General features: G+C 48.1%; 2 protein-coding genes and 1 long non-coding RNA gene across 7 annotated transcripts in view; 1 reads left to right on the top strand and 2 right to left on the bottom strand.

Annotated features, from left to right (window-relative positions):
* Positions 1-4,263: 4,263 nt before the first annotated feature.
* ERFE (erythroferrone) lies at positions 4,264-11,913 on the top strand. The gene is made up of 8 exons (XM_087424636.1): positions 4,264-4,461; positions 6,762-6,884; positions 8,110-8,212; positions 9,468-9,718; positions 9,795-9,903; positions 9,985-10,075; positions 10,936-11,014; positions 11,682-11,913. Exons 1-8 carry the CDS (start codon positions 4,264-4,266, stop codon positions 11,778-11,780), a joined length of 1,053 nt encoding a protein of 350 aa, XP_087280762.1. The 3' UTR covers positions 11,781-11,913.
* A 3,165-nt stretch (positions 11,914-15,078) lies between these two features.
* ILKAP (ILK associated serine/threonine phosphatase) lies at positions 15,079-48,568 on the bottom strand. Of its 4 annotated transcripts, none has more exons than XM_087424632.1 (12): positions 48,420-48,568; positions 40,975-41,040; positions 40,446-40,502; positions 37,052-37,171; positions 35,595-35,721; positions 33,915-34,021; positions 33,466-33,559; positions 33,100-33,187; positions 31,528-31,649; positions 18,081-18,200; positions 15,613-15,694; positions 15,079-15,351 (listed from the first exon to the last, which is right to left on the bottom strand). In XM_087424632.1, the coding sequence occupies exons 1-12, from the start codon at positions 48,472-48,474 to the stop codon at positions 15,211-15,213; spliced, it is 1,179 nt and encodes a 392-aa protein (XP_087280758.1). In that variant the 5' UTR covers positions 48,475-48,568; the 3' UTR covers positions 15,079-15,210. The 4 variants fall into 4 exon arrangements, with proteins under 4 accessions (XP_087280758.1, XP_087280760.1, XP_087280759.1 ...); XM_087424634.1 differs by having other exon boundaries at positions 40,952-41,040; positions 48,420-48,504; XM_087424633.1 differs by lacking the exon at positions 40,975-41,040 and having other exon boundaries at positions 48,420-48,540.
* Positions 48,569-57,016: 8,448 nt separating this feature from the next.
* The window catches only part of LOC147912285 (uncharacterized), a 7,483-nt gene continuing 3,551 nt past the window's right edge, over positions 57,017-60,948 (bottom strand). For both annotated transcript variants that reach the window (XR_015550065.1, XR_015550066.1), the window contains exon 4: positions 57,017-60,628. This is a non-coding gene — a long non-coding RNA (uncharacterized LOC147912285). The remainder of the gene's footprint in view (positions 60,629-60,948) is intronic.

Here is a 60,948-nt window from a genome sequence, read left to right as displayed (position 1 = left end):
TGATGTCATGTGCTGGGAAGGCTCCAGTAAACAGCAAAGGTCGCCTTCCATGTGCATCAGGAGGCCACACAGCAAGTTGACTTCAGGCTCCCATTGCTTTCAGGAGCAAAGGGAACTTTTATTCCCATGACTTCATCGCAAAGCTCCTTCCTTTGGAGGAAGAGAGAAGAGTGGGAACAGCTTGACTGCATCAGGCTTCTGGGAAGCCAGGGCCGAGGCCGTGACATGAGGGCCCAAGAATGAGGATTAGATTTCAGCCGGGCGTGAAGGCGCGTGGGGGCGGCCACTTCGTGCCCCGCCCGGGCCCCCTTCTGTGGACACTCACTCAGTACCCCACCCAGGGATCTCTTAGCTCGCCCCCAGATGCTGTCCCTGCTTCTGAGCCCGCGGGCAACTGCCACGGGGGAAGGGGCGTCGGTGCCATCGGAACCCCGTTTCTGGGGGTCCCGGACCTCGGGGTTTCTTTGCTAATCTCTGCCCCTCTCTGAGCGGAGGCCATTTTTGAACTGTGACCCCAGAAACACGCAGGGAGCCCACCTGAAGGCCCCAGCCCTGGTGCTCTCCTGCCCCGGGGCCAGCTGAGTCGTCACCTCGGGATAGTGTTACAGGAAGCTGCACCAGCACCAGAACCGATTTGATTTGGGCCCTCTGCTAGGGGCTATGACATCACTAGGATTGTTCACTGTTTGGGAAAATAACTGTTTTTCACATGGCAACAGCTCCTGTCCTCACCACTGGCCTTGCTCGGACTGGGGCCCCCCACTGTGAGGTGGAGGTGATGTCACATGAAGATCTTGAAGATCACATTCCCCAAATCGGGTACATCCAGCCCCACACATCCCCGGTGCTACCAAAGGTGACAGGGCCTGAGCCTCGCCTTCCCGGGGTGCAGGTTGGGCCACAAGGCATCCGGCCCTGAAAGCAGCGTGCCTCTCACCCCTGTGGACAGAATCCAGGCCAGTGACCCAGAAGCGGGGCCCCCCAGCGGCCTGGCCTCCGTGCTGGAAGTGAGCGTCACTGGCCACCTTCCTCCCGGCCTTGGCCTTGGCTGTCCCGAGTCACTTATGAGTGGGATCCCAGCAGAGGGCTCAGGGACAACAGCTGCTGTTATGCCCACTAAACAGACGAGCAAAATGAGTCTCAGGGGGATGCGTGGCTAATGGCCCCGGATGTGCCGCCTCCACAGATACGTGTGACCTTTGCTGCAGGCGGCCATGCCAGGGCCAGGTTTGCTGAGCAGACCCCCTGCTGGGCTTGTCCTGGGCTCCAACCTTGCTCTGCCATGGCCCCCAGGGCCTGAAGCCTCTGTCTGCATGTAAATTTGAGGGCACCTCCCTGCGACGTGGTGCCCACGGCCTGGGCCAGGGACCCTCGCCACTAGGGCAGCCTGGAACGCAAGCAGGCCTCACCCACTGTGCACTCGGCTCACCCTGTGCCTTATTCCCAGCTCTCAGGCAAGGAAACTGAGACAGGCTGGCCACCATGAGGTCCCCAAGCCAAGCTCCTTCCCTCCCACCCTGTCAGGCTGCCCCCGTGGCATTCCACTCCCCGAGCAGGGAAAGCTCTGTGGACGAGCCCCCCAGGTTCAAGAGTGGCCAGCTACAGGTGTTTCCCTGGGCTTCCCTGACAGCCAGACCCCCAGAGGAAATCCCACCCCTACGGGACACTCACTGGTCTGAGGGAAAACACAGGGCCACATCTTCTTCAATAACCTTCAAGCTCATCCTGTAGCTCACATTTCGCATCATCAAGATTAGGAAGGACTATAATGGGCAAAATGTGTGGCTGTGTAGACGTGACTCTGCCTAGTGGGCAAGAGGGCCTGGCCCCAGCCCCGAGCCCAGGCTGTGTGTCCCTGGGCAAGCCACCCACCTCTCTGGACTAATCAGTGGGGCCTGTGAGAAGCGAATGAGGGGCTGGGTGTGGACGTGCTTTTTCAGAAACACAAAGGGACTGTACACAGAGCTGCATCTCCTGGGAACAGGAGGCCCTCTCTACTAGCAGATCTCAGGTTTCAGCAAAGAGAACACCCCACACTTGGTGTCCTACGGTCCCAGATAAAGTCTCCCCGAATAAACTAAACTGAACAAAATTACAATACTTAACCCTGAAGCACATGCCCAACACACATAAACGCGTCATGAAAATGTTCCAACACGAGGCTTCCTCACAGACCTTCCCTGTGGGACCAGAAATAAGAAGCCACCCAAGACGGCCTTAACCCTCTGAGGGCTTTCCAATAACACCCTCCACGGATTTGGAAGCGAATGCTCTTATTTGTAACAAAACTGCTGATGTTTGCAGATGAAATAAGTTCATATATTTTGTTAAGTATATATTATAGAAGCCAGTATTTCTCAAATGTCTTCTTGGAGATCTGCAATTTCTATAGGAATTTCAATTTTTTCATGCCATTGATAATTTTAAAAAGAAATTGTTAAAAAGATAATGGCAGGGCCGGCCCCGTGGCTTAGCGGTTAAGTGCGCGCGCTCCGCTGCTGGCGGCCTGAGTTCGGATCCCGGGTGCGCACCAACACACCACTTCTCCGGCCATGCTGAGGCCACGTCCCACATACAGCAACTAGAAGGATGTGCAGCTATGACATACAACTATCTACTGGGGCTTTGGGGGGAAAAATAAATAAATAAAAATCTAAAAAAAAAAAAAATTAGTAATGGTTACCATTATAAAAAAAAAAAGATAAGGACAGAACTTGTCTTTTGCAGTCATAATTTGCCTTTGAAAGACATCCTTATAGAGTAAGTCCGTGGGACACACTGATCCCTGGGGGGAACACATTCTCAGATGGGCGGGGTGTTTTTTCTTTAAACACCACCCCCCATCCCCCCAAAAAAAGACTCGACCACCATCCCCACATCCTACAGGCAAAGAGGCAGAATCACAGGGAACAATTAATACCAGGCTTTTGCTAAAGTATGGAGTCTTTCCTGTCCCCTGGAAACAGTGCCTGAGTGGTGGAGACTGTCCCTGAGCCAGGTGAGGATTACCACGGCCCCTCCCCCAGGCCGGGACTCCTACTTGCTTTCAGTTCGCACTGCCACACTCTGAAACAGGGCAGGGTGAGGCCTCCTCTCTTCTCAGAAGAGGTCAAAATCATCCCCTGGTGTGGGTGTAGGCCCTTGGGAAGGTGCATTCCTCAGTGGTGCCTTCCCCCACTCTTGAATAAAACGCACTGTGTCCCCACCAGGCACAGGCACCTCAGGGGCAGGGCACAGAGAGCCTGGAGTGCCGTGGTCCTGCCGTTACCTTCCAGGGGGTGAGACAGACAGGCAATGGGCACGTAATAGCATAAAGCAGCCCAGGGAAGGAGTGAGGAGGCTGGCTCTTTTCAGGGAGGAGCCTGGAGTTCAGGCCTGCAGGGTCTGGTCCACCTGTCCCAGCGGGGTGTCCTGAGCTGACCCCAGTGGGCAGCAGGCAGCCTTGTCCCTGATCGGGTGGGCTAGGCCGAGATGGAGCGCAGTCCTCCCAGCCCTCGCCTCCGTGCGCCCGCATCAGAGCAGGGCAGCTGCCCTGGGTTGTAGATTCCCTTGTGCACACTCCTGGCCCCACGCCCCTGCAGGTGAACCCAGGTGGGGAAGAATGGCGCATCCCTGAGCTCAGAGCGCCCCAGCCATGGGGAGAAGGGTGCCCTAGAAGGGACGCGTCCCCGCCTGGGAAGGGGGAGCCGAGGAGGGACCCTGAGGGTCTTCCCGCTCCGACGTGCTCAACTTATGTTGCCGAGGCCTAAGCCCCGCAGGGCGTGGCCAGGAGAATGGGAAGGGAGCGTCTCAAGGTTCCCGCAGAGAAGGCGTGGGACAGAGAGGGGAAAAAGGATGCCCCGGGGCCCGGGAGAAGGGGTGTCCCGGTCCCCGCGAAGCAGAAGCACTGGACAGTGCTCAGGGAGGGACCGGGAGCCGGGAGATGGAGCGGAAATGCGCTCAACAGGAGCGGGCGCTCCTGCCACCGCGAGCGAGTGCTTCCTGAGCCCCCTGCCTCCCCCGTAGCCCCCTCCTCGCACCCCCTTCCCTACCCTGTGCCCCGCCCCGCCCCGCATCCCCCCGCTCCAGCGCCCCCTGCCTTGCGCGGCACACACTCACCCCTGCTGCAGCGCCCCTTGCCCTCCCCCGCCCCGCCTCTGCAGCGCGCGCCGGAGCCGGGAGGGGGCGCCCGGCGCGGCGGGGGATTCGAGCGCGTTATAAGCGCGGAGCCGGAGAGCGGTTCCGAGACGCCGCGCTCGGAGCCCAGAAGGACGCGCTGCCCGCATGGCCCCCGCCCGCCGCCCCGCCGGAGCCCGCCTGCTGCTCGTCTACGCGGGCCTACTGGCCGCCACCGCCGCCGGCCTCGGCTCCACGGAGCCTGGCGCGCCCGCGGGGAGCCGCGCCCGCGAGGAGCCGCCGCCCGGGAACGAGCTGCCCGCGGGCCCCGGGAAGAGCCGCGTGGGGCCGGCTGGCCGCCCGCCGGTAAGACGCCGCGACGCGCGACCGCCTAACCTGCGCCCCGGCCCCAGCGCCCCGGAGACCCCTGGGCCTCAGCGCCCACCCGGACCCCGCACCTCCCCGAGGTCCAGGGCGCACCGGGGGCGGGGGAAGCGCGGCGCCGCCGGCAGGGACCTGGGCTGACTTGGTGTCCTCCTTTCTAAAGTGGGGTTAAAAACGCTTTGCACTCGGGGCTCCGGTGAGACCCGGGAGTTCTGGACGCGGCCCTCTGCACAGCCGGGCGCTGCAAAGGCCGGCCTTGATCTTGGCTTTTGGTAGTTTTCTCTGCATCGAAGCAAAATTCTACCAGGCCAGGGGAAAATGCCTTTTCTTTGGGGACAGAGGGAAGTTGGGAAATACGTAAAATGTAAATAACTTGATTCTCATGAAATTGGGAAGAAGGTAATTGTAAAAGTGTGAGCAAATTACTGACCCCTCCCCACCAATCTATTTGGGACAATTTCCTCTGAAAAACAAAAACTGCCTCGCTGTGGGTCTGGGGGAAGAAGGGGGAATGCAGGGGCCCCCAATGCCCTGTGACTTCTAGGGCGGAGGGGGGATCTTTAGCCCTGCCCTGCTCCTTCCTTCCCATCTCACTTGGAACCAGGATGGCCAAGGACGCCCCCACTAAGACAGGCGGAGGTGGCAGCCAGCCCCGCAGGCTCCCTGGGAGGAGCCTCCCCGAAGTCCTCAGTCCCCACCACCCTCAGCCACTTCCCATGGACTGAAGGCAAACCCCACCCAGACAGGAGGCCACACCCTGGGGGAGGCGGGGCTGCCTGATGTCCGGCGCAGTTGCCAGGAAGCAGTGGGGAGCCCAGGTGCTTCCAGTGGGGGTTCTGGCCTTGGACCCTCTTTGGGAGGACCAAGGTGGCACTAGGGGTTCCCAGCTCCTTCCTGAGAGCCCTTTGAGGCTGGAGACCTTCATGGGCCAGGGCACCTGCCTGACACCCACCCACACCACCACAGGCCTGTTTCCCCGGGCTCCAGACCAACGTGGAGCTGTTGGTCCACCCGTTTCTGCTCTCCCAAACCAAACTGGGGTCTGAGTCCATCCACAGGCCACTGGTCCAGCTGAGAGGGCGGCCAGCTCGGCACGCCCACCCGGCCTGTGTGGAATCCTGCCATGGGTTCCCACCGAGGGCGGCGTGAGGTTGTGAGGTGGGATCACAGGTCCTGGTGTCTGTGGAGAGCAGCCACAGCAGGGCAGCACCTCGCAAGGCCCACCACCCAGTGAGACATGGGGAAGCCCCGGGCACTCTGAAGCCTGTTTCCGTCCAACTCAGATTCCTCCAACCCGCAAGCCCCCGTCTCCCCACCACAGCACACTGACTCCAGAAGGAAGGCCCCAGGTCTCCGTAGAGTGGCCCGGAGACCACTGGGTGTGTCTCTGAGGACAGGGCCTGGCTAGTTCCAGAACCCCGGGGTCCTTCCATCAGCCACTGGAGTTGGCGCCCATGACCTCAGCTAAGCACTCTTGGGCCAGCTTCCTTCCCAGCTGGCGGCCTTGCCTGGAGCCCAGACTGCCCGAGGCCCTCTCCCCAAAGGGCCCAAGGCCTCTCCCTGGAAGGTACCTCCTGGAACTTCCTTCATTGTCAGGACTGGTCAGAATGCAGCATGCAGGGGAATGGATACTTCTGGAACGGTCACTGTCCTTGCTTCGGTCAAGCATCTCAGAAGTCCTGAGGAAGATGAGTGGCTCATGCCCCATGCAGGGGCCTTGACATCTCAGTGCTGGACCACCCAGTCCCCCTAACTGCCCTGGACCACAAGCCGCGGCAGCCCTGAGGGCTGAAATTGGCCTCCCTGGAACCTCGGACCATGGGGGTTAGACAAGGGAGTCTGCTGGTAGCTGGGGTCCCAATATTCACAGTCACCTCTTCCTGACCACCTGTGGGTGCCGGTGGTCCCATCCGTCCCGTGACTCTCCCAGGAAGCTGTGTTCACTGCGGCTCCTATGGAGGAGGCTGGAAGAGGCCTGGTGGCCAGCAGTGCCAGGATTCCCACCCCTACAGAGCTCTGCACCCCGACTTCCTCCACCCACATCCAGGGTCCTCTTCTCCCACAAAGTCCAGGCTGTGGTGTGGCCTGTTCCCCAGTGGTCATCCTCCGTGTGCCAAGAGGAGGGGGTCAGGGGCCGGGGGCTGTGCTGTCTTTGGGGGCACCACTGTTGACAAGGAGGGGGCTGGAGGGTGCAGAAGGCCTGTCCTGCACGGTCACATCCTGTGTGTGTGGCGGGTGCCTGCTGGGGGGGCACACTCACCTGACGGCCATCTGTGTTCCAGGAGCCCAGCACCGAGCGAGCACACGGCATCGACCCTCATGACGCCTGGATGCTCTTCGTCAGGCAGGGTGACAAGGGCGTCAACAGCAAGAGGGGGAGCAGAGGCAAGGCCAAGAAGCTGAAGGTGAGCAGGAGAGCCCCGCCAGAGTGTGTGTGTGTGTGCGCGCGCGTCCCGGGGCAGGGGGTGTGAGAGGGAGGAGCGGGTCTTCCCTGAACCCCCAGCCCACCGCCATCACCCCCGTACCCCTCACCACCTCCCACTGCACACCCTGGGCATTTCCAACAGGCACAGACCCTCACCCTTGGTCTGGGGTCATAGAGCACAGAAAGTGCCAAGGCGGGGCCCAGGTCACCCTGAGTTTGGAGCCTGATCCAGCCATTTACCCTGTACCCCTAGAATGCCAGGCAGCTCCACTGGCTACTCCCTTTCTCTTCCCTCTGCACCCTGGTGAGGGAGGCCTGGGCTGGCCTGGGAAGGCGGTCAGGGACCACCCTGGAGGGGCCTGCAGGGGGGCTGGAGTGACACACAGTCTGGTTCCCAGTGGGTGGGAGCACAGGGGCCCTGGCAGCTGCTGGTTCCCACTCTCCTTCAGCCTTGGGCCTGGTGCCTGGTTCTGATGCCTGACTCTTACCTTGAGCCCCAAAGAGGGCCATGTCCCCTGGGGAGGGCAGCTCTGGGTCAGGGCTGTGCTGCCCACACTGGATTTGGGCTTCTCTGTCCGCCCAGAGGGCCGGCCTCACCCTGCCCTGGATCTGACCCAACAATGGAGAGCAGGGCTCTGAGTCTGAGGCAGGGGGGCGCCTGGGCTGTCACCATGACCTGACCTATCACCCTTGCCCCTCTGCACCACCTGGCCCTGCCCCAAACTGAACTGGGGGGTCCCCCGTGCTCCTCTCTGCAGGGGATTTCCTTGTTCCCGTGTTGGGTCCCAGCCCTGCCCAGTGTGGGCTCCTTGAAGTCCCAGGTCCCGCTGCTGGGCCAGGCCCAGTGGGGCCTTGCTGACCCTGGCCGACTGGTGCAGTAACAGACCCTGAGATGAGAAAGCAGCCTGGAGTGTCCTTCCCTCCTTCTTTCCCTCCCTCCAGGAGACCCCCTCTGCCTCCCCAAGCCCCGCCCCCAGGGCCCCCACTCCCCCAGCCAATCCAGTCCTCACACTCATGGCCCAGCAGCTGTCAAAGCGCGGACCCTGCCTTCTCGGAGAGTCTGAGGCCCTGAGGCTCACCTCCACCTTGGAGGTCAAAGCGAGGCCCCTCCTGCCTGCCTCTTAGTGGCCAGAGCTGGCATGGGGGGTGCCCACAGGTGCCAGCCTGCCTGTTCAGATGTCCTCACTGCTGAGGTTCACTTTCAGCTTGGCCTGCCAGGGCCCCCGGGGCCCCCCGGCCCCCAGGGCCCCCCAGGCCCTATCATCCCACCAGAGGTACTGCTGAAGGAGTTCCAGCTGCTGCTGAAAGGTAGGGGTGCGCAGCCATGGGGGCTCACCCCCCACCCCCGGTGTGAGTGGGGCCGGGGGAGGGTATCCTGGAGGAGCGAGATAGGCTGGACCTCAGCACCTGGGCCAGCAACTGGGGAGGCCCCTGCTCTGTGCCAGGCTCAAGGGCCGCCACCTGGCCTGGCTCGGCCAAGGGTCAGGGGCTGGGGGTGGGAGTGTGGGAAGGAGGAGGCTCCGCAGAGGAAGTGGGCCTGGGCACTCCGTGTTTGGTAGGTGGTCGGGGACCAGCACCCATGCCCTACCTGGAAGTCAGGTGACCCCAGCGAAGGCAGGAGACCTGAACCCCTCCCCCAAAAGTGGGGACTGTCAGGGAGAGGTCAGGGCTCCTTACGCTTGCAAAGTGCTCCTCTGATCCCCACAGTAACATGGGAGATTTGAGGCTAACCCCGGGTAACACAGGCCCCCAGACCGCCGACGCCCACTTCTTCCCCTCCATTACCCTTGCCCCCGCCTCTTCCCCTGACAGATCTCAGGGGAAGGCCACAGGGCCCCTTGAGAGGGCACCCTTCCCCAGTGGGGCAGCACAGAGTGGAGCCCAGCCTGGCACCCACAGGTCACCGCCCGGCCCTGGCTGGGGCAGCTGAACTGGAAGCCACACAGGGAGACAGCCGAGCTGAGCTGAGCTGTTGTGCCCAGGGGGACAGCCCTGCGCTGTGGCCAGCTGCTGATGGGTGGCTCACATTGTTTATTAGAGTTAATTCTATTATGAAGAGCTATTGAGAGAGCCTTTCCCCCTTCCATACAACGTAGTGTTCACTGAAATATACCAGCTTCAGTTGCTGAAGAACCTCCGTATTATTTCCAGTATAGCTGCAATAATTTATTTACACCCAGCTTCCTTCCAAAAATGATCAGGGCTGGCTTATACATTGCATTCACTGATACAATAAAAAATGTAAACAGAGAAAACCCTTCCGCAGCGCGAAGGCAGAAGTGTGCGTAGGATAGGGAGCACTGGGTGTGAGTCTGCCCCGAGCTTCCCGGTAGCTAAAGCGTGAAGGGAAACAGGAGCGGCCTCAGGATGGGGAAGCAAAGTTTCTGCAGGCCCCGCAGGCCGATATGGGGTCTCCCGTGGATTCCGGAGTGCGTGCGCCTGGCGCGTTGTTCGGGTGCCGTTGGTAATGGTCTCACACGTTCTGGAAGTGGGGAATGGGTCTGGGACACGGAAGCGCGGGTGGAGTGGTCCCGGCGTGCGGCTACCACTGGCTCTGTACCAGGCGCGGTGCGGCAGCGCGAGCGTGCGGAGCCCGAGCCCTGCACGCGCGGCCCCGCCACGGTCCCGGCCGCCACCCGGGGGGACGAGGAGGAGCAGGAGGCGGCGGGGGGCGCGGGCGTGCTGGCGCTGCTGGCCGCGCCCCTGGCCCCGGGCCCGCGGGCTCCGCGCGTCGAGGCCGCCTTCCACTGCCGCCTGCGCCGGGACGCGTCGGTGGAGCGGCGCGCGCTGCACGAGCTCGGCGTCTACTACCTGGTGAGGCCCGGGCCGGCCGGGGCGGGGCGGAGGGGGATCGTGGCCGGGCCCCAGTGACCGTGCGTGCGCCCCGTAGCCCGACGCCGAGGGTGCCTTCCGCCGCGGCCCGGGCCTGAACCTGACCAGCGGCCAGTACACGGCGCCCGTCGCCGGCTTCTACGCGCTCGCCGCCACGCTGCACGTGGGTGAGGCCCGGCGCCCAGGAGGGGAGGCGGGTACCGCCCGCGCTGCCCTCACCGCCCCGTGACCACCCCCCATCCCCGCAGCGCTCGGGGAACAGCCGAGACGGGGGCCGCTGCGCCCCCGGGACCGCCTGCGCCTGCTCATCTGCATCCAGTCCCGGTGCCAGCGCAACGCGTGAGTGCACCAGGGGGAGAGGGGGGCGGGGGGGCATAGAGGGGACTCCGCCCGAGCCCTCCTCCACCGCGGGGGCAGGCAGCTCGGGGCGCTCACTAAACTGGCACCAGACCCGCCTCCTCCCTCCGGCTTCCCCCACGGGGCCTCGCCGCGCCCCCCTGTGCACACTCCCCCACCCCCTTCCCAGGACCTAGGAGCCGGGCCCTCCCCAGCCTACCCCTTTCCCATCCCCGCAGGGCACTGACTCCCATCGCGCGTCACCTCCTGAGAGAGGCCTTTCCTGATCACTCTGTGCGAGGCTCCTCCCTGTGAACTTGCTTCATGCACATGACCCTAGCGATCTTCCCCTTTCCCCCTCGATGGCAGAGGCGGCTTCCTCGGGAGCCCCAGCACCCAGAACAGAGCCCAGGCACAGAGCAGGTGCTCCCCAATAGTCCCAGAAGGCAGGAACGAGTGAAGTTCAAAACTTCTCATTCTGGTTTGAAAACCCTCCACTTTTGGCCAGAACCCGCTTTTTATCGTCACAGCTGCCGACCACGTCCAGCCTGCCCCCCCCCACCTCTGCCACCCCCTGCCCCTGCTGCACCATCAGTGTCCTGTTTCCAGCAGAGGCAGGACCTGCTGCCCCTGGCCGTGCCAGCTTGCCTCGCCCGGCCTCGCAGCACAGCTTTGGCCCTGTGGAGACTGCCCTTACTCCTCTTGGACACCCACTTCAGATACCACCTCCACCAGAAGACCCAGCCCGGACTGCTGTCCCCCGCACTTTGCTGGGCCCCGTGTCGGGTGCTGGGGTGCTGGTGGGTAAAGTTGGTGGGGTCTGGGGCCGGGCTCGGGCTGACCTCTTTCTGTTCTGGTGACAGCTCCCTGGAGGCTGTGGTGGGCCTGGAGAGCAGCAGCGAGCTCTTCACCGTCTCGGTAAATGGCGTGCTGTATCTGCAGGTGCGTGGGGCAGGCTCAGGCGTGGGGGCACCACCTGGGCGTGGCCATGGGGTGACTGGGCAGGGAGGGGTGCTGGTGAGTGCTCAGGAGCTCTGGGAGCAGCGCCCTCAGGCTCCAGGCCTGAGATAGGTTCAGGGTCACTAGAGCGCTTGTGCTAGTCCATGCAGAGCCAGGCCCTGTCCAGGTCACCTTCCCCCAAAGATGCAGAAGGTTGTGTGGGTCCCTAGATTCTTCATTTCTGGGAGTTCCCAGAGGATGGGACCCTGCTGGTGCATGGACCACATTCGGAGCAGCCAGGCCAGAGTACTTGTCCCACGACGGCTCTGCTAAATGGGTTGGTGGCCAGGCCTGTGGGGGCAGGGCCACCCTCACACCCCACTTTAGAGCCCTTACAGGCTCCGCTTGCAGCAGAGGAGCCTGTTTGACTCTTGAACCCCTCTGGCCCTGAGCGTAGGCTCGCTCCCACGCACGTGAACTGTAGGAGCCCATGGGCGCAGGGGGGGCCCATGGAGCTGGAGAGAAAGCACTAGAATAGGGGTCAGAGGCGCTGGGTTTGAGGGCAAGGCGTGCCAAACCCTCGCTCCACGTCCTTGGGCGGGCCAAATGGGGGCGACCCTGCAGGCTGGCGGTACCCAGGCTGACTCCTGCCGGGCGCCGCTCCCTGCAGATGGGGCAGTACACCTCCGTCTTCCTGGACAACGCCAGTGGCTCCTCCCTCACCGTGCGCAGCGGCTCCCACTTCAGCGCTGTCCTCCTTGGTGTGTGAGCGGCCACCCCAGGCCCTTCCTCTTGCCGGGCAAACGGAGCTGGGGTCCGAAGGATCTCTGGGCAGTGTCGGAGTGGCAAAGGCCACACACAGGAGGAAGTCCGCTGGAAATGCCCACACTAGCCACCGCAGTTCAGCCCAAAGACGGCCACAACAGGCAGCCCCAGAAGGTGACATGCAAACCAGCAGTCCCAAAACCCAGATGATTCCAGGATGCCACCTTTTAAAAGGGGAAAAGCCCTCTTGGGCTGTTACTCTGGAAATGTTTCTAGTTGGGTTTGGTGCACCCAGGAGCACTTGCTTCATCCCTGACTGCAGACCAGGCCCCCCTGCTGGCCGGTTGGGCAGCTTGCCCAGACAGCCTCAGCTGCTTTGCTATGGCCGATCCCCGCCTTTTCCAACTTTCTTAGCATTCTCGTGGGCTGCCAGGAACACTAGCACAGAGGGGAAAGGCCGGTCAGCCTGCCCGGGTGCCCTGTGTGGAGGGGCAGCCTGTGCAGGCTGCGGGGCTTCCCAGGAAAGCAAGCTGTGTGGCCAGGCTGGCTTGAGCCAGAGCCTTCCCACAGCTCCCCGTGTCCACCTGGGCCCCCTGGTCCACGCCTGCCCCTCCCCCAGCCGTGCCCGTGGCCTGCCCGTGGACCTCAGGGCGCTGCTTGGCCTGCAGTGTCCACAGGACCCAAGGCTCTCGCTGTGGCTCCTTGGCAAAGCAGCCTTGGAAACCAGAGGGATGCTGGAAAGGGGCTTATGGGGGGACAGTGAGAATCTGGGCCCAGCTTCCAGGAGCTGTCTTCACTTCTAATGTGTGCACGTTAACCTGCAAGTTCACTTTGCAAATGGCTTTTCCAAATAGGAGCTGCACTCTTTGCCTCCTCTGCAAATCCGTCATAGACAAGGTCCCTTTTCCTATCCCCTTTGAGGTCTGAGGCACTGCTAGGGTCCACCCACCAGATGGAAGATCTAGAACATCTTTACAGATGAGAGGCGGCCAGGCCCTGCCTACCCATCTGAACAGATAAAGCAGAGGCGTCCCGGGAGCTGACAGAGCCCACTGCCCACCTAGGGCCTCACTGGGTCCTGCCAGCTCCGAGGTTCTTCCCCAGTTGGGTGGAAGTGTGGTCCCCAAGCTCAGACAGGTGGAGAAGGACATGGTGCCAAGAAAGCGCTGGTCTTGGGAAGGCTAGGTCCCAAGTCTGCTGTGCTGCCATAGCAGTGATGGGACTGGGGTGGGGGTGGGGGGTGTTCCTGTGAGGAGACACGGGTGTCGGCCTGCAGCACGTGTCTTCCAAGGTGTCTTCCAAGGTCCCCACTGCCTGCTGAGGAAGTTACCACAACCCCCGTCCCTACACACAAGGGGCTACAGGGACCTGGTACCACAGGTTGTCCTGGGGGGCCAAACTGCTCTAGCAAGGGTGTGTTCAGGCTTGGGAGAGAAGGGGACAATGGCCAGTGACCTTAACCTAGCTGGCCTCAGGATGAGCAGGTGACTGTGGCCAGGCCTGACTGATACCCAGGAGCCCAAAGCTTCCATCCCCACACTCGAGTCAAAACATCTCCCTCCCCAAGCGCAGTGCACGTAAGCTGGCCACTTCGTGCCCTCTGGCAGGCCTGGCACGGTTCTCAGTAGGATGTGCACCCGCCCTACCAGGAAGCGCTGGCCGGCCTGTGTCCTGTCTCCCCTCGCTCTTTGATAAGGGGTGACACAGCCACACCCTTTTCTGGATTTCACTTTGTACGCAGTGGGCACAGATATTTTAGAGAAGTTCTCTTTTAACCTTGAAAAAGCCACAGATCTCTTTCATTTTCTCAAGTGTGTCATACAGCAATTTATTGAAGTATTTATTGTATGATATTGCCAGGTGGAATATATTTATATATGTAACTGACTTTATGAGGTGATTCAAGTACTTAAGAATTGTGTTACATGATTATACAAAGTTGTAATAAAAACAAAGGGCATACCTTAAACTATAGCATCTCTATCATTTAGGCCAGGCTCACTAGGATGGCGAGCAGTGAACTCAGAGTGAGGTGGAGGGATGGCCTCTAGCCTGTGGGGGCCCTCGGACCCCATGAAGGAGGCAGGAGAGGGCCCTGCCAGGGAAGCCGCGGTGCCAAGCCTCTCCAGCTCTGGGACAGTGGCACTCTGAGAATTAGGGACACATGAGTCACAGGCTGACACCTGGTTTGCTATAGGAAGAGGTTTATTGAATAAATTGTTCTGTTTCCCAATTCTGAGATGCTAAGGGTCTTTTCTTCAGTGATGCCACACTGTCTGATGTCACAGTCCTCAGCAGAAATGGAACCTGGCTCTTAACAGTCTGGGGAAGGGTGTACTCTGAACATCCCGAGGTACTTGTAGCAGGGACACCGGTTCCACTAACTGAGCTGACGAGTGATAAGACCATGTGCTGGGCGGGGGCCAGTAAACATTACAAAACAGCTTCGTCAAAGGCAAATTTTTAGAATCTTACATCATCCTGAGGCTAGCAGTGACACAAAAAGACCTAAGAGCTGCTTTACTAAAAAGCAGTTACAGCAATACTGATGACCTGTTTTAATATAAAGGGCTTGGAAAGTATTTTAAAATTTGTTCTTCTGAGTAGGCTGATCATGCATTTTTTGACATCTTTAACAGAAGGGTCCCACTTTGAAGTGCTACTGTGAAGACCAACCTCAGCCCAACACAGAGCCAACTGAACGCACATGCCCAAAATGGGGAGCTGGATTTCAGAGGCCGTCCTGAACTGCTTATCTCTGATTCCAGTGAGCTTGCCTGCTCAAACCGGGAAGTGCACATTTTACACCCAGGGGATCCAGATTTGAGACCCAGTACACCCAGCACTCCATAGTCCTCCAGCCAGACTGCATGTATTATCAGTGGAATCAGAGATAAGCTGAATTCCGTGTTGTTTTCGGAGGGCCTCTCAGGGACACACTATTCTCCTGGCTCAACCTGGGATCGTACTATGTAACGTTTTGTAAACTTATTTTCATATGGAAAACTGAAAGAAGCCAGAGCGCTCCAACAGCCCGGGTCCCAGTCCTAGCCTGTCATCACCTCGAGCTCGCCACTTCCCCCACCAGGGTGACTGTGAGTGAAACAGCATAGCTAAGGTGCCCGTAAACTACACAGCACTGCCCAAGGAGCGACTTGAGGGGTGGGTCATTATTACGAGACAATCCAAGATGCCTATAATGGTTTTAACAAGGAAAGACCGAGAGCATATTCAAAAGTAAACACAATTAACCTCTTAAGGGTCAAGAGCTGCTCAAAATGTAATAAGATAACTCAAAGGACTAGAAAAAACAAAGAAACCTTTATTTACAACCATGGGAGTCCCAAAGGAGTACACGAAACACACATAATGTGCACACACACAATGAACCTCTGAAGTCACTACCATGCCGTGCTCCTGGTCTCGTGGTGCCCTCAGTGCCCTATCCGCACCACCATCACGGTGACGTTGTCCGCTGAGCCCCGCTGCACTGCCTTGTTGGCCAGCCTGTTGCAGGCTGCTTCATAGCGGGTGTCGACAGTGGGCTTCCCTTCCCGGCTCTGGATCTTCTCATCCTATTGGACAGGAAAGGGGGACTGGTGAACAGGGGGACCCTGCACCCTGTCACTCTTCTGAAACACCACCACCTCGAGGAAGGACTGCTCCCCAGTGTCCATCAGGGCAGGCAGGATAAAGTGAGCGGTGAGTCCCCTGGGCAGAGTTCATGCTGAGAAAGTGCACAGCTGCCCCCCAACAACGGGCAACATGGAGCAGGCGCGGGGTCTCAGGACTCTACTTCTCTAAAACCTACTGGCGCTCCTTGTGAGGTTCCTTACCTCAAGGCAGGACAGGATGAAGTTCACAGCTTCCTCTGGGGTAAAGACCTTGAAGAGGCCGTCACAGGCCAGCAAAATGAACCTACAACAAGAGGAAGAAATATAAACGAGTTTTAGCGGGAAATTTTATAAAATCACCTGGCAATGGAGGTAAAATAAATACTTGCCCAACTGCTTAAAGGCTAAGAACTTTTTAAAACCAATTTAACTCCTATAAGATAAACATTAGGGGCTGGCCTAGTGGCAGAGCGGTTAAGTTGACATGTTCCGCTTCGGCAGCCTGGGGTTCGCCGGTTCAGATCCTGGATGTGGACCTACGCACTGCTCATCAAGCCATGCTGAGGCGGCGTCCCACAAAGAGCAACTAGAAGGATGTACAATCATGACGTACAACTGTCTACTGGGGATTTGGGGAGAAAAAAGGAAAAAAAAAAAGGGAAGATGGGCAACAAATGTTAGCTGAGGGCCAATCTTCCTAAAAAAAAAAAAAAACACCTCTGATCCTCTTCATCTTTGCCCAAAAAAAAAAAAAAAGATAAAGGTTAAAAGTACTTAGAAATATTTGTAGGTGGGATGGTACACATCAAGATTGGGACTACCCTTCTGTTCACCAACAATCATGGATTAACCCAAACACCGGGTGCTGCACTTTCTTAGACAAACATGAGGAAAATCACCGAATAAAAACATCAGTTGTTACGGTCACTATACACCCAAGTTCTATCACCACCTGCCTTGAGCCATTTCCCAAGGACATAGAGCTGACAGCCAACACTTCGATGGAATGTCCTTGAGCACACTCTACCCACGTGAAGATGTGTGAGTCCAAGACCCCAGGGAGGACTACAGTCCACTCTCACTGTCTGAGAACGAGATTATCTCCCTTCCAAAATCCCCCTCCTTCCGACTGCCCAAGGAAAGTCTTTCTGAACATTGATGGATTTGATGTGACAGTTTTGGTTCTCCTAGCCAGGAGGAAGGTTCCCCACAGGTTGAAGGTGGAACCACCTTTCTTTTCTCAGTGTAATACTCAGGTCTTGGTTCTCCTCTTCTGACTGGGCATTCATTCAACAAGTATTTACTGGGCACATGTCTGTGCTTGGGACCCAGCAAGGCACAAGTCCAAGCAGGCTCCTGCCCTTCCAGTGAGGTAACAGACCCTGCATAACTGATCACGCAAACCCACCACCCAGAGCACAGGGAGCTAGCACAGCACATACGACAGGGACTCGGTCTAGTGTTGGGGCAGAATGGGGCCAGCCCCGTGGCTTAGCGGTTAGGTGTGCACGCTCCGCTGCTGGTGGCCCAGGTTCGGATCCTGGGCGCGCGCCGACGCACCGCCTCTCCGGCCATGCTGAGGCCACGTCCCACATACAGCAACTAGAAGGATGTGCAACTATGACATACAACTATCTACTGGGGCTTTGGGGGAAAAAATAAATAAATAAAATTTAAAAAATTAGTGTTGGGGCAGAAGAGACTTTCCTGAGGCTGCATTTAGAAAACTAGAGGAAGGGCTGATGGAAACGTCCCACAACCCTAAGGTCGGCAAGAACATGGCACACTGAAGGCAGGCATGGAGAATGGGGAGAGGCTGAGCAAGCAGGGCCATAGTAAGGCTCCTCGTCGGCAGCGCTGGGAGCACGGCTCAGAAGAGCATTCCCTGCTGCAGTGCAGCAGTGAACCTCTCTCACCTGCCTTGTCAGTTCAGTCTTGTGAATCCCATTGTTCTGAGCTCTTCTCCATTCTCCTTCCCACTGCTGCCTAAGTTCAGCCCTCCTCCTCAAGCCAGAGCCACTGCAGCAGTTCCTAAAGGGTCTCCCCACTCCATCCTACTCCAATGTTCCACAACTCCCTGCTGAGGGCTTCCCATCGCCAGGCATGGTGCCCAATCTGTTCAGGCCACTTAGAATGGGAGATGGACAACTAAATGGGCAGTCTCCTTCCCAACCTAGCTTAGCCCTGCTTAAAAACCTCCCATGAGTCTCCACCAATTACAGGCTAAACTCAAACCCCTCAGCATGGAATGCAGGGCCCTTCACAACCTGTCCCCAGAGGAGCCTGCCGTCATTCTTCCATCACTCCCCATTACTGGCACCTGCCTGGCCATGTTTTCACACTGTCCTACTTGAATGCCTTTGTTGTGTGTGTCCCCTCTGCTAGAAAGCCCTTCTCCTATCGCCAACAGGGAGACCTCCCCTCCCCCCTGCCACAGTCTCCCAGAGAACCCCACTCCCAAGACACCCTGGACCAGAATCACCCATTCACGTGTGCTCCCCTACCAGACCGTGGACCCCACCAGAGCAGAGGCTGTATTTATTTCTCTTTGCAGCCTCCAGGGCCCAGCACTGTGCCTAAGACATGGCTGACCACTCCGAACCCAGGTGTGTTATACAAATTGGAAGAAATCAGGAAGAGAAACAAGACCATGTGTGTGCACACCTGTGCCTGTGGTAGGGTAATATTACCTGTCATTGGGGGTCAGCTGGCAGCGTCTGATATCTGGCACAGAAGTGACCCCACATCGCTTGTACTGCCCATCCCCGATGGAGCGGGACACCTCCAGCACGCCCAAGACACGCCCATCTCTAAAATGAAAGGAAAAAAACTCAGACTCCATCTAACAGATCATGGCTCCACAGGACTTAGGATCTGACCTTAAAAACAGAAAAATGGGATAGAGTGAAAAATGTAACCAGCACTGACATCTCTTAGCCTCAAATAATACAGAGATACGTAAGTATGTTTGTGCTGAATCTTCATTGCTCTAGGTCATTAACATCCCTGCTGCCCTTGGCGCCTCAGCCCAGCTGCACACTAATGGGATCAGCGCCCCCTCTAGCTGGCATGTGGCAGTGCCTGGCCTAACCCACCAACGTGCCCACATCCCAGAGTCAGACTTGACTGGACTGGGACGGGGCCCGGCTCTGTTGTTTCCTTTTATCTTAAAACTCCTCGGATGATTCAGGCATGCAGCCAGGGTTAAGAATAGGTGGAACAGAGGGATGTTTTGCATTTCAATCTAATTAGATTTGGAAAATATCTGAAAGTGACTATTTCCAGATTCTGAAGCACGTTTTCTTTATGCCAGGTATGGGTATGATTCAACTTAAAAAAATGGTAGTATTCTGCACAGCATTACACTTTTACCCATTCTATTCTTGGGTGAGGAATATGGAGATGGGGAGGTGACCTATGAATGGGATTCCGTGTTGTAAGACAGAGTCCTATCAGCAAGGGAAACAGTCCCCAGCTTGATGTCCTCAAGAACCATTCTGGTGGGCTTACTTGCTGTGCAACTTTGGACAGCTGTAACCTCTCAGGCCCTTCATGTGTAAAAACAGAGGAGAAGCCAAACTCAACAAGGTGCATGAGAGCACTCTGCAAACACCAAAGCTGTGCGTGGAGGTTTCGCATCTCTATGGGGCTCCCCAATGACGAAGCAGCAGCTTGGAGATGCTGTGCAGATGGATGCACGTGGCAGGAAATTCCTCACCTGGGCCTGGGCCGCTGCCTTGGAGATAGAATTCAGCCTGGCCCTGGCCCTTCACTGTGCCCACAAAGTCACCAACCCAGTGGTCACAGCTGAGTAATCAGCCACAAAGACTTCTGCTGGCATCTGTGAAAAGCCAGGCAATCTTCTCCAGTACAACTATTAAAACAAATAGCAAGAGGGGCTCAAGTACACAGGAGCAGAGCTGAAGACCGAAGTGTGGCGGGATGGGGGACCGGGTCTCTCAGGCTTAAGAGCACCATTCAGGAAGAAGCTCAAAGCACAAGTACCCTGAGAAGCCAACAAAGTGCTTCTTCTGTGACCCAGTGACTGGGTGCCTGGTGTGGAGCCCCTGCCCCAAGTCATAAACCTGGCTTGTTTCAATGAGATTGAGTGCACTGACCATCTCTGCCATGGCAGGTCCTGGAAGACCCAGGTACTAGTAACAATTTCTGGTGCAGCACAACTCAGAAAACGTGGAACAATTCCTAAGTGTGATGAAGAAAAACATGCAGCACACCACAGAAGCCACCATTCTTATTCCTGTTTACCGAGCAAAGTTCCACTCAAAGTTCCTGAGTGGAAATCCTGCACTCCCTCAACTACCGGAATGACAGGAGAAAGCAACAATGGACAGAATCCGGGCCCCAACAAAAGCCACTTCTATTTCAGAAAATGGCACGGCAAGCTGGCTGGCATTCGGCCTGCACCCAGTGCAATAGCCTATGTAGGACATGCATGTGCACAGGCCAGTCAGCTCGACAGAGGCAAGTCGGAGCACCAACTCTGAGACTGTGCCTCTCAGGGGCATAAACCCCACCACTTGCCCTTCATGTTCAGTAAAAGATAAACAGGACACTACTGCCTAGGCCGGTCACGTATCAGCCACAACAGGCACACGCAGGCCTTAACCTCCCCGCCTGCTTTAATCTTTCTAATAGAACTCTCTCCTACACTCTGCACATGGTCAGCTTCCTGAAACCACACTACTCCACACATACTACAAAGCTCTGTGTTTGCAGCAGGCTCTCCCTCAACAAACTGCTGAACATTCATTCTCCTTCCACTACCCTCACAGTGTTCCCCCAAGACCACCATGCTGACAAGGGTGGGTTTTCAAGTCCCAAACACCAAGCCAACCTGCCCGTCGCTCAGTACCAGCTGTCGACAGAACTGGTCTCCTGCCCTTAAGCACTCGCACCTTTTGCTCCGTGCTGCTTTCTCTCTCATCTCCTTTCCATCTGCCTGTCAATCAAAGAACTGTTTTCCTATTTGCGGGAAAGCCATTTGACAGTCTCCTGATCTCAGCTATTTCTGCTGGTATTTTCTGTTCCAGTTCTTCCTTCACAATCAGAGAGAGAGGCACTGAGATGGCCAATGTGACTGCTAGGACGAGCTGGTCACTACCCTGACTTCAGCTCCTCTAGCATGTGAGCAAAAACAGGGACACAGTTGGTCCCAATATGTTTGCAAAGCTAAGGCTGGGAGGTGGAAGCCCTATATTCTGACCATCCAAAGATGGCAAAGGCCAAAATTCAATGTATTAATTTGATGGGTGCTACAGAGATGACTGAAGGTATGATTCCACAGCTGTTTCTTTTCGTTATCAGAGACCTATACTTGACCAGGTCCCTGGCACACAGTACTACACATTTAAAACTAAATGCTGCAGAGTGATGTCAGCATCACGGCGGAGGGAGTTGTTCCCCTAGGCTCTCCTCCATAAGATACAACGAAAAGGACATTCATTAACCAACAGACAACATCCACACAGCACAACAGGATATCTGTGAGATCCCTGCAACCATACATCTGAAGGTGGGGGGACTGGATCCTCGAGAAGCAGCAGAATGAGGTAAGTAGATCTCCTCCCCCTCCCCAGCAGCAGAGCAGGGATCTAGGGTGCGGAACCTCAAGTAGCAGCCAGTGCTGGACCTCACGCAGAGGCTGGTGCGTGACTCTGAGAGGAGATGGACAAACAGGCAGCCCTCCGAGGGAAAGCTTTTGTTCTTGGAGTTGCTTCCCAGCCTGTGGCAACGCCCCACACTGAGGTGGCTCAGACACTGCGTGGCAACCCCACCAAGCAGAGCAGCACAGGCAGGCCGCCAGTGAGTGCAGAGCAGGATCGAGTGAGATCACGCACGTGAAACAAAGCACACCCCCTGCCCGGTGCACCAGCTCAGCCGGTCGGCCAGGGCAGCAAATCAGCACCAGAGCGCCTGTGTGTGTGAAGCAGCGGTGGCCAGCGGGAAAACACAGAGAACACTATTGGCACAACTTCCAGTGGACGTGGCCAGTTCAGAAAACATAGCTCCTGCCCCTGCCAGTGGTGGCAAGTGGAATCTGCGACCAGATACTACAACTATGCACTGACAAAGGTCCACTCCATCAAACAGAATGAAGAAATACATTAACATTCTACAGCAAGAGAAAAATGACAAGCCTGAAGAAACCAATCCTAAAGTCACAGAAATTTACAATCTAAATGACAGAGACTTCGAAAGTTATCATAAAGAAACCCAACGAGTTACAAGAAAACTCAGAAGACAGTTCGATAAACTCAGGAATAAAATTAATGAGCAGAAGGAATTCTTTACAAAAGAGATTGAAACTCTAAAAAAAAAAGAGAAATGCTGGAGATGAAGAACACAATGAATGAGATAAAAAACAATCCAGAATCCTTAAAAAACTGAGCTGACATTATGGAGGACAGAACTAGCAATTTAGAGGACAGAAATATAGAAATGCTTCAGGTGCAGGAGGAGAGAGAACTAAGACTAAAAGGAAATTAAGAAATTCTCCGAGAAATATCTGACTCAATTAGGAATGCAACATAAAGATCATAGGTATTCCAGAGGGAGACGAGAGGGAGAAAGGAGCAGAGAGCTTGTTCAAAGAAATAATAGTTGAGAACTTCCCAAGCCGGGGGAAGGAAGTGGAATTACAAGTAAATGAAGCTAATAGAACTCCTAATCACATCAATGCAAAAAGACCTTCTCCAAGGCATATATTAGTAAAACCGGCAAAGTCAATGACAAAGAAAAAATATTAAGGGCAACAAGGCAGAAGAAAATATCCTACAAAGGAACCCCTATCAGGCTTTTACCAGATTTCTCAGCAGAAACCTTATAGGCTAGGAAAGAGTGGAATGATATATTCAAAATACTGAAAGACAAAAACTTTCAGCCAAGAATACTCTATCCAGCAATATTATCCTTCAGATATGATGGAGAAATAAAAGCTTTCCCAGATAAACAAAAGCTGAGGGAATTCATCGCCACAAGACCCCCCCGACACAAGAAATGATCAAAAAGCCCTCATACCCGAAACAAAAAAGAAAAGGTTTACAAAGCCTTGAGCAAGGAGATAAATAGGCAGACAAAATCAGAAAATTGCAGCTCTCTATCAGAACAGGTTAGTAAACAATTATAACATTAAAGATAAAGGGAAAGAAAACATCAAAAATAACTATAAACACTTCATTTTAATCACAAACTCACAACACAAAATGGAATAAGTTGTGACAAGAAGACTTAGGCAGGAAAGAGAAAAGGGATGGAACCTACTTAGGCTAAGGAGATAAGTGGCTATCAGAAAATGGACTATCTCATCTATGAGATCTTTTATACAAACTTCATGGTAACCACTAAACAAAAAATCAGAACAGAGACACAAATGATAAATAGAGAGAAACTGAGAAAACCTTCATAGAAAATCACCAAACTGAAATGGCTGTCAGAAACACACAGGATGAAAAATAAGGGAAATACAGAACAACTGGAAAACAAGAGATAAAATGGCAGTATTAAGCCCTCATGTATCAATAATGATTCTAAATGTAAATGGATTGAATTCTCCAATAAAAAGACACAAAGGGGCTGGATGGATTAAAAAACAAGACCCAACGATATGCTGCCTTCAGGAAACACATCTCAGCTCTAAAGACAAACAGGCTCAGAGTAAAGGGATGGAAGATGATACTCTAAGCAAATGGTAAACAAAAGAAAGCCAGTGTTGCCATACTTATATCAGACAAAGCAGACGTCAAGATAAAAAGGGCAATGAGACACCAAGAGGGGCAGTATATAATGATAAAAGGGACACTCCACCAAGACGACATAACATTTACGAATATATATGCACCTAACACAGCAGCACCAAAGTACACAAAGCAACTATTAACAGACGTAAAGGGAGAAATTAGCAGCAACACAATAATAGCAAGGGACCTCAACACCTCACTTACAGCAATGGATAGATCATCCATACAGAAAATCAACAAGGAAATAGTGGAATCAAACGAAAAACTAGACCAGATGGACTTAATAGAGAGATATAGAACACTCCATCCAAAAACAGCAGAATACACATTCTTCTCAAGTGCACATGGAACATTCTCAAAGACAGACCACATGTTGGGAAACAAGGCAAGCCTCAACAAATTTAAGAAGATTGAAATCATATCAAGCATCTTTTCCAAACATAATGCTATGAAAGTAGATATCAACTACAATAAAAAAGCTGGAAAAGTCACAGGTATGTGGAGACTAAACAACATGCTACTGAACAATCAATGGATCAATGGAGAAATCAAAAAATATCTGGAGACAAATGAAAAGACATCATACCTACTCTTATGGAATGCAGCAAAAGCAGTTCTAAGAGGGAAATTCACAGCAATACAGGCCCACCTCAACAAACAAGCAAAATCTCAAAGAAGTAATCTTAAACTACACCTAACAGAACCAGAAAAAGAAGAACAAACAAAGCCCAGAGTCAGCAAAAGGAGGGAAATAACAAAAATTAGAGCAGAAATAAATGAAACAGAAACCAAAATAACAATAGAAAGGATCAATGAAACTAAGAGCTGGTTCTTGGAGAAGATAAAATCGAGAAACCCTTAGCCAGACTCACCAAGAAAAAAAGAGAAGGCTCAAATAAATAAAATTAGAAATGAAAGAGGAAAAAATACAATGGATACCACAGAAATACAAAGGATTATAAGAAAATACTATGAAAAACTATATGCCAACAAATTGGACAACCCAGAAGAAATGGATAACTTCTTAGACTCATACAACCTCCCAAAACTGAATCAAGAAGAAATAGAGAATCTGAACAGACCAATCACAAATAAAGAGATTGAAACAGCAATCAAAAACCTCCCAGAAAGTAAAAGTCCAGGACCAGATGGGTTCTCTGGAGAATTCTACAAAACATTCAAAGATTTAATACCTATCCTTCTCAAACTATTCCAAAAAATTGAAGAGCATGGGATACTTCCTAACTCATTCTATGAGGCCAACATTACCCTGATCACAAAGCCAAACAAGGACAACACAAAGAAGGAAAATAACAGGACAATATCGCTGACAAACACAGATGCAAAAACCCTCAACAAAATATTGACAAACTGAATACAATAATACATTAAAAGGATCATACACCATGATCAAGTGGGATTTATACCAGGGACACAGGGATGGTTTAACCATCTGCAAATCAATCAATGTGATACACCACATTAACAAAATGAGGAATAAAAATCAGATGATCATCTCAATAGATGCAGAGAAAGCATTTGACAAGATCCAACATCCATTTATGAAAAAAGCTCTCAATAAAATGGGTATAGAAGGAAAGTACCTCAACATAATAAAGGCCATATATAACAAACCCACAGCCACCATTACACTCAATGGTGAAAGTGAAAGCCATCCCTCTGAGAACAGGAACAAGACAAAGGTGCCCATTCTCAACAATAGGACTGGAGGTTTGGGCCAGAGCAATTACGCAAGAAAAAGAAATAAAAGGTATCCAAATTAGTAAGGAAGAAATGAGACTCTGTTTGTTGATGACATGATCCTATATATAGAAAATCCCAAAGAATCCATCAGAAAACTATGAGAAATAATCAACAACTACAGCAAAGCTGCAGGGTACAAAATCAACTTACAAAAATCAGTTGTATTTTGGGGCCGGCCCTGTGGTGTAGTGGTTAAGTTTGGCACATTCTGCTTCGGCAGCCCGGGTTTGTGGATTAGGATCCCAGACACAGACACACACCACTCATCAGCCACACTGTAGTGGCAACCCAAACATAAAGTAGAGGAAGACTGGCACAGATGTTAGCTCAGGGCTAATCGTCCTCAGCACAAAAACAAAAAACAAAAAACAGATAAGTTGCATTTCTATACTCTAATAACGAAATAACAGAAAGAGAACTCAAGAATACAATCCCATTTACAATCACAACAAAAAGAATAAAATATCAAGGAATAAACTTAACCAAGGAGATGAAAGACCTATACAGTGAAAACTATAAGACATTATGGAGAGAAATCGAAGAGGACATAAAGAAATGGAAAGATATTCCATGCACATGGATTGTAAGAATAAACATAGTTAAAACGTCCATATTACCTAAAGCAATCTACAGATTCAATACAATCCCAATGAGAATCCCAATGACATTCTTCATGGAAATAGAACAAAGAATCCAAAAATTCATATGGAAAAACAAAAGACCCTGAATAGCAAAAGGAATCCTGAGAAAAAAAGAACAAAGCTGGAGGCATCACAATCTCTGACTTCAAAATATCATACAAAGCTACAGTAATCAAAACAGCATGGTACATGGTACTGGTACAAAAACACACACAGATCAATGGAACAGAATTAAAGCCCAGAAATAAACCCACACATCTATGGAGAGCTAATCTTGGACAAAGGAGCCAAGAACATACAATGGAGAAAGAAAGTCTGTTCAATAAATGGTGCTGGAAAAACTGGACAGCCACATGCAAAAGAATGAAAGTAGACCATTATCTTACACCATACACAAAAATTAACTCGAAATGGATTAAAGACTTGAAGGTACTGAAATGATAAAACTCCCAGAAGAAAATATAGGCAGTACATCCTTTGACATTGGTCTTAGTAGCATCTTTCTGAACACCATGTCTACTCAGGCATGGGAAACAAAAGGAAAAATAAACAAATGGGACTACATCAGACTAAAGAGCTTCTGCAAGGCAAAGGAAACCAGGAACAAAATGAAAAGACAACCCACCAAATGGGAGAAAATATTTGCAAATCATATATCCAGCAAGGGGTTAATCTCCAAAATATATAAAGAACTCATACAACTCAAAAACAAAAAAACAAACAACCCAATCAAAAAATAGACAGAGAATATGAACAGACATCTTTCCAAAGATATACAGATGGCCAACAGGCCCACGAAAATCTGTTCGACAACACTAATCTCTGGGGAAAGGCAAATCAAAACTACAATGAGATATCACCTTACACCTGTCACAATGACTATTAATTAACAAGCAAAAAATAACAAACGTTGGAGAGAACGTGGAGAAAAGGGAACCCTCATACACTGCTGGTGGGAATGCAAAGCCACTATGGAAAACAGTATCAAGACTTCTCAAAAAATTAAAAATGGAAATACCATACGACCCAGCTATCCCACTACTGGGTATTTATCCAAAGAACATGAAATCAACAATTCAAAGAGACTCACGCACCCTTATGTTCACTGCCGCATTATTCACAATAGCCAAGACATGGAAGCAACGCAAGTGCTTCCATCAATGGATGAATGGATAAAGAAGATGTGGTATATATATACATATATATATATACAATGGAATACTGCTCAGCCATAAAAAAGACAAAATCATCCATTTGCAACAACGTGGATGGACCTTAAGGGTATTATGTTAAGTGAAATAAGCCAGACAGAGAAAGACAAACACTGTATGATTTCACTCATATGTGGAAGATAAAGAAATACATGGACAAAGTGAAGAGATTAGTGGTTACCAGAGGGGAAGGAGGTTGAGGGGGAGAGTGAAAGGTGTAAAGGGGCACATATGTATGGTGACAGATAAAAATTAGACTATTGGTGGTGAGCACAATGCAGTCTATACAGAAGCTGATAAATAATAATGTACACCTGAGGGCCGGCCCCGTGGCTTAGCGGTTAAGTGCGTGCGCTCTGATGCTGGCGGCCCGGGTTCGGATCCCGGGAGCGCCCCGAGGCACCACTTCTCCGTCCAACGCGAGGCTGAGTCCCACGTACAGCAACTAGAAGGATGTGAACCTATGACGTACAACTATCTACTGGGGCTTTGGGGGGAAGAACTGAATAAATAAAATCTTTAAAAAAAAAAAAAAAAAAAAATAATGTACACCTGAAATTTCACAATGTTATAAACCATTATGATCTCAATTAAAAAAAAAACCAATGCTGCATGTACAACCTTCCCTCATCTGTTCAGTGGCCTTCCTTGCAAAATAAAAATAAAACTTCTCAGATGAGAAGTGAGGTAATGTGACACATTGCTGCCTACAGTAACTACCTCAACTGTAAGAAAGTAGGGAAAATAAGCATACACGATTTGCTGATTTTTGTAAGAAGCAACACTGGAATCAGGAAATAAGGGTGAAAGGAACAGAGATGAAAGAATGGCATTTCTAAATATGACTTTTTACTTAATTTAGATATTTAACTATGTACATGTGGGGTTTTTTAAATTTTTTAAATTGTGGTAAAAATATACATAACATGTAATTAGTAAATATATATAATATATAACATAAAATTTATCATTTTAACTATTTTAAATGTACAGTGGAGTGGCATTAAGTACATTCATATTGTTGTACAACAATCACCACCACCATCTCCAGAACGCTTTTCATCTTTCCAAACTGAAACTCTGTCCCCATTAAACACTAACTCCCCATTCCTCCTCCCCCAACGACCCTCATTCTACCTTCTTTCTCTATGATGATTCTGACCATTCTAGGGACCTCATGTAAGTGGAATCATACAGTATTTGTTCTTCTGTGACTGGCTTACTTCAATTAGCATAATGTCCTCAAGGTTCATCCATGTTGTAGAATGTGACAGGATTTCGTTCCTTTTTAAGGCTGAATAGTATTTCCAATATATAAATATACCATATTTTGTTTATTACTTCATCTACCCATAGGCACTTGGGCTGCTTCCACCTTTTGGCTATTGTGAATAATAATGCTGCTGTGAACATGGGTGTATACATATCTGTTCAAATGCTTGTTTTAAATTCTTTTGGCTATATACCCAAAAGTAGAATTTCTGGATCATATGGTAATTCTATTTTTAATTTTTGAGGAACTGTCATGCTATTTTCCACAGTGGTGCACCATTTACATTCCTACCAACAGTGCACAAGGATTCTAATTTCACCACGTAAATTTTTTTATAATAAAGGGGAAAAGGCCCTAAAGTCCAAAACAAATTGAAACTAATGATCATAATAACCGAAGTGGTAACATAACCACAGTGAAAATAAATTATTCCAGGTTTACACACAGTACCCTGTGCATCCTTACTGAGGCATAGTCTAAGGACAAGAGAACTGCAGGAACTCTTACTAGTCATAATGCTGATACTATGATTTTGAAGCTATTTTGGCAAATAAACAACTAATGTTATTAGCAACCAAGATTTTCAGCATAAAAGAAAAGAACTACAACTACTGAGTCAAAAGAGAGAAAGCCCTGTCATGTTAAATTTGAATAAGAAACAGCAATCTAAGCTCACAATCTAAAATGTGTGTGTGTTTCCTAGCTCTGTCCTTGAACAGACTTACAATTAGTGACACTCCAGGTGAAAGAGGCGGCCCCAGCACATGGAGCTCGGTTCTAAAGACGACTGCAGGTGTGTCTGAAGGACACAGCAGTCAGCTTGCAGGCACTCCCTTCCACTGGCCGTATCTGGGGTAATGTGAGCAGCAAAAGCACCCTGGCTCTATGACTAGAATTAGTGCACGGAATAAATAAAATCCACTGGTGCATGGTGATTCACAGAGCAAGGGAAGAGGGAGAAAGGGAGAGAAGCAGAGGAGCGAAAGGAAAAACACTAATTTCCACCACTGTAGGTGGATATCTTACTTTGCAAATTGGTAATTAAAGAATCAAACATTTACCTTGCTCTTTGGAAAGAAACTATGGTTCATCCACTATAGATGAAGGAAAGCCTTTCTTTAGAGGATGCCTGCTAATACATGGAAGGAATCACAGAATTAGAAAATTATCTTCACCATCCCTATGAAATAACTGATTCAGGCAAGGACCACTAAGGGATGCTAAAATCGTCAGGAGAAAGATTGACAGGAAACAAAATAGTCACAAGGTGACGAGTCACTTGCTGATAACACAGGGAGATACGTCCTTTCACTCTGGAGCCACCTGTTGTGACCACCATAGCAAAGTGCTGGGAATCAGCATCACCAACAGTGACCTTACACGTCTACGGGAAGTGAAGGACTATCAAGTAGATAGCATTTCCCCGTCAAATACTTTTGCTAGAAACGTTTATTGTGACTCTAAAGAGGCCTTTAGCCCTAACCTCCAGTTTATAGGAAATACATGCAAACTGAAGTGATACCGTGAAAAACCAGGCAAACTCGTAATGTTGGTGACCCTACACAACCGCTGGCCTGGACTACCGACCTGATCCAAGCCTAGTCAAAGTGGAGACCATTCTACACTGAAAGATGTGTGTCCAAGGTAAACATGGCTGCTGACTGGACCCTGGTTTCAAACAAAGACACCATGGGGACAATTGGGAAAATATGAATATAGACAGGACGTTAGATAACCTAATATAACCTAAGGAATTACTATTTGCTTAGGTGTCACGTCTGCAACTAACTTTCAAGTAGTTCAGCCTAACACATACATACACAGACAAAGCAAATGCGGCAAAATGTTAACTACTGAATCTAGGTGGTAGATACTGAAACGTTTGTTTTACTATTTAACATTTTTTTCTGCATGTTTGAAAAGTTTAATAATAAAAGCGGGAGAGGGTGGAGGAAAAGAAAAAGGATGCCAGCCCTGGCCTCAGGCAGGATGTGGGGTCAGAGCCTGGCCCCGCTTCTCAGGAACAGAAGGCCACTGCCATCTCTGAGCCTCCCACTCCTCTTCTTTGCAACAAGGGACTCACTCTAAGCCCACGCTGTCAAATGCTCTCTCTAAGGCATGCACACACTGCTCTTAGTAAGGGGGGACTGGGAAATAGTAAGGAACAGCAACACAGCTGATCTTACTTTCGCCATAGAATTGTCAACGCCAGAACCTTTTCAAGAAGTACAGGCTAAAGCAGAATTTTAAAGTTATAAGAGGGGTCAGAAAAGGTGAGGCAGACACTACACTGGGGTCACATTCTCAGGCATTAACTTCCACAGCAGTCACAAGAACAGCAGTCAAGGTAGAAATATCAGGCACAATCACTGCCCGAGGTCTGAAACCAGGCCTCCGATCCCAATGATCCTCATGTAAACAGCCACAACCATGACCCAAATCACCTTTTACCAACCCAGGAGCTTCTGAACAAACTCTAAGAGTTCTGACTCCTCTCCAGAGACCACCCTGCACCACTGGCTGGAATCAGCCTGGAGCAGTAACAAAGACTTCCCCAAACAAACAGAAGAGAAACTAAACCTGCAAGGATAAAAACTGCAGTCTAAGAGAAAACTGTATTGTGGTTACCAAGGGCATCGGTGTAGGGGCGGGGCACAAGGGGTGAAAGGAGACACGTATATGGTGATGGACAAACAAAAATGTACAACCCAAAATTTCACAATGTTATAAACTGTTAAAACATCAATAAACAAACAAACAACAAAAAAAAACTGCAGTCTGACATCGGAACATTACTTCCCTCTTATCTCCAACAGAAAAGAAAATCCTAATAGTCAAATTATAAAAGGAACCAAAAAACACTTCTGGTCAAATTCATGATGCAATGTCCTTGAAGTGGAATTCTCCTCAAGTGCAAAAAAGACTTGAGCCTTCCTTTAGCTACTTTAGAGAGATGGCAGATGCCACACCAGAGTAGGCACATGGTCTTCAGAGATTGAAGAGAGGTAAAACAGAATTGCAGACAGAGCCAGTTTAACAGCGGCCCTCTATGGCTACAGAAGTTGTTCCCCAGGAAGCCCCAGAGATGGTCTGCACGCACCACAAATATTTATGTCTTAACCACTTTAGATTTTCTCTCTGGAGAATTCACCTAAAACTGTAGCTTATTCAGTTGTGACAAATGATAGTATTTATGAAAAGTTCCTACGCACAGACAAAATGTTGCAAATGGTGAACTTGAATTTGAGACAGGTTTCTTCCTTTTGCAAATGTAGGGAGACATGTTTCTTATACACAATTTTTGCTCCCACTTGGACATACATGAAATCCTACAACATTCATTCACCTACTTCCCCAGGTTAGACCTCAGACAGAGCCTCATCACGCTGAAGACTGAATTAACACGGAGAATTCTACTCCTTGGAGGTCTCCTGGCCGTTTTTGCAGTGAACAAGCCTCCTTCCCTAGAGTTCCTATCAGTCCCTGGTTACCTGACATTTCCTCCAGCCTTCTGTATCCTCATGCGTTCTTCATACTGTGTTGGGTTATGCTCCTTGCTGAGGCTTAAGGCTGCGTGTTTTTGACTCTCTTCATTATAACGGCACAGGATTGCCTGGGAAGATGGAGATTACAACAGCCGTGAAATTCAATGAGTCCTGCGCCTAAAGTTACCAGCTGAAGAGAAAAGTCAACAACGGAGTTTCAGATTCAACCTCCTGCTGACAAACACAAGTTCAGAGGGTCAAGCAGCGAAGAAGTGTCAAGTAGCAAAGTGGTGTCTCAGAAACACCAAGTCAGGGAGAGAAGTCCCTGGTCTGGGTCTCAACTCTGGTACAAGCTCTGCTGGATGACTACAGCCAATGGCTCACCCTCTCCAGGTTGTCTTCTCATCTGTGACATGAAAGAGAGGCACTGAAGTACCAGAGACCCTTAGGCATTACCATCCTGAGAGTCTACAAGAGGCAAGATGAGGCTGACTCAGTACATCATCTCCTGTGTTCCCAGCTCCATGTTTATCATGTCATAACTTCCAGAAAAGCCTCTATTTTATAAGGGGGAAGCTGAGGCCCCGAGGGTAAGTATCATACCTAAAGTCATACAGCAGGGCCAGGATTCAAATTTGGGTCTGACTCCAAAGTTTTTTTTTTTTTTTTGGCCAATTTTACTCGTGATTTTTTAAAGTCATCTGGTCTAAACACACAGGTGGTTACAGACAGTCTACTGGAGGACCACCAGAATATGAACTTCACTATGGAAGGGACTATCATCTATGATGTTCACTGCTATACCTCTAGTGCTTGGTATTTATTATAAATCACCCTAAAAGTAACAGGGGTTGGGGCAGCTACATCTAGGTCTGAAGATGCTGCTTAACAGTGGGAAGGGTCACTTTGTTACTGTGACTGCTGAAGGAGCAGGGAGGCTGGATGAAAAAGTGGCAACGGAAATGCACATCCCATCCTGAGGCAAAGGAGGGAGGGACTGCAGCCAGCTGTGCAGAGCACCGCCCTCCAGCTTAAGGAGTTCCCCACAACTGTGACACTGGATGTCACTAGTGGGAAATAATTGGGTTTTCTCCCTCAGCCATGTGGACTGGGCCCAATGGATGAAGGGCACATCACCTAGCACTTTTCAGGCTATGCCTTTTGAGTTATTCTGCAATCACAATGATTCTGAGAGGCAGGGGTTAATATTTTCCATTCATTACTGTCTGAGGTCAGAGAAATGAAGCTGAAGAATATTTAAGCTTCTTGCATATCAATTAAATTCCAACCCACAACACCATCTAGACAGAGTACGCACACAAAAAAGAAGAAGGGAAAAAGAGAAAGCAGAACGGATCTGGGTTTTCAAGGAGAAGAGGGTCTGTTATAGGGCTTCATCCAGCTTAGCTGCTATTCCCTACCCAGACCTTACACTCTGCAGCAGAACCCCCTGCAGCAGCCCCACAGGAAAGATTTCAACCCAGACAGCATCATTTTAATCTTATTCAGCAAGTGCTGCTATGGTTCTTCCCCCATATCACATGCTGTCATCCAAGTGGGTGGCTCAGAGCCACATACCCGACTATCTCCGAGGTTGGCAATATAAAGAATGTTGTCTACAGCCAGAACACACGTGGCAGTGGACCCATCTTTCCAGGCAGGCTTCCTGGGGGGAAACACATCAGAAATACAGTCACCACCAACATGCTAGCACTTTGAGACTAATTTCCAGATTGAATGGGAAGTGTCTGATACTTTGAAATGGACCGTTTCCTTGATACGTGTTTTCTGTTTCAGATTTAGTTAACAGTTTTAAGAGCTTACTCCATGCTAGGTACTTTTCAGACGTGAGCATTAGTATTAAACCATATCAGAAGACCTGAAATGGATGTGGGAAAACAACACACACGCTCCACTCACACGTCTTCATGTGGTTAGACTTACTGGCTTGAAGCTTGTTTAAGGAACTCTTCATCAGTATGCTTAAAAGTGTCCAAAAGGCATCTCTTCACGGTTTTCTCTACACTGATTACATCTCCTATTATGGAAGGAACAAAAGAAAAACTCTTAAGAAGGGAAGATTATCCTCTTCCCACCGTCATTTTGTTTTTGTACTATGACCAGGAACATCTGTATTTCCTCACCTAGAAGGCACGTACCATCTGCATTTGGTTTTGGTAGGCTCCCAAGTGTGAAGGCAAGATACTCGCTTGTACCCAAAGACACTTCAAGAGAGGTGCCCCTCAGAGACATGAGAAGTTCTACGCTGGGCTCACCCCCCCTCTTTTAAGAGTCACCGATCATTCTTTGGCTAAAGCCAAAATGACATCTCACTGATTCACACAACAACAAACACCAAGATGAACACGAACTGATTCAGTTCTCAGTCTCACCTTTAGGAAACTTCCTGATTAAGTTCTGATGCAAATTCTGTGCAGCAAATTTTGAGGCTCGAATTCCTCCATGTCCATCAAAAACAGCAAAATATGAAACCCGGGTACTGGAGGAATGAATTGAGAGTCAATAAGATTCTCACAGCAAAGATTCCTCCTCTCCATTAAACCTTTTAAATCTGAAACAGTGAACGTTAATAAGAGGGGAAGTTCTGCTGGTAAGACACCAGTCGCACTGTCAAGAATGGAAAAAAAAGGCCATAACATTAACTGAGACAAGCGTTTAAGAAACTTTCACGGTATTTTAAAATTAAAAATTAAAAAGTCACACTTGTTTCAAAAATCAAAATCTATTAACTCTGATTTTTCACTGAAGATAAAACTAAAATTCAGAACTTCTATTAAAACCAGATTTAAACACTAATATACAGATAAATAGTTACTGATCTAGACAGTCAAAACTATCTATAAGAGCAGGGGGTGGTTCCAGAATTGATACTCAAACTTTGACTGATACCTAATTCTTGAAGCCTATCTTACCAGTCTTACCTCTGTTCCCCTTTCAAGTTTTGCCAGAAAACTCACATCTACAGAATAAACTGATGGAATAAACTATGGAATAAAATGGCATTAAATAATAAACTGTTTCAAGAAGGAAGGACAAAAATGCCTATGAGAAATGACATTTATTCTGCAGAGGTGCTCTTTTTTCACACGTTTGGAATGCCTTTTCAATTTGCGACATCACGAGCCATGAAAAAACGGACTTCATCTGGTTTATAACTCAGAACTGCTATGTTACAGCATGGTATTTGCTAGGTATGGTTTAGTGTTCCCAGTTAGTACCACCGAGGAGGCAATCACCTCCTCACAAGTAGGCCTTATCTACTGGACAAAAGCCCTGACGCCAATGGCTCCAGCACACTGTATGTTAATGATCTACTGGTGTCAGTTAATGAATCTAAGGTATAGATTATGTAATCAGGGAAATCAGGTGGTGTATATATTATGTAATATACACATTATTATATATGTAAACATAAGGTACGTTAATGACCAATTCGGTGTCCTGCCTTCCAGCTGCTTTTCTTCCATGTCTAAGACCTTATCCAGAAGGTTTCATTTCCATTTGTACAGTTGCAGGAAATTTTTGACTGTTTTCCTTCTCCTTGATGCCATTTCTGCTTTTGTTCTCTTTCTGGGTCCTCGCTATTCGCACTAGCTTTCCATGATCACCATTCACTGCTGCAACTGGCGGCTTCCACCTCTACCCTCTGGGTCACAGACTAAGAATGCTCCCTGCCAGAAGCTCTTCAGATACTGGTGAGAGTAACACACCCCAAAGACCCACAACGTGGAGAGTCATTCCCCATCCCCTCAGCTTCAGCAGGACTGATATCTGGGGCTGGACAGTTCTTTGTTGTGGGGCTGTCCTGTGTCGTAGAATGTTTAGCAGCATCCCAGGCCTCCCCCCACCAGAGGCCAGTAGTACATCCCCCTGTTGTGACAATCAAAAATGTCCCCGGGGGGCAAAATCAACCCCAGCTGAGAACTACTGATGTTGAACCAAGCAGCTCAAGTGATATGTCTTTCTAACACATACAAACTGGGCATGGTCCAAAATCCAGTCAGAACAGAGACTTTTATGCCCACCAGGCCTGCTGGGGCGTGGACACTCACATGAGGGATGATGGGGGCCGACATTCCTCGGTGATGTCATTCAGGATGACGTGGGCATCCTGCATCTCCTCCCGCTCGCCCTTCCGCTCTGCCACATAGCCTTTCAAACCAAAGATCACTGAAGAGGCTACGGAAAAGAGAACAAAAAGCCAATACAAAACTGTGCCCCTCCCTCCAGAAGCCCTAGTCCCAGAGCAAATGAGAGGGAACTCCGGCTGTTTTACTCAGCAACAGCTGAGTAAATTTGCAAACAAATAAGCTACACCCCTCAAGGCATCATCTCCCAGCTACAAGTCTGTAACTAAGATCAGACCACTGTCAGACAGGGCGAGTCTGCAAAAGGCTGAACAGCGGAGGAGACAGCAGAAGACAGTCAAGTTAGTACAGAACAGCTCCGTTCAAGAAGGCGTTAAGTCAAAGCACCAAAGAGTGTGCTGTCATCTCACAGAAGTAGGATTTGAATTGGGGGAAGGAATTATGTGCAAACCTAGTCTTGTCAATAATTTAATGAGGACAGAAAAATTCCTAGTTTAGAGAAATGCAAGTAAATAGAGTTTATCCCAAAGGCCCTGTTGGACACCCTGAAAATATGTATGTCCATGCTTAAAGCTGGAAGAATCTGAAGAAATGGTAAGATCTGTTGCTTTTACTTTAACTGAAAAAGAAAAGGATAAACGAGTCCAGGGGAGGCACAAAACCCTACTTATGTTTAATGGCCAGGCTGGTTTAAGCTCCTTTTCTGACACCCAGGGCCATGTAAACAATAAAATGAGCACTTTCTGAACAGCTGTTGCTGGAAGTATAACACTCTTTAGGCTAAAGGCAATGACAAGCTAAGCGGAAGACCAGGTCTGTAAAGCAGAGCTGGGAGTAGGGCCTTCCACACACCTTCATGTGCAACCTCCAGCTTCATTTGAGATCGTGTGTGGCAAAAGACAAAGTGGTCTGGTGCAGTGACAATCCACAGCTCTTTCTCTTTAGTTGATACTTTTCATTTCTTCCCCACGAACTTTGACCAGTTACAAAGCTGACTACAAATTTCAATTGCTTTTTCCAGCCTCAGGCTCTCTCGGGAAGTTACCTGCTGAGCTAATCATAGAATTCAAAGTGCTAATCCACAGGTTGTGAACAAAGCCAGGGAGCCAGAGAGAAACTGGGTGCTCCATAAGCTACGTCTTCACTGGAGAAGGCGAAGTAAAAGCTGCCTGTGTTTTTTTAACCCTTGAGGAACAAATGTAAGTTTCCTATCTGACGGAAGGTGGTGTCAGAGATATACACGGCAAGTAAAAAGAGAAAGGAAGCAAAAGAAAACTTGGAAGTCTGTTTGCAAAAGGGGAACCCTACCCGCTTCTTAAATACAGACGCAAAAAGGAAGAATCATCAGAAAGCTGAGCTTTTGCTCTGGGTTGTTTGAAAATATGAAGTCTAAGACATTTGTTTTCAAACTGTCTGAAAACCTTTACAAACTTTCTTTTCCACAAGCTCTTCACTGCCATTCTTCTCTTCTTCAGAGGTTTTTCTCTTTGCTCCTTTCCCTTCATTCTTTACCATCTGGGATATCGAAGCGTCAAGAGAACCTGGAAATAAAGTAAAAGCCAGACAGAAACACAGCTGTAGACTGTTAGAAAGAGTCCCTAGCAGAGCAGGCTCCATCCCAGCCCTCAGAGACAAAATGACAGTTCAAGTGGGACAAGCAGAGAAGCAGGCACAGTGGCCATGACCCTGACTTGGAGGGGCCGGGCAGTGTGCCTGGGCTCCCGTGGTGGGAGACCACAAGTTAAGGTCCAGGCCCTGCTCAGACCCTGAGAGGATTTGCAAGAGAGGCTTCTCAGTGATAAAAATGAACATTCATGTCTTTGGGCTACAGCACATAGACGATGTTTTACATCCACAGGCCTTTATTTATAAATAGGGAAGTTTCCAAAATCTGCAAAGCGACACATCCTGAACAAGTTCAAAAAAGGAACAAGTGCCAAAAAAGGCTTAAAATGAGGTAAATGTCAGGCTTTAAGAGCTGAATGTATCCTGAAAGGCAAAGTAGGGCGCTAAAGCCATTCCACTTGCAAAGGGATGAATTTGTGCACAAAGCCAGAACTAAGAGCACCTGCAGTGTCTATGTGTTTTGGAACGAGATGAGTCTAGTTTCAAATTCCAGTTCTGCCACTCACACGAGGCGTGCCCTAAGGCAAGTTACCTAACCGTCCAGCCTCAGTTTCTTCATCCATAACATGGGCAGAATACTGTCATCTCAGAGGGTTATTTGAAAAGTGATGGCGGGGCCAGCCCAGTGGTGCAACAGTTAAGTGTACGCGCTCCGCTTCGGCAGGCTTCGGCAGCCCGGGGTTGGCAGGTTCGGATCATGGGCATGCACTGACACACCGCTTGTCAAGCCATGCTGTGGCAGCGTCCCATATAAAAAAGTAGAGGAAGATGGGCACGGATGTTAGCTCAGGGCCAATCTTCCCCAGCAAAAAAGAGCAGGATTGGCATCAGATGTTAGCTCAGGGCTGATCTTCCTCACGAAAAAAAAAAAGAAAAGTGACAGGGACAAGGTATGTACAGCGTTTATCACAGTGCCTGGTCCATCAGGTATCCAAAAAATAGCAGCTGCTGTCACAACAAATGGCTCTAAGTATTCCCTGCATTTAGGTAGAAAAGCATGCAACCACTTACTTATTCAACTACTCTTTGCCAGACATTTCTGAGTACTGAGGAAAAAAGGGAAAAAAATTTCCCTACCCTCAAGAAGAGTCAATTACTTGCAAAAGGACAGATTTCTGCAACACTATAACATAACACATATCTCACCCCACATAATAAGGCAAATTGACTGAGAAAATTTCATGGCTGTTTCTAATAGACTCTCTCCACTAGCCTCCTGTTGCTTACTATTAGTGTACCAGTTTTCCCGATGCGTATGTAAAAGAATCTTCCTTTCGTTTAAATTGCAAAACAGAGAAATTTTTAAATCTTTGTTCTTGACTTCTAATCGAATTACACTGTAGTCAGAAAATGTCGTCTGTACATGAAATTGATTCTTTACTGGGACTTACTTTATGGCCTAGAGTATAGTCAATTTTTGTAAATGGTTCTTGCCTGCTTAAGAATATATGTCTTCTCAAGAAATCCAAAATAATGGATGCAAGATTGGATTCTACATCCAAAAAAAATCAAGCTTGTTAAAGTGGGGTTGAAATCTTTTAAGTTCTTACCAGTTTATTTTCTTTTGCCCTATGGATAACTAACATAGCTATGTTAACGACATAACAAATCTTTCCTTCTTTTATTAAATCTGTCAAGAGCCCTGTTTGCATACATAAACTTTCATACAGTTGTCCCTCGGTATCCACAGGAGATTGGTTCCAGAACCCCCGCAGATACAAAATCCTCGGATGCGCAAATCCCTTATATCAAATGGCGTAGTACCATAAATACAGTCGGCCCTCCACACACCCTCGGATACGGAGGGCTGACTGTACTGCCTTTACTGGGAAGGTTTTAGGCTAAACTGTGAGTAGAAGAATGCTATAACTTTTTGGTATGGGTCCACAGCCATGAATACCTGAGAATTCTTATATAAGATGATTATAATAGTTTTTGTAAATAGGAGAACTATACTAATTTAATCCATTCTTTCTAGACTAATTCCAATGATTTTACGGTAATGAATTAATAATACAAAAAATCTAAAGCAGCAAGTTTTCTGTTTGACAACATAAGAAAGGTTTTTACACCAAAAGATAATTGCATATGAAAAAAGACAGCCTGCATTCCCACTGTCCCCTCCATGCCCTACCTTCCCCCTCCCTTAGGGGCAGTCCATGTGAGACGTTCTCAGGGAGATGGAATAACAGATGTGACATTATGACAACCTAGAGGAATCTGCTCTATGCTTCCTTTCTACTTAATTGGAACATAAAAAGAAAAGCTAAATATTTATGGGAATAGGTAGAGCCAATGTTAATAAGCTTGACAAAAATGAAATAAAATCAATAAACAATCTTGAGACCGTATAAGGATTGACTAGAAAATAATTAACTAAGGTCTTGAGTTTCAAAAAAATTCCTGCACATGGTCTATACCAGTCACTAAACCAGTGTCATGCAGACTTCATTTTCTTAAGATCAACGTTTTTTTTAATGTAAGTGACATAAAACAGAAGACCTACTCATATGGGTTCAGGGAGATAGAAAATATTTTAACTGTATTTCATATATGCAGACATTTCTGCCGGATACATTTGGGTCTATCAGGAACATAACAAAGCAAATCAGAATGACAGACTCAGATTTTCTTAAAAACATTAATAACAGGGGCCAGCCCGATGGTGCAAGCAGTTAAGTGCATGCGCTCTGCCGCAGCGGCCCGGGGTTTGCCGGTTCGGATCCCGGGCGTGCACCAATGCACCGCTTGTTATGCCATGCTGTGGCGGCATCCCATATAAAGTAGAAGAAGATGGGCACAGATGTTAGCCCAGGGCCAATCTTCCTCAGCAAAAAGAGGAGGATTGGCATTGGATGTTAGCTCAGGGCTAGTCCTCCTCACACACACACACAAAAAATTAATAACAAAGTTCAAAGTACATTACAGAACTCTTAATTCTTAAAGTTGCAAGAGGATGAACACCAAGAAGTAAAAAATAATCACAAAAAGTGATGTAGTACTTAAGAATCTAATCTTTTTGCTTCTACCTGATAGTCCCTATTTAGTTTCAATAAACCTTATGTTGTACTATGATTTAATGTCATCCCAAAAGCTGTTAAAAGCTATAAATAAATAAATTTTACATAAGAGTTAAATTTTATGTAGTATTTCCATCAGCACATTGGATTTTTTTCCCCCACCACTTACCTGAATCGCCACTGCTGGCTGGTGGGAGATCATCAAAAAGCAAAGGTCCCCCTGATCCTGAAACACAGCAGAACACTTAGTAAGCCCACAAAACCTGGATGAGGCTTAAGTTTCAGAATCCATCCCACCAGGAACCTCTGCAAGTCATTGAAACAAACTCAAAACTCTTGTGTCAATCCAGTGGCAACTCACACTGTGGTAAATAATGTCTTGAACCTATTTTATTTTCAAGTCCTATCATTTCAAAGGAAACAAAAATCTGCCTTTAAGAGTTAAATCTTATTTCAGCTAGTAAAATAAACACTCAAATGAACCAGAGAAAACTGCTCAACATTTTTACGCAGTTTCTCAGGGCTTGCACAACTAGTGGATTTTTCTGCCTTACCTGATGCCATGGATTCAAAACTTAAGACAGTCCAACACCTAAAACATCTGTGTGTTGAAAATGGGGGAAAGGGAAAAAGATTGAGACAACTACAATCCCAGGATGACATGTTGACACACACCTGGGAGAGCCTGAAGACTGTACCTGAGTCAGTACTGCTGGCCGGAGGGAGGTCATCAAAGAGCAGAGATCCTTTCTGAGCTTCTTTCCCTAGAACAGGGAACACCTGCTTAGAGAGCATCCGGTCATCTGCCAGGATGGGTTTTCAAAGGGGGAGACCTTTTGAGATAAGTTTGCTATTAAATTCAAATTTTCTCCTCACTGTTGGACAAAATTTATTTAAAAAAATATTTTTTTGACATCTATTTAATATGGACATTTGTTTCCACCAGTTAGAGTCAATAGAAAAGCAATGAAAGATGACCCAACAGGCATGTTAAGGACTACTGGGTATTTTGAGGAAAATAAATATTTTTCTTGATAATTTCATTACTGAAAGCAAAAAACATTTAAAAATCTTTCTTTAAAAGTGAATCCTGGGAAGAAAAAATCTGATTCTAAAGAAAATGGTAATTTGGTACCTGAAGATAGAACTTCAGAGATAGAGGGACTCTTCAAAGATCTACAGTCTTAAAAAAACCTATTTCAATAACATTCTGAATGAACTACCAAGTAGAATCTCAAAACAAACGAACAGAGAGATGGTGAGAGGGAAGCAAATCTGTCTTAACTTGGCGTCCCCAGCACAGTGCCCAATTCAATAAATATCCATGGAGAAAATGAAGAATTTCAGATACTCCAAGGTAAACTCTGAAGAAAGCCAGGGAAATTTTTTATCTAAAAATCTGAAGATTTACACACCAAAAGTCCTTGCCTTAAATGTTTTATACTCAATTATCCCTTTCCATATAAAATTTAACCACCATTCCTTATTCTCCATCTTTTCCCCAGATTTCTAACTGTATGAACTGGCAACAGGAACATGAGGAACCAAGGGCTGAAGACGAAGGTGCATGCTCACGTCCTGTGAAGTTCAACCTGCTGACTCAACACAGGCTTTGTCCCACCTCTTGTTCCTCAGAATTCAAGTATAGAAATGTGCTCATTTAAAAACCAATTCCAGAGCCAGCCCTGATGGCCTAGCAGTTCAAGCTTGGTGCACTCCGTTTGGGTGGCCGGGTTCCACTCCCGGGGTGTGGAACCACGCCACTCGTCTGTCATGCTGTGGTGGTGGCTCACATAGAAGAACTAGCAAGACTTACAACTAGAATATACAGCTATGTACTGGGGGTGGAAGAGAGGAAGACTGGCAATAGATGTTAGCTCGGGGCAAATCTTTTACAGGGAAAAAAAAAATTCCCTTGTATGCTCCAAAAGGTTCATCCATATTGTCTTTTTGTCTCTATGTAGAAATGAGCTGGGTATCAATTCTACTCTTTAAAAAAAAATTCCCTTTTATGCTCCAGAAGGTTCATCCATATTGTCTTTTTGCCTCTATGTAGAAAAGAGCTGGGTATCAATTCTACTCTTTAAAAAAAAAAATTCCCTTTTATGCTCCAAAATGTTTATCCATATTGTCTTTTTGCCTCTATGTAGAAATGAGCTGGGTATCAATTCTACTCTTTAAAAAAAAAAAATTTAATAAACTCCAAGAAAGGAAATTTCTTCAGGACTCTTTAGGTCAGAAGTACCTTAAATACCTGATAAATTCCTGACTGAACAAAAAGCAACCCTTCTGCTTTATACCCCAATGCAAATGGGAAATGTCTACTCCATTCAATTATATTCTTATCCCTCAGGATTACCCTAAACAAATTAAGTAATTGCAAATACTTTCATTTTTCTCACAAGTTACATACTCTATGGGAAGTATTCAAAACAGCATTAGAAGGACATTAAAAGGCATTTAGGATCACATAACTACTGACTCACTGTATTAATCCTCCTACAAGAATCCCTAATATTCTAGCAGGCTACTTTGGGGGGGGCGGGGGGACCCAAGTGTACTGGGTCTAACCATCAGAATGTGCCTTCTCCTAACAGACTCCAAACTGCACTGGATGATCCAGAACAATCAACCTGCATTCAGTAGGGCCAGAGAGCCAGGCATCTTGGGAGAGAGGGGACATTACAGGGAGGAAGCCAACGTTAAGAGCAACCAACCCTTCCATTTGTGCCAGGTCAGATTTTAATTTTTGAATTAAACCACCCATCTACATCAGGTCTTTCCATTGCCAGTATCCAGCAGGGAGTCCTCTTTTACCCAGGTAACATATTTTCAGTTCTTGCAAACATTCCTCACAACAGAATTTCCAGCTCAGCACTAGCCTGGCCTCTCTCCTCTGGCTACAACTCAGTCTAAGATAGTGCTCCAAACTGGGCACCCCCACCCCCACCCCCAAGAATGGCCTATTTCCCCGTGCTGAATGGAATGTGCCTCTCCCCTCCTTTCTCACTCTGGAATACTGAGTGGTATTTCAATTAAACACAATGAGATCATCACACACTTTTGTTGGCCACAACTGAGAATGGCTTATAAAAATGATAATTAACATTTACTGCCTGCCAGGCACTATTCTAGTGCTCTGCATATTTTAATGCATTTAATCCTTACAATAATCTTACGAGATAGGTACTCGTATTACTTACTGATGAGGAAACTGAGGCACTTAGGTTAAATAACTGCCCAAGAGAGAGCCAGTGAGGAGTGGGGGTTCAAACCCAGGCAGCCTGCTTTCCAGTCCATGCTCTTGGCCGGGTGCTACCCTGTCTCCACACGTCGAGCACCATTCTAGGAACTTCACAAGGATCATCTCATATGACGCTCATAACAACCCCACGAAGATAATCCTGAGGCTCTGTAAGATCTCTGGAATACCTTTTGCATCATCAAAAGGATCAAACTTAGAATAGCTTGCATCTGGATTCTTTTAAAAAAAATCTATAGGTCACAGGTGCTAGAAAGAGAACTTCTGATTAGCCAGAACCTTACATTCTGTTTTGGATAAACAGTAATTCAAAGAAAGTGCTTGGGGCTGCCATCATTGGACAAAGTGTGACCCTGACCATAAACTTTGGAAGAGGCCCCCAGAGTTCTAAATGTAAGAACTTTAATAAAGAATGAAACAAGATTGAAGACAGTTTTTCATTACAGTTAATCTCATCAGGGATGTTTTTAGTTATCTGCAGTCTGAAGCTAGGTCTACTAAAGGTTATATACTATGCTGAGAAAAGGGCTCTTGGGTTGATCATATTCAGGTTAGCTAAAGGTTGCTATGTACAATAAAGCAACAAAAAGATCTCGAATTTTCTTCTCAACTACAAACGCAATAGTTGTTTTCCAAACACCACAGAGGTAGTAGAAAAAGGCCCCGTCTCACCAACCACAGTAACGGTTGAATGTATACATTCCACCTTCCATTACGCTCACGTACTTGTATATGTGCATTTCAATTTTTAAAAGGTAGGAGCACACTGTACACGATACTCAACATACATCACTGTTCACGTAAGCCATCAGGGCATGTTCCAGGCCAGCACATCTGGGTCTAATTATACGTTCCAACAACTGTGTATTATTTTATACGGGAAGCATCGCCACTCACTTTCCAGTTCCCTTACTGATGGGTATGCAGGCTGATTCTGGTTTTCCAAAAGACAAATAATGCCACAATAAACAACCTTAGATATATATCCTTACTTAATCTGCTAGATTGCTGGTCAAGGGGTATGAGTAGTTTAAATTTGACAGATGCCAAAATTTGTCCCCAAAAGAGTTGGGGTAACTTGCACTCCCAACACACTTTATAAAAATGTCCATTTCCCTACATCCTCACCACCACATTGCCAATTTTTAAATCTAATGGGTGAAAAACAAGGTATATCAGTGATCTGCTATTCCTTTCCTCAGTGACTGAGGCAGCTGAGCACCGGTCCCTGCTGATGGGTCATTTGCATTTCTTCTATAAACGGTCAGGATACAGCCTTTGACCATTTTTCTAATGGGCTGTCTTTTTCTTATTAATGTGTACGAGCCTTTCACTTATTAGGAATAGTAACCTTTAGTAATGTGTACTGCCATTATTATGTGTTTGTCTTTCACTTTGTGGTATTTTTGTCCTACAGAAATTTTTTATTTTTATATAGTTATATCCATTTTAATCTTTTATTTTATTTTATTTTTTTTTAAAGATTTTATTTATTCAGTTTTTTCCCCCCAAAGCCCCAGTAGATAGTTGTAGGTCATAGGTTCACATCCTTCTAGTTGCTGTACGTGGGACCCGGCCTCACGTTGGACGGAGAAGTGGTGCCTCGGGGTGCTCCCGGGATCCGAACCCGGGCCGCCAGCATCAGAGCGCGCGCACTTAACCGCTAAGCCACGGAGCCGGCCCCATTTTAATCTTTTATGACTTGAGTTTTTCCTTGCTTAACCCTCAAGTTCTGCAATTAGTCTGTTTCTAGTAGCTTAACCTTTATTTTATATTTAGATCTCCAATTTTCCTGAATTATTTGGAAGGTGGCCTGCCAAGCAAATATTTACTTAGTCCTTGACAGCTGACCATCAAAGTGTAATGGTGTACCCAGTGAGTGAAAGGACTATCCCATAAAACTGAAACCAAGTCACTGCTGAAGCAACTTTAAACCAGGACACCTTTGTTCATCTTAAAGACACCAAGTCAGCACTTTTTTGAGTATGAAAGAGCAGAGAAGTTCCATTTCTGTCTGATATGAACAAACATACTTCCTCTTTTAGGTAAACTATACATATAAAACACTCGATTCACTCAGCAAATTTCTAAGTGCTTGGATGAAAACTACTAATTTAGCACAAAATCTGAAAACATTTAATGTGTTCTTTCTACATTTTTCTTCAGACTATAAAAATTAAGAGGCTTGGAGGCAAGAACATTATATGTGATATTTAAAACAAAAATCAAAGAACTAAACAAAATACAGTTGGTGTCATCTGAGCAGTGTGATATTTCCTCTCTTTGGACACGTGTGTTTTCACAAAATCCATTTAAGAGTGCATTCTTCCCCTTGTAAGTAGCTGTTACAGTTCACAGCTCATATATCAACATCTCCTAAGCACTGACCGCGCACTCCACCCTGCACCAAGCACTCTACGGGTAGCGCTCTAATCCACGTGCTAACAGTAGGAGGCGACGCTCCTGTTCCAGATGTGGGAACAGCCACAGAAGGCACAGTTGGCAAGAGCCGAGTTGGGATTCGCAACCAGTCTGATCACACGTCTAGAACAACTCTTTTTGGGGAAATGACCAGATCTTGCATCGTTCCCTGCATTAGCTCAGAAATCTGTGGCACCTGCGTATCACGTGTGAGGGTCACGACCCTGCAGTTCAGCCTCCTCTTGCCATCCACTTGATGAAGCCAACCTTATTTTCCTTGCATTTACTATATTTTTAATTTTATCAGTCAATACCATAGATTTTCTGAAACAAAATAAGGTGTTTAAATTAATTTTTCAAAAATCACAAGATTGTGAAATCAGACTATTCTTGTTCAAATGACTTTTTTAACCTGTTATATCTTATCTTGTTGGTTAACTTAACTGCCTGTCAAGGTAACTCTGGATCCCAATTCCATCACTCACTTTAGTACTTATCCCTCTCAGCTTTCTGTCATCTACAAATTCAGAAACATGCCTTCTTTGCTTTTAAAGCTATTTTTAAAAATACACTCAGCCAAGCAGGGCCTGTTGACAGTGTCAGTGCCCTCCCCGCAGGCACCGAGCAGTTCGCTAGCCCACTCTCCAGGGAACGGGGGTTTAAACACCATGCAGCACCCCCGCCACCCTGGCATCTCAGCCAGGGTCAGATATGCCCTCCCCGCTGTATTTGGCGACAGGCTGCCAAGTGTCAACTTGTAAGAGTCGTCAGGTTTTGTATCATTTCAAGGGTGCCGTTCCCGGAGCAGACCCAATTTCAGGTAAAAAGTTATGGAGATTTTTAAGAAATGACAGGCTTACAGGCACATCTGTGAATCCAAACTCTGCCCCAGACATATTCAGATAGAAGTTATACTCCACCAACAGAGTAAAAAAGACTGCATACACAAAGCCAGAGTTTTTACCCACAACTACAACAATCTAGAAAACAAATGGCCCAGTTGAGAACACAGGCTCAAGGCCCAGTTATTTAGATGCCTCTGTACCATCAGCATGGTCAGAGGGGTAAGAGTGCCGTCACTGGCAATAACAGCCCCATAAAGACCGGCCAGGCTGTGCACCTGTGACAAGCCAGAATCCAGGCTCTGCGGAGGGCAGGACCACCCCTTCCTTAGGGCCCCAAGTCCCACCACTCCTCCACACTGGTATGCTCAGGCCAACTGGGGAACTAAACGTTCCCCCTTTGAGCACATTGTTCCCCTGCCTAGAAGCTCTGCCAATCACAGGTCTGCCCATCTTTAGAGGCTCAATTGCAGCCCCGCCTCCTTGCCCATCTCTCAGTGGACCACAAATATAACTCCTGGTGTACTCAGCATTTCCCACAGTCATTAACTTTTGCCACTTTTAATTATAATCGCTTGCATTCAGAATTAAGCTCTTTGAAAGCAAAGACTGGCTCTTATTCACCTTCGCATTCCCTAGCACAGTTCTCAAACCATGGTCTCCGGACCCCCTGCTGGGCCGTCCAGTCAAAATCCCCTGGGGATTTAATAACAGAGACGGGGGCCCTACCCCAGGCTTTCGGATTTAGTGGGGCTGAGGGGAGCCTGGAAATCTGGACTTTAAAAACAAGTTGTCCATGTTTTCTGCCACCGAGTTAGGCTTGGAAATAAAGCCCTAACTACAGCATCTAGCTCAATGTCTTGCACATGAAAACATTAACAGGTCTTGCCAGATTAAACCTAGGGTGATTATACTGGACCTACAGAACTAACAAAGGCATGGTCTCACACCAGGAGCTCATCCCACAGCCTGCGGGAACTCACACCCCCGGCCCAGGTCAGGGGCGTAGATGACGGACCTGGGCGAATACCCTTAACTTTGGGGAGACGGGAAAGGTCCTGAAACCCGGACAGAACAAGAAACTACTATTAACCACAGAATCACAGGAGCACCGAGAATGAATCCCCTCTTTTGGGCTCAAAACCACGTAGGATTACATTGGCGATTACTTACATCTCTCGCGGAAAAACAAAGCAAAACAAAACCCCGAACTTGCGGCAGGGCCCGTACGAATAACGACGCTCAGAACACAAGGGGCCGGAAAGCTGCGGGCAGCGAGGCGGGCAGCTCGGGGCTCCGGACCCCGCGCCACCAGCAAACTGCGGCGGACTCCCGCGCGGACCCCAGGAGGGTCAGCCTGGCCCCGGTGAGTGGCCGGCCCGCGGGGCCGCAGGGCGCTCGGCGGCCGGCACGTGTGGGCCGCACACAAAGGACGCGCGGCCTGGCGCTGCCCTCCCTTCCTACGCAGCGAACATGGCGGAGGCTCCGGACTGCCGGGCCCGGCTGGCGCAGGCCGCTCGCCCTCCCGTCCTCCCCGCCGCCCGCCTCAAGCCCGCGGGCTTCCAGGCCGCCGCCATCCCGCCCGCCCTCCCCTCGCGGGCCAGCCGCCCCCGCTCACCTGCAGCCGGGCGCGGCGAGCGCTCGGGCTCCGGCAGGTCCCCGAACAGGTCCATGGCGGAGGCTGGGCGGCGGCGGCGGCAGCGGCGGCAGACGCGCAGCCCGCGAGCAGCTGGGGGCTCCACACCCGGCGGCGGCGGCGGTGGCGGGGCGGCGGCGGCCCGGACGCCGTCAATCACGCGAAGGCGGGCCCGGAACGCCACCAATCGGCGCGCGGCGTGGCCCGGCCGCCCCAGAGTTCTGCGCGCGGAAGGGGCGGGGAGGTAAGGGGGCGGGGCGTCGCGTAGCGCACGCGTGCAGGACTCCCACTGCTGGGCCGCGCCTGTATGCCGGCCCGCAGAGCTGACGCCGTGTTTCCCGCGGCAGCCTGCGCTGGGCTTTCCTGTTTTCCCATGGCACCGGCGTCTTATTCCCAGGAGGCCGGTCCAGAGAGAAGGGTCTGAGCTCAAGGGAAGCTGTAGTGAACCCTGATGTCCGGGAAGGCTTCCTGAAGCCTTCCACATCCGTCCCGCTCCTCCGTTCTCACACCACCAGTGGTGGCTTCCGTTCCTGGCCCATTTTAGAGATTGAGAAACCGAAGCTTGATAAAGCGGCCCAGTGCTTTGGACAGAAACTCCATAAGATGCAGGATAGAGAGGAGACATCCCTCCACCTGTCTGCACCCCCCTGGGCAAGTGGGGGGCGCGAGAAGGGGGCTTCCATGTGATCCGGAAAAGAAGCGGGTGACAACAGGAGAGCTGGCCTGGTACGCACAGCCAGGCCTTGGTGTTCTCCCGCTGAACGCGCACGATTTCATAAAACATCGACGTCAGGCTATGATAGATCAAGACAAAAACGAGCCTATTCTAATGTCTGAACACAAAAAACGTTGAGTTTTGTCCAAGCCACCAAATGACCAGGCATCCCTCTCGGCTAATAAGAGTGACTGCTGCTTCTTTACCAATTCCAAGTTCAGCCTTTGTCTAGTCTTCTTACCTTCTAGATAAGATGAATTAAGACATCCAGTCAAGGAATTACCTCCTCTTCCTGACATCCAATGCAGAGCAAAGCCCAGCTTCCTTAACGTTTCCCCAAATCAACTAACACAAACCCAAATCTTATAAGTCCTTCCCAACATCCGGTTACTGAGGTTTCCCATGGTGGTGGTCTCCCGGGCTGCGATCAGTAACAAACCAAACTCTTAACTGCAGGTGTGTTTCTGGTGATCTCTGGCTTTAGGACATTGACTGGCCCAGGCTTTATTCCTCTCATCTGCTGGACTGCTCACTCACCACTGTTTGAAACCTTCTGCTCTCTCTTCGCCCTCAACAGGTGAACTGCTTCCTTCCTTACAGCAAAAATACTCGAGAGGGCCAGCCTGGTGGCATAGTGGTTAAGTTGGCGCGCCCCGCTTTGGTGGCCTCGGGGTTTGCAGGTTGGGATCCTAGGCACAGGCCCATGCATCAAGCCAGGCTGTGGCAGCGTCCCATATATAAAGTAGAGGAAGATTGGCACAGATGTTACCTCAGGGACAGTCTTCCTCACCAAAAAACAAAAACAAAAACAGAAGAAAAGAGAAATACTCTAAAGTAACAATAACAGAATCTCCATTTCATACCTCTCATCCACTCTTCAGCCCGCCCCAACCTGGCTTCCCCTATCACTTCTCCAAAACAGCACTTGTTAAGCTCACCAGGGACTTCCCACTCTGTTGCTAGATAGAACTGACCTTTTTAGTCATCATCTTCACATGACCCCCAGCAGTACTGATGCTGTCGGCCTCTCTCCCTTTGTTTGTGGGACACTTCACTCTCCTGGTTTTACCCCTGTTCTCTGGCTGCTCCGTCTCTGTCTCTTTTGCAGGCCCAGCTTCTTCTGCCCGGCTAATAATTGATGGAATTCTTTAAGAATTGATCCTGGGTCCTCTCCTCATTCCATACTCCCTCCTTTGGCAATCTCTTCCACACTTGGCTTGAATTACCATTCTTCTGTATTTCCTACGAGTTCCAGATCCACTTGTTCAAATAAGTACCCATGTGATATCTCTTGGATGTCTGAAAAGTGCCTCAAACTCAACGTGTCCCAACTGAAATCATTTTCTCTACTCCCACCCCATCCCCTTCAATCTGCTCTTCTTCCAGGGTTGACATCTCCCTGTGTTCCTACCCCAGAATCCCTCTATGGAAGATAGCCTTCTAAGGTGGCCCCCGTGACCCCCATCTCCTAGTATTCAACTCTTGTGTGGCCCCCTTCCTTTGAGTGTGGCTAGGGCCTGTGACTTGCTCTGGCCAATAGAGTCCAGCAAAAGTGTCAGGATGTACGTGATTTTATGGATGTGACTCCTTCACACAGATTTGTGACACCCATCCTGCTAGGAGACTCTCTCTCCCTTGCTGGCTTTGCAGAAGCAAGTTGCCATGTTGTGGGCTGCAATATGGAGAGGACCATGGCCAGTAACTAAGGGTGGCTTCCAGCTGACAGTCAGCAAGAAACTAAGGCCTTCAGCCCAAGAGCCCACAAGGAGATGAATGTTGCCAACAGCTATGTGAGCTTGGAAGCACCTCCTTCCTAGTCGAGCCTCAGATGAGACCCCAGCCCTGGTCAACATCTTGATTGCAGCTTCGCAGAGGACTCAGTTGTGCCTGGACTCCTGACCCATGGAAACTGTGGGATACTAGATGGATGTGGTTTTAAGCAGCTAAGTTTGTGATAACTTGTTATGCAGCAATAGATAACTAATACACCCTCCATCACCAAGTTCTATCAGTTTTATCCCCCCTTTTGAATCCAGCCCTGACCCCCACCCCCATGCCCACCAAGTCTGTGTCACTGAATCACAGCCTCCTTTCAGGCTTCTCCCTCAGGCCTTTTCCCAGTCCTTGTACTTGTCTTTCTCTCTGTTGTCCCAGGATGTTTTGTTCCTGTGGGTTCCTTGGTTTGGAATGTTCTCCTGGGGCCTCCTTCCCTTGGGTAAATTCCATTCATTTCTCAGATTTCAGCTGAGTCATCAATTCCTCAGGAAAACCTTTCTTGAGTGCCCTAAGTAAACTCCCCCTTGACACCTCTCCTTTATATCTTTGTCATAGTTGCAGTTTTACAGTTATTTCTGTAATTACTTCATTAATGACTGTATCCCCCATCAGAATATAGGCTGTAGGAGATCAGGAACTATGTTTGGTTTTGCACATTTCTGTACTCTCGGCACCTGGCACATAAGAGTTGCTCACATATATATTGGTTGAATGAATGGATGCATAAATGAGTGAATGAATATGTCCATTTTTGATGCTCAAAGCACATGATACAAGCCTTTCTACCTCAGGAATGTCAGGAAGGTTGGAGCCAAACATGGTGCCTCCTGTGTACTTGCTCGAGACTGCCCAAACTAAGTTCACTATTTTGCTCTTAGAAAAAGAACATGGATTTCTGAGTTTGAGCCCTTAAACTGTCTAGAGATAACGAAAATCCCTGATGTCCCAGGACATTATCAGCTGCCTACGTAGAAAATGGTATTTTCCAAAGTTTGCTGCCACAATGTCTCCCATCCCACATGCTCTTCTAAAATGTGTCTTTGCCACTCTTCCCATCAAGAGGGAGGCCTTAGTTTCCTCCTCTTGAACCTGTGTGAGCTGTGACTGCTTCGACCCATAGAGAATGGAAGGTGGTGCCATTGTCTGATGTCCAAGGCTAGGTCATAAAGGGTCATGTACCTTCGCCTGATTCTCTGGAGACGCTTGCTCTGGGGGAGGACAGTCACCAAGTAGGATGTGCAGCTACTCTGAGGCTGCATGCTGGAGAAGCACCTGCAGGCACTGTGTTCAAAAACTCCGTCTGAGCCTCCAGCCAACAGCCAGCGTTGACTGCCAGCCCTGTAGAGTGAGTCATCTGGGACAGCCATCCCAGTGGAACCCTCAGAGGACCCCAGCCAACATCTGACTATGACCTTATGAGGGACCCCAAGCAAGGACTGCACAGCTAAGCCCTTTGTGACTTCCTGACCCACAAAACCACAAGCAAAATTGAAAACGGTTTTTTAAGCTGCTGAGTTTTGGGGTAATTTGTTACCCAACAATAATAACAAGAAGAGAAATTTGGTACCCAGAGTGGGGTGCTGACACATCAAAAACCCAAAACATATGGTACTGTCTTTGGGACTGGGCAGCAGGCAGCTGGAAGGGTCTTGAGAGACTGCTGGCAGACTGATGGACCTGGAGGCTGTTGATGAGGACTTAAAGAATAGAGAGAAAAATGTTATTGGAAGATGGAGAGAAGCATATCATTGTTACTTACTGGTGGAAAGTTTAGCAAAACCACTGCCTGCAATAATGTGGGAAGTAGAAAATGTACGCAATGAACTGATGAATTTGGCTAAGATTTCCAGGAAAAATGTTGGAAGTGCCAACTGCAGCCACATGAAGGATCTCAAGCAAGATATGCCAAGCCAAGCTCTTCTGGAATTCCTGACCTCCAAAATGTGAGCAAAATGGAGTGGTTGTTTTAAACTGCTAAGTTTTGGGGTACTTATAATGCAGCAATAATAATCCAACAACCTGTTATACAAGCTTGTTTTGTGCACTGTGAGAGAGGGCTGAAAAATGAAGAAAATGACAAATAACTGTTCTATTTTCCGTGGCAATGGGGAGAGGACTTTTATAGTCACTCTGGTTGGGGGAACTTTGAGTGAAGGTCAGAAAAAGCCTCTTACACTGTGCAAAATAATTGGCTGTACTGTTTTTATGATGAACCATGTCCTTTAAGGAAGGGGCAGAGAACTGGGAACACCACCTGCCTGTTTGGGGCAAGTACTAGTTAGGTGCTTTGCGTATGTTAATTTGATTTAATCTCTCAACAGCCTGGAGAGGAGAGTAATATTGCTGTTTAATGGGTCTGCAGAGAGTCCCTTGAGTCTTAAGGTGGGAACCAATTAGCACTGGAGTGAGATTTCTACCTAAGGCTGGGGAGAGAACAACCAGGGACAAACAGGAATAGCAATTCTCCAAGTTCACACAGGGCCAGGAGTAGCTCCCTTATCCACTACCAGAGTGGAAAATCCTCGTACTACGTGGGACGTGTGTGCCCATGCCCAAGTGCACATGCGAAATGCATAGAAATGGTCAAAGGGCTCTGAACGGGCCTCGACCAGACAGCCACAGAACCTTCTACCTGGGGCTTTGAAGGTCGAGTGTGACTTCAGATACCTAAATGAGAGGTTCATTTTGGGTAGAGGGCAGAGCACAAAGACATGGATATGGGGCTGCCGCACCTCTGTGAGGGATGGAGAGAAGTTGGGTAGGTGGGTGGGACTTAGGGTCCCAAGTCAACTTGGGGTCATTTCACAAGGGGTCCTAAGTGCCAAGATGAGTTTAGCCCAATAGAGCTTTTGCAATTAGAAAAATCTCAGTGTTCCAAAAAGGTGATGAATGGGTGCACCCTCTCCTGCTTCTACCCTCTGCCTGAAATCTGTAGCCATTTCATGGAATGAGAGACTCAGCTATTGTCATGGCAGAAAGAGCCCCAGAGGGCTTGTAATCCCACCTGTTTCACATTAGAGGGGAAATATGGCCCACTCTAAACCCCCCTTTTCAGATTCAATTTATTGGTTTCTCTTTATCCAATTGTTGGAGTGTCCCAGGGCATGGTCCTAGACCCTCTTTTGTCTTCAATTTACTCTCCTCCAAAGTCATCTGTATTAGTTCTTTGGCTTTAAATACACCTGTATTCTGATGACACACCTGTGGATATCTCTTGCCCTAACCTCTTCTCAGAATGCTACGTACATATATCCTCAGCTGCCCACTCAATGTCCCCACTTGGATGTCTAATAGGCATCTTGAACTAAAAATATGCAAAATGCAACTCTCGCCTTCTCCCCAAAAAACCTGTTCTCCCCAGTCTTTCTCAAATCACCATCCACCCAGTGGCTCCGCCATAACTATAGGTCTCACCCTGGACTCCTACTTTCCCTTATCCCAGACATCCCATCCAGTAGTAGGTCTTGCCTGTTCTACTTCCAAGACTCTTCCACGTCCCATTTCCGCCACTGCGATCCCGGACCAAGCCCCGTTATTTCTTTCCTAGACAAATGAGACTGCATCCTCTCTGTTAGATGCTTGCCCTCCTACAGTTGATTTTCCAGGAAAGGAGAGAGATCTTTTAAAAACATAACGCGGCCCATTGCCCTCCCCTGCTCTTTATGTCTTTCAGTTGCTTCCCCTTTACTTAGAAGAAAACCCAAACTCCTCGCCATGCTTATGAGGCCCTCCATGATCTCACCTCAGGTAGGTATCTCCAGCCAGCCTCATGCAGCCCACCCTTGACTGTGGCTCCGCCCCGGCCACCTTTCTTTCTCCAGGATACACCGGGCTGTTTGGACCTCAACCCCGGGTGTTTGCAGGTCCCTCTGATTGGAACAACTTCCTTCTGCTCTTGAAGTGGCTGCCACCAGCTCAGCCCCCAAATTCAGCTCAAAGGTCACTTCCTCAAAAAGCTGTCCTGGACCCCCATCACAGGTACTTAGGTAGCAATACAAATTTTATTTATGAATATATTTGACTTGTCACAACTGAGACTTGATCAAACATTTTATGAAATTTTTTAACCAGGAAAATAAATTTACCAGGAAAATTTAATACTTTATTCACATAAGATAGTGATAAATAGTTCACTGTTATTCACTTTTTATGTAAAACAATTGTTTTACTGCTTTCTTTCCACCAGGTACATCATTTTCTGCTATTTGTAATGATCAATTTCTGTATTTTTTTTAGTAAACTTTTTTTGTTGAAACAAAACCATGCTTATAGGAAAGTACACAAATCCTAAGAGTAGAGCTTGATGAATTTTTACAAAGTGAACTCATCCATTAACTGGGATCCAGATCAAAACACAGAACCTTTCATGTACCCCAGAAGCCACTTCCAGTCACAACCCCTCAAGGGTAGCACTATGCCACAGATTCGTTTTGCCTGGGTTTGAACTTTATATAAACAGAATCATCTAGAATGTGCTCTTCTAACTCTGACTTCTTTTGCTCAACGTTATGTTGGTGAGATTCATCCATATTGTTAATAGTCGTAGTTCATTCCCTCTCATAATACTTTTTTGTTTGATGTACAAAACCGCTTTATGTATGTATTCTCGCATTGATGAACAGCTGAGCTGTATCCAGTCTGGGCCTCTTACAGATAGTGCTGCTAGGAACATTCCTGTACACTGGTACTCATTTCTGTCGGGATATGTCCAGGCATGGAATTACTGGGTCATAGGGCACATTTATGTCCAACTTAGTCGATACTCTCCTTAGTTTATTTTTTTATTAAAGTAAAATATATATGACAGAAAATTTACCATTTTAGCCATTTTTTTTGAGTGTGTGTGAGGAAGATTAGCCCTGACATCCGTTGCCAATCTTCCTCTTTTTGCTGAGGGAGAGTGGCCCTGAGCTAACATCCGTGCCCATCTTCCTCTACTTTATATGGGACACCGCCACAGCATGGCTTGACAAGTGGTGTGTTGGTCTGCGCTCAGGATCTGAACCTGCGAACCCCGGGCTGCTGAAGCAGAGCGTGCAAACTTAACCACTATGCCACTGGGCTGGCCCCCCATTTTAGCCATTTTTAAGTGTACAATTCAGAGGCATTAAGCACATTCACAGTATTGTGCAATCAATATCACTATCTATTTCCAGAACTTTTCATTATCCCAAAGAGAAACTGTGTACCCATTAATATCACTCTATCACTCCCTTCTTCTGGATCCTGGAAACCTCTGTTCTACTTTGTTTCTATGAATTTGCCTATTCTAAGCACCTCATGTAAGTGGAATCATACACTATTTGTTGTATTTGGCTTATTTCACCTAGCAAAATGTTCTCAGGATTCATCCATGTTGTAGCATATATCAAAACTTCATCCCTTTTTATGGCTGAATAATATTCCATTGTATGGATAGACCACATTTTGTTTAAACATACATCTGTTGATGGACACTTGAGTTGTTTCCACCTTTTGGCTATTGTGAAAAACACTTGTATGAACATTGGTGTACAATCATCTGAGTCACTATTTTCAATTCGTTTGGGTATATCTAGGAGTGGAATCCGTGGGTCATGTGGTAATTCTGTGTAGCTTTTTTTTTTTTTCTTTTGCTGAGGAATAGGCTAATATCTATTGCCAGTCCTTCTTTTTGCTTGTGGAAGATTCACTCTGAGCTAACATCTGTGCCAATCTTCCTCTATTTTGTATGTGGGTCACTGCCAGAGCATGGCCACAAAGTGGTGTAGGTCTGCGCCCGGGATCTTAACCTGGGCCACTGAAGCAGAGCGCGCCGAATTTAACCACTAGGCCATGGGGCCGGCCTCATCTGTGTAGCTTTCTGAAGAACCATCAAACTGTTTTCCACAGTGACTATACCATTTTTCATTCCCATCAGCGATTGATTTCTATATTTTCACTAAAAAATGTTATGTACACCTACTTGTTAAATATTATAATTCATATAAAGTTAATTTAAATTAAATATAGTATATTTGCTATAATTATTACATTACTAAATACATTTTAAATGTGTACTAAGATTTTTTAGACAAATAAGGTATCTAAAAAGGCAAGTGATGCAATATTCAGGAAAAGAAGGAAAATATATTCAGATATGGATCAAAATTATATGGGACAATTACAAGTTTGGCTAGAAAAACAGTATTCCAGCTAAACTGAGAGTCCCTTAACATTGACATTATTAGAACTTATATAGATTTTACAGAACTTATATAGACATATTACCATCAAATTCAGAGTTAAAGATTCTTCTTCAGAAAATGAAGAGAAATATTAGATATTTCAGAAACTAGTGAATATGAGTGTGAGCCAAAGCAAGAAGATGCCATTTGAGATACATTAATAATTCTCCATTGCAGCTGCTCCTTTGTGATAAAAACAATTTTAAGAGAACAGAGATCTGACAAAGAGCAAGACATAGATTTTGAGAATCCATTTCACATGATGACTAAAGATTTTTCTAAAGACTTGTTTTTTAAATGTTCTAATGGCCTGTGAATTCATTGTGATTGGCTCATTTATTCCAAAAATTGTCTTTTTCATGCATACTTTTCCACAGTAACATTACAGAATCAAATTTTGCAACTCAAAAAAAGATTTCAAGGATTAGAAAAATTTAAACAAATTTGTGACCACGAAAATTTGATGTTTCATTATGCTTCTTTAAAATGGAAGTGTTTTTTTTTAAATATTCAAACTGATAGTTTAATAGATGATGCTTTGCAGAAGAGGATAAGATCAGAGAAACAAAAATGGCAGAATGTTTTGAGTGATTTTAGATGTTACCCATTGAGCAAAAAATAATTTACATCATTGAGAGTTACGAGAAATTATCGGAAGTCCATGTGTCTAATAAAATTCAAAACAAATGTATAATGCCACAAGCAAATCCTGTTAGATCTGAAATACTATCAAGAATAAAGGAAGCAGATACTTTTGCTTACTTTTTGATTGTACACCAGATGTAGCCCATTGTGAACAAGTGTCAGACTATGAGTCTGCTCACATTAAGAATAACGTCATAAGTTGTATCGACTTTATTGAAATTAAAGAAAAAACTTTCTAGGTCTAGCTTATGAAATTAGAGGTTGGAAAAAGATACTGACATAAAAAATGCTTGTGACCAGGGATGTACTAAAGTGAATCGCAATAAGATGAGGTATGCCTGCACACATTTGTCAAAATTCAGGAAATGTTCATTTATAAGCAGGGCATTTCATTGTAAGTTTTACATCCACAGAAAGACTGTGGATAATGAATTCTAGTTAATGATGTGCATGCTGAAATGTTTAGGGGAAAGCATACTTAAGGCTATAATTTCCTCTGAATGCATCAAAAATAAAATGGGTTAATGGAGGGTTGCCTAGATATAATAAAGTGATCAAGTTTAGTAAAATAGGAATGGTACAATTGGTGGTGGGTATACAGATGTGTAGTGTAAAATTCATTCCACCTTGCTGTATGTTTGCAAATTTCCATAATAAACTGTTGGGGAAAAGAGGAGGGAGCTCTAGTCCTCTAGACTGTGCTTCAAACGCTGGTCCTTCTGAGAGCTGGCCCGGTCCAGGGAAGAACTCCCGCTCACCTGAGTCTCCCCAGGTGGCAGGACTGGGACACATCTGGGTACAAGTTCCTGAGAGAGAGGTGGGCAAACCGCAAGGTGGCTGGATCAAGCCTTGGAGGGAAGAAGGGGCAGGAAGAATTTGGCACTGGGCAAGGGGCGATATGCAGTAGGCTCCCAAAACAGGGCAGGCCCGGGCCTGGAACCTTCCTGCCTCTTCCCCCACCTCCTCTCATTTCCTTCCATTCTGTGGGGCATAGGCAGGCCAAGGCTGACAGATTTGCTGGTAAAGAAATCATGAGCCCTTTTTAGATTCAGTTTATTAGTTACACAGAGTATGAAAGGAAGAGCAGCCAAAGGCGCCAGCTCCCCATGGCCCTTGCACAGGGTGACACCGTAAGTGACCAGATAACTGCAACATGAATGACCGGACACCCTGTTTCTGAGGAGCCGCTGCCCCACTGGAGTTAAGCTCTCCTACGGCCTCAGGCCTCGTCAGAACCTGGAGGCCCTGTGAAACTGAGTCAGGACGGCCTCCGGGAAAGACAGAGAGGTGAGTGGACACGGCCTTGAAGCAGCTCCTCCCACACTCTCGTGTTCCAGGAGGACCACGACACATAGATTCAGGACCAAGACTTAGGGTCAGCTATGGTTCAAGCCTTGTCTGTGTGGCTTCTGTGGATACATGCAAGGGCACCAGGGCAGAGCTGTGCCTACGCTTCCTTCTCGGGCTTTCCTTAGCATTCCTCCACTCCCGAGATGGCACCATCAGGGGCCTCTGGATGTATAAATAGATTGGGGGCCCAACCTGACTCTGAGGAAAAGACAAATAACTTGTAAGCTTAAGAAAAGATGCTCTAGGGACCGGCCTAGTGGTGTAGGAGTTAAGTTTGTGCACTCCGCTTTGGCTGCCCAGGGTTCGCGGGTTCAGATCCTGGGCACGGACCTACTCACTGCTCATCAAGCCATGCTGAGGTGGCATCCCACATAGAAGAACTAGAAGGACCTACAACTAGGATATAAAATGAATGGACAGCTCGTGTGCACACTGTAAAAAAAAAAAAAAAAAAAAAGATGCTCTATGTCACTCAGGAAATGGGAATTACAAACAATCAGATGCCTTGGAAAGGCTTCAACAGGGACGGGTGTAGACAGAGCACTTCTCTAAGGAGTGCCCCTCTGTCACTGCATTTAACTCTCAGTGCATCTCACCGCGTTAACGACACACTGACGGGCATCACCGTCTCTGGTGAGATCCACGCCGGGAGGGCTAGGGGACGGCAGGAAGAGCAGACAGAGTGGCAGCTAGTGGGTTGTGGCAGGCACCCTTACATGGCCCTCCGTGATCCCCACTCTCCTGATATGTACACCCTCTGGGATCCCCTCCCCTGGAGTGTGGGCCATGAATACGGCAAAAGTGACAAGACGCCACTTCTGAAACGAGGTTACAAAAGACTGCCTTCCATCTTGCTTGCTCCATCAGATGGAAGCCACCTGCCATGGTGGGAGCGGCCCTAAGGAGAGGCCCATGTGGCAAAGAACTGAGTGAGGCTTTTGGCCAAAAAGCAAAAAAGAACAAGGCCTTCAGTCTAATAGCCCACGAGGAACTGAATCCTGCCAACAGCTACGTGAGTGAGCGTGGATGTGGCTCCTCTCTCTGTGGAGCCTCCAGATGAGGCCACAGCCCAGCTGACACTCTTGACTGCAGCCTTATAAGATACCTTGAGGCAGAAGCACCGAGCTAAGCCGTGCCTGGATTCTGTGCTGACCCACAGAAAGTGTGAGATAATAAATATTTGTTTTAAGCTGCTCAATTGTGGGGTAATTTGTTACAGGGCAATAGATAACTTTCTCATGATCTACTTTTGTGATTTTTCTTCTACAGGGTACAGAGTCTGGAGTGATCAGCTCCTGCCAGCCCTGACTCTGCACACCCTTGTGGGGGATGCCGGGACTAGCCCCCCCAAAGCTCAGGGAGGGCCAGGAGCATCGCTGGACCGCATGGAGGCTGATCATCCTTCCAGCTCCGACTGCCAGGAAGCTGCTCCCCAGGAAGCTGTGCAAGAGCAAGATCCAGTGCAGGTGCGATGCCCGCATGAGCGCAGGCTCCACACCCTGCGGGAAAGGAGGGGAGACAAGTACAGTGAAGCCCCAGAGGCAGCACCCTCTCCAGGGCTGATCCCCTCCCAGGGAAGGCCCCCTGTGCTTTACTCCGGCCCTGTCAGATCCTCCTGGTTTTCCCACCCATGTATGGTGGACTCCTTCATTTCAGGGATTGCAGATTCCCACAGGAAATTCTCAAGTCAAAATTGGGAGTATGGTGACCTCTGGGGTCTGAAAGGCAAATCTTCCTCCTCTGCTCACCGTCCTACCTCCACCTGTTAGGGCACACATCCCACCTCCTCCAGGAAGCCCTCCTTCAAGAGCGTGCCTGT

The sequence above is a fragment of the Ceratotherium simum genome, chromosome 37, assembly GCF_057802395.1.
Source record: "Ceratotherium simum simum isolate JZ-2026a chromosome 37, ASM5780239v1, whole genome shotgun sequence".
Taxonomy (NCBI): Eukaryota; Metazoa; Chordata; class Mammalia; order Perissodactyla; family Rhinocerotidae; genus Ceratotherium; species Ceratotherium simum.
Note: the sequence above shows the minus strand (reverse complement) of the source record. Positions and strands in the feature narration are given on the sequence as shown.

Bases quoted from the DNA above. Each gene is read 5' to 3' on its own strand.
- ERFE (XM_087424636.1), top strand. From the start codon at position 4,264: ATGGCCCCCGCCCGCCGCCCCGCCGGAGCCCGCCTGCTGCTCGTCTAC. The intron at 8,213-9,467 runs GTAGGGGTGCGC...GCTCTGTACCAG, and splicing joins GTTCCAGCTGCTGCTGAAAG to GCGCGGTGCGGCAGCGCGAG. The intron at 9,904-9,984 runs GTGAGGCCCGGC...CCATCCCCGCAG, and splicing joins CGCCGCCACGCTGCACGTGG to CGCTCGGGGAACAGCCGAGA.
- ILKAP (XM_087424632.1), bottom strand. From the start codon at position 48,474: ATGGACCTGTTCGGGGACCTGCCGGAGCCCGAGCGCTCGCCGCGCCCG. The intron at 34,022-35,594 runs GTGAGTGTCCAC...TCATTCCTCCAG, and splicing joins CGGCCCCCATCATCCCTCAT to TACCCGGGTTTCATATTTTG. The intron at 33,560-33,914 runs GTGAGACTGAGA...CTTCCATAATAG, and splicing joins AATCAGGAAGTTTCCTAAAG to GAGATGTAATCAGTGTAGAG.